The 72,089-nt window shown below is 34.0% G+C and overlaps 1 protein-coding gene and 1 pseudogene across 1 annotated transcript; both read left to right on the plus strand.

The window, feature by feature from the left end:
- The first annotated feature begins 29,401 nt into the window (after positions 1–29,401).
- On the plus strand, positions 29,402–38,360 carry LOC120131296 (D-lactate dehydrogenase [cytochrome], mitochondrial). Its single transcript, XM_039148305.1, has 18 exons — positions 29,402–29,676; positions 29,851–29,953; positions 30,033–30,133; positions 30,961–31,009; positions 31,299–31,391; positions 31,801–31,915; positions 32,075–32,135; positions 33,488–33,524; positions 33,597–33,658; positions 34,882–34,978; positions 35,798–35,872; positions 35,950–36,058; positions 36,470–36,579; positions 37,076–37,138; positions 37,269–37,348; positions 37,471–37,601; positions 37,715–37,758; positions 37,968–38,360. The coding sequence occupies exons 1-18, from the start codon at positions 29,402–29,404 to the stop codon at positions 38,085–38,087; spliced, it is 1,725 nt and encodes a 574-aa protein (XP_039004236.1). The 3' UTR covers positions 38,088–38,360.
- Positions 38,361–47,398: 9,038 nt separating this feature from the next.
- LOC120131263 lies at positions 47,399–51,210 on the plus strand (annotated as a pseudogene).
- The last annotated feature ends 20,879 nt before the right edge of the window (positions 51,211–72,089 follow it).

The following is a 72,089-nucleotide window of genomic DNA, read 5'->3' on the forward strand; positions in this document are numbered from 1 at the left end:
TGACAGAATTCCGAATGCCGAGGCATTACAAAATGTTGAACCTGCTGATAGGCCTCGTGTTATTTGTGATCATTTAAATCTGATATTAGATGATTTGAATCCTCGAATTGTGGCACCTTAAATTCAAGCTACACATTTGAGCTTAAACCAGTTATGTTCAATATGTTGAATTCTATAAGGTAGTTTGGGGGCATGCCAACAGAAGATGTCAGGCAATATATTCGAAATTTTCTGGAAGTTTGTGATTCTTTTTGCTAAGGAGTGCATGAGGATGTTCTGAAATTAAAGTTATTTTCGTATTCATTGCGAGATCGAGCAAGGTATTGGTTGAGTAGTGTTCCATCTGGTTCGATGGAATCATGGGTCAATCTTTGCAAAAGTTTTTTATTGTGGTATAACCCACCGAACATGAATACTCAGCTAAGGAATGATATAACATCCTTTCACCAGGGCGACGATGAATCTATGTATGAGTGTTGGGATCGTTATAAGAGTTTGCTTCGAAAGTGTTCAAATCATGGTTTTCACGATTGGACTCAAGTAGTTATGTTTTATAATTGAGTCAATGCACCCGCGAGGATGATGTTGGATGCCTCGGTAAATGGGACATTGCTAGATAAATCACCTACTGAGGCATTTACTTTTTTGGATAGAATTGCTAATAATGACTATCAATTTTCTTCCTCAAGGCTTGGGAGTGGGAGGAAAGCACCTGGAACATTTGAGTTAGATACCAAGGATTCAGTGTCCGCTCAACTCTCAACTATCACTAATATGCTGAAAAATTTACAACGTTCCACTTATGTGAAGGAAGTGAAACCAACTAGCTTGGCATGTCTGTTATGCCAAGGCAATCATCACGAGAGTGAATGCCTAACCAACCATGAGTCCATCAACTTTGTAGGTAATTTCAATCGAGGCAATAATAATCCTTACTCTAACACTTATAATGCAAGATAATGTCAGCATCCCAATTTCTCATGGGGAAACAATGAGCCCAAAATGCTAATCAGTCCACTTGGCAGCAGAATCACAATGAATCTCAAGGTTACCAAAATGCCATGCCATGGCATAATACCAATAAAAGAGTTTCATCTTCAGCGAGCATTAGTTCATTAGAAGCTACAATTCAAGAATTCATATCTACTACGAAGACAATACTACAAGACCATTCTACTTCAATTAAGAATCAAGGAGCTTTACTTCATAGTCAAGGCGCCTTACTTCATAGTTAAGGCGCCTTACTTCATAGTTAAGGCGCCTTACTTCAAAGCCATGTCTCATCTTTGAGAGCTTTAGAAGGTCAAATTGGGCATATTGCTACGACATTGCAAGAGCATCAGCAAGGATGTTTGCCAAGTGACACTGAAGTCGCTAAAACACATGGAAAAGATCATTGTAATGTGTTAACTCTTAGGAGTTGAACACAAATTAACCAACAAGTCAAGGTTAGTTGGACACATTATGATGACTCTACTCACACTACTGATAAGGGTGAAGCTGAATTACATGATGATATCATTTCTGAGAAGGATAATGAGGAGGGTTCTACTAATGATCCTGCCAAGGCACAAAACTCTGATGCCAAGGCAAAAGCAATTCCTATTCCTGCAGTTAAGGAAGCTAGACTCCCACCACCCTTCCCGCAAAGATTGAAGAAGCATAATGATGAAGTTCAATTCAAGAAGTTTGTCGACATTCTTGTTCAACTCCATATTAACGTACCTCTGTTGGAAGCTATTGAACAGATGACGACGTATGCCAAATTTCTTAAGGAAATTTGTACCAAGAAGAGGAAAGTAGAGACTTATGAGACAGTTGTCACGGCAACAAAATTTAAACTTATTCAAAAAAGTTAGTGGTATAAATCAAATTTTCTCAACGGTTGAAAAAATTATTGTTATTTTTAGATATTACGGGTTTGAGCATCAATGACAACAAGGGTAATTGAATGTTCATTATCAAACGATTAAGAATACTTAGAACAAACAGATACTAATTTATAATCATTTTGATTGAATGTTCATTGTCAAATGATTGAAAATATTTAAAATAAATACTATTTTATAAGCACTTTGTCTTAATAAAAAAAAGTGAATGATTAGTGATGTTAATAGTTTAAAAAATACCTAAACTTTATTATATTATTTTGTTAAAATATATTTTTTATTTGAATAAATTATTTTGAGTTTTTCTTTATACTCTCAAACGTTTAATTTATAAATAAATCTTTAACACATATAATCAACATTCCATGAGTCTGCTAACATACAAATCATAAAAGCATTTAGGTCTAAAAAGATACCAGCAACCAGTTTATCTAATGGGATAAGATACTTGATTTTTTAAACAAGTCTAGAAATTTAAATCTTTGTGATTCCAAATGGAGTAAAACTGTATTAAAAGAGTCACTCTTATATCTACAGTACTCGATCTAAATTAATTAATCAATAAATCATATACTAAAGATTATAAAGAAATTAGGTCTAAAAAGTAAACCTATCTAAAATATTAAAATAATAAAAGATCAATTTTATTTTAATATTTTAACATAGTATGTACTATGAACCATTTCATATTTCAACTTTACTCATTATACCTATCTTTGTAATCAAACAATAGTAACTTTTTAGATAAATGGGATTAGGTGAAAGTTTTGAAATTCTAATATATTTAAAGAAACGACAATAATGGTATATATTTTTTTAAATATTTATGATTGATGTACCAACATTTCTCTTTCTTTGTGGACAAGACAACATGTACCACAACATCATGAAAGAGAATAAGCATTCCAATAGGAATATTTTTGTAGGTTCAAATTGGTTAAAAAAAAAAAGCATGGTAACAGTGAGGGATAGTACTGAAAACTCAGAAAACAAGACGGACTGTATAGCTAAGTCCATCAAAGGGTTGCCAAATTTGACTTGGCATGAAAGTACTGACTCGAGAGCCCGAAAACACGACTCCAATTATTAAAATCTTCCGCATAATAATTAAGGTTTAATATAAAAATAAGTATTTAAATTATATCTTTATTTTAAAATTAATGTTTAAATTATTTTATTCATTCAGGTGTATAATGTTACAAATGTTATTATTTTTGATGTCTCGACCGTAACCATCGTTATTAACATCTTCCACATAATAATTAAGGTTTAATATAAAAATAAGTATTTAAATTATATCTTTATTTTAAAATTAATGTTTAAATTATTTTATTTATTCAGGTATATAATGTTACAAATGTTATTATTTTCGATGTCTCGACCGTAACCATCGTTATAAAAACCCCACTTTCCCCCTCCTGTTCCTATCCTCCCCTCCGCTTCTTGCTTCCATAGCCAAAGGCCAAACGGCCGATTAAACCATAATGGTTAAAAGGTAGATTATTAATCAAATTTAAGGGGTTGATTATTTGAGATTTTAGGGATTAAATATTGAAATATAGGGAATTGTGAATTTTGGGTTTTAAGATGATGGTAAGGGTTGTGATGGGTCATTAAGTGGTCGACGACGTATGGGTGGTTGGTCGCCGGTGACTGGGTGGACGGATATGACCAACAGTTTGAGTAAATGGGACTAGAATAAGAGATTTTAAGATTTTGGGTTTTTTATATTTTAAAAAATAAATTTTCAAAATTATTAGATTATGAAAATGCACCGACACCTTAGATGATTCAAAAAATAGTTTAGACACCTATTTTGAAACAATAATATATAATTTAGACATTTAATTTGGTATTAAGCCAATAATTAATATCGATGTGATAATGGACAAACCAATTGCCTATATTAAAATTTAAAAAATGGATTATATTAAATTTTAATTATTTTTATATTGTGTCTAAAATATGGAAAGACAATTTTAATTTTTTTTGTCCAACAAATAGTGAAGTGAGTAATTTCTAACGATTAAAATCGTGAATGACACGATGAAGAAAATTCATAAACATAATATCTCCTAAAAGAGAAATTCGGTGCATAAAAAAATTCAGTAAAAATTAATCCTATACCTTTTAATATTTTTCATCAAATCGACCACCATTTCAGTGATTTGGAGGGGCTCGGGGAGTTCAGGTGCATGAATCGATAACACTCATCGCCGGCGGCATCCAAACCACCTGGGTCCGGCGTCTTACTGACAACTTCTCTGAAAAACTCAAAAACATTAAAGCCATGCACGTACACACCGGTTCCTACAATATCAAAACCAACAGAGTTAATCTAAAGTCGAGCAAAAGACCTTGGCTAAAAAGAAAATGGGTAAAAGTACACAAATTGTCCCCCGAATATAAGATGATACTTTGTTGAGTCTCACAACTATTAAAATTTATAAAATAGTCTTCTGACAATTAAAAATTAAAAAGATCATTTGACAATTCATATATTTCAAACTCGTCATTTTTCGTTAAATATTAATGTCGTTTGAGCAGGATATTAACATGTTGGCTGGTACATGATAAAATGTGATCTCAAAATCATTTGAGTTGTATTTTGTGGATCGACTCTCCATTTACATTATGCCTTCAAGTCAGTGCTTGAAACATTATGTCGTGAAGTCAATACTTGGAAGCAATGAGAGTTCCGATATACATTATTAAAATATAATTTTTATCATATCCCATTCAATAAATTAATGTTCAACTCAAACAATTGTCATTTTTAATGAAAGATGATGAATTTAGAATATATGAATAATCTGATTATTTTTGAAACTTTTAATTATCGGGAAACTCAACAAAATAGAATCCTAAAATCGAAATATTATTTTATAACTTTTAATAATCAATGATCAACAAAAAATTATTATAATCGAGATTATTTGTGAACTTTACCCAAAAAAAACTCATTCAAACTTGCTATAGAAAACATATTATTCAAATACTTACTTTATATTCATTCTAAGTTTTGAAAAACAAAAAAAAAAAACGATCGATTGGCGCGCAACCTTCCCACTAACGGAAGTCGGAAGGGTGCAAAAATACTAAACATCACTTCACCGGTCACCATTTTCTTCGGTTAAATATGAGTGCAAAATCTCCCACATTTTCTTTCACGTGAGCAATAAAAAAAATTCTAAACAATAAAAAGAAAATGAAAATGAGATAAATAATATTTTTTGTTAAAAATTAAATTTTGGTGTCTAAAGAATTTTTCGTTAAAAATAAGTGTATAAAGTTTTCTCTATTACACTTTTAGGAACCTATTGTTAAACAAATATTAAGTGACACGTGTTAAGTCTAGATTTTTTTTTAAATAATATTTTTTAAAAAATATATAAACGTAACACGTTACTTAACGATTTTTTTAATGATATGTACCTAAAAATATAACAGATAAAACTTTAAACACTTATTTTTAACGAAAAATTATTTAGGCACTAAAATATTTTTTAAAATATTATTTAGTCACTTATTTTTGTATTAAGCCTTTTAAATACAATTAGAATTGAATTTAAATTTTATTAAAAAATATTAGTAAAAGGTTTTGACAGTTGTTTACTCTTTCTCCATCGCATGCATCGTTTCTTATTATAGATTGAGGATTTATTCAATAGTATTAGTTTTGACTTGAATATTTTGTTACTTTTTATATTATTTTAGTGTTATATTATTATATAAGGTCATCTCCACGCATCGTTGGATTGGAGCTTTTCTTCACTTTGGAGATGATCTTATACTCCCGCCCATCACCATTTTGTAGCTGCAGCGTGGCGACAACAGTGCACGCTACAACTGACGTTGCACTGTAGTTGCGCTACATTTTTTTGTTGTAATTTTTTTGATTTTTTGTATTTTTTTTTGTATTTTCACAGTGTATTTTAAACTATAATGTTTTATTTATACTTTTTATCTTGATATTTATTAGAAATGTATACATTTTATTTTATTTTGCAAAATCAATATTATAATAGTTAAATATTGTGAATAAAGTAGAGTTGCTGGTAATGTAGAGATATTGTTTCATAAAGTGTATTTTGATATTATAATATAATTATTGGTTTAGTAATTATATTATAGTATATTTATTAGGATTTTATTTTTTTAGAAATATTTGACAAACATAATATAGTTACATTTTAATTTTTTGTATTACGTTTGGTTATATAAATTGTAAGTGTATAAATGCCCATTTATGAGATTTTAGTGGCCCGAGATTAATATATAAATTAGGCCCCTAATAACAAGTATTAAGAAAATAAATTAAAAAACAATTAAGTGAAACGTGAAAAAATAATTTAAAAATGTGCGTCACTGTTAATTTTATAATGATGAGTAACAAAAACAAAAGTAAAATGTAACGTTAAATATGATTTTGAATAAAAATACTAATCCAATGGCCAAAATGAAAATAAAATAATAAGTGAATGACTAAATAAATAATTTATTCTTTTTAATTATATATAAATTTATAGTTTTAGTGGGGCTCTGGGCGAGTGCCCCTTTTGCCTATGCTCAGGGATTGACCTGAGTGTATATTTATATAAAAACTAATTTTATAGTCTAAAAACATGTAAGTATTCAATAATAAAATTTTGGCACCTATTGTAGTTCCTCCCGATTGGACATCACCATTTGAGCTGATGTGTGATGCAAGCGATTATGTCGTAGGAGCTGTTTTAGGGCAACACCAAGGTAAACTTTTTCATATATATATTACTCTAGCCGCACATTGAATGAAGCACAATTGAATTACACTACCACTGAGAAAGAATTACTTGCCGTGGTATTTGCTTTTGATAAATTTAGACCATACCTAATAGGCACTAAAGTTATTGTTCACACTGGTGTCATTCGACTATAAAATACTTAGTGAACAAAAAGGATGCAAAGCCTAGACTTATTAGGTGGATCTTACTTTTGTAAGAATTCGACTTAGAGGTTGTAGATAGAAAAGGTATTGAAAACCAAGTTGCTGATCATTTATCTAGGCTAGAGAACAATTCTGAATGCCATGACACTGTAGATATTCAAGAAGAATTTCCCGATGAGAAAATTTTATATGCCATGACAATTATGTGGTATGCTGACCTTGTTAATTTTCTTGTTAGTGGAATATTGCCTTTTGATTTGGACAGCCAGGGTAAAAAGAAGTTCAAGCACGATGCAAGGTATTATTTTTTGGATGAACCATATTTGTTTAAGCATTGTGTTGATCAGCTCATTAGACGATGTGTACCTGAGGAAGAAGAACGCGACATTCTATACCATTATCATTCTGCCCCAAGTGAAGGCCATTTTGGAGGAGCAAGGACTGTTGCTAAGGTCCTGCAATCAGACTTTTACTGGCCAACTCTGTTCAGAGATGCTCAAGAATTTTACAATTCTTATGATCGATGCCAACGCACTGAAAACATATCCAAGCGACACGAAATGTCACTGTAAAATATTTTGGAAATATAGTTGTTTGATGTTTGAGGCATCGATTTCATGGGACCATTCCCATCTTCCGGAGGAAATCTATATATCTTGCTTGCTGTGGATTATGTATCCAAATGGGTAGAAGCAATAGCAACATCAAGGAATGACTCTAAAACCATACTCAAGTTTTTGCACAAACATATTTTCACTCAGTTTGGAGTACCTAGAGCTATCATTAGTAATGAAGGAACCCATTTCGATAACAAGTTAATTGCCAAGGCATTAAGTAGATATGTAGTTTGACACGAGATTTCCACGGCATATCATCCGTAGACAAATGGCCAAGCAGAGATATCCAATCAAAAGATCAAGCAGATTTTAGAAAAAGTGGTGAACTCAAGGTGGAAGGATTGGTTGCCAAAGTTAGATGAAGCACTTTGGCCGTATAGAACAGCATTTAAAACTCCTTTGGGAATGTCACCATTCAAGCTGGTGTATGGGAAGGCTTGTCATCTCCTAGTTGAACTTGAACATAAGGCGTATTGGGCCATTAAGCAATTGAATTTTGATGCTCAATTAGCAGGGGAGTAGAGATTACTAGAACTTAATGAAATGGAAGAGTTTAGAGCACAAGTACATGAAAATGTACGAATATACAAGGAAAAAACCAAGAAGTGGCACGACCAAAAACTGATGCCACGGCATTTTCATATTAGCCAGCAAGTATTGCTTTATAATTCCAGGCTCAAACTTTTTCCTGAGAAGCTTAAATCTCGATGGTCAGGGTCATTTGAGGTGCATTATGTTTATCCTCATGGAGCCGTTGACATCAAGAATATAGACAATAAGACAATTTTCAAAGTCAATGGCCAGTTTTTGAAAGCTTATAATGGAGTTCCACCCACTGCACAACAAGGCAGTGTTGTTGTCGAGACGTTTCTCTGCCCTGGCGATGGAGAGTACAAATAGTACACCCCGAACGGTGTAACTATTCTCGAAAAAGTAAGTGTTTATCCTCCATGAATCAGATAAAACACCAAATTATAGAGTCGCCACCAATCTTTTAATTCGGTGAGATTGGTCACCAAAATATCATATTATTTTAATAAAAATTACTAAGAATAATATTAAAATAATACAACACGAGTCTACTTACCAGAAAAATGAGTTCGGGAGTCGATTACGTATGGGGAAGGATTAACACCCCCAAAAAACCCAAAATTGGTATCGTATTCATTAATTAAATGTCTTTGCAGTAAATTATAAACTTGTATTTAAATTTGAATTTACAAATGACTTAAATAAATTATTAATTAATAATATTACTAATCTCATTAAAATACTAAATATTAAAATTTCATAGGTTAAGTTATAAAATATGTAAATTAATAATCCTAATATAAGATATAAATATTAATAATATAATTAATAATAATTAATGGTTAAAATGTAAAATATTAATATTAATTACTATAATTTGAAATAATATTAAGTTAATGTACTAATAATATAATTTACCCTAAATTATTAGAAAGGTCGAAATGTAAGTTATTAAATATATTAAGGACTAAATATGGTATTTATCCTAATATATATGCAGTAATGATCGAAACATAAATAAATAAAATTAAAAGACAAAATTAAAATACATAAAACATGCTTTTAATGACTAAATTGCAAAGTTATCAAGTTACAAGGACCTCGGGCTTAATTTCCCCACACCCAAAGTACACGTAGGTTCTCCCCAAAACGACGCCGTTCGAGGAGGGGTATAAATAGGCCTTATTAGGCCTGAAGAGGTTTCAAACCTCATTTCTCATTCTCTACTTCTCTCTCTTAGAGAGAGAAGCTCTCGCTTCTCACTAGAATTCCCTCACCGGAGGAAATTCATCCCCGGTCGACAACCGATCACCGCCGTCAACTGCCATCATATGTCACCACCCATGGTGGCCGGATATCAACAAAATACACCAAAACAAAGTTGTCTTTCCCCTGAACCTAGATCTGACCTTGTTTTCTACCAAAAAATGATCCTATATTAGTAGATCTACAAAGTTTACCTTCAAAAATGGTTTCTCCGACGACATTATTTACTTGTTGATGGCCGAAACTTCGAGGGTAAGCCTCTTTTCTCTCTTATCTCTCTATTCTATTGGCTTTGTTACTGTGTATTGGGTACTGGTTGTTGCTTGCTCCGTTTTTGTGGTTTCTTTACAGGATCATTCTATTTATAGCCTTCATCGAACCATCATTCGACTGGTTAAAAGGATGAACCCCAGTGAGTCACCGAGCTATGGTGGTAACTCACCCTAGGGGTGATAAGCTGTGTAGTGGAGAGAATGGGTGCATTAAATTCACCCAGATCTTATAGATCCGACGAGGACGTGGCTACTACTGGTTGGAGCGTTCAGCAGTGGAGGCATCATACCACTGTGACGGTGGCCAGAATAGCCCTAGGGTTGTAATGAGCACCCTAGGGTTTTGCTAGTGCCTTGCTGGTCGTTGGATCTGTCTTTGGATCGAGCAGATATGATTCATGCGGCTGGAGATGTGAGGAAACCCTAACAATATTTGGGCCTCTCTCGTAGGCTTGTTGGGCTGTTCGGGTCAAGTCTGGCTCTACACCAAGCCTGGGGCTACTTGGATCAAATTTGGTTGTAATATGGGTTTAGGGTTATGCTTTTAATTGGGCCTCGGGTTATAACCGGGCCTTAGGGCTTAATGCATTTGGGCTTGTAAAATTATAAAAAATAATTATAATAATAATAACGTAATTATAATACAATAATATCTAATTATATTGAAATCGAATTCAGACGAAAATTACTGTCGATAGCTGCCCCTCTTTGCTTATTTTTGTGTAAACAAGAATAAAGCAAAGATAAAAAGACAAGAAGTTTTCGTCTAATCTGATTTCCTTAGAGATCGAATTTTTGATATGTTCCTGCTTCACTACTTTTTTTGTGAAGGCTGGATGTGCATCGCTTCACTACTCTTCTGTGAAGGCTAGATTTGTATCGCTTCACTACTCTTTTGTGAAGGCTTGATTGACTTGATAAGAATCTATTTCACTACTCTTCTGTGAAGATCAGATTCGAAGTTGATTTGATTTCACTACTCTTCCATGGAGATCGGATTGACTTGGAAAGAATCTATTTCACTACTCTTCCATGAACATCATATTCAAGGTTGATTTGCTTCCACTACCCTTCATGGAGATCAAATCTGTAATATGGGAAAGAACTTATTCCACTACTCTTTCGTGGATACTAAGCTCATGTAATCTTTGGATATCCCTCTTTTAGGGATTTTGAGTTGATTACTCATATTTCAAAATTTCAATATCTTGAATCATTGGCTTTCTTTTGAAAAACCTGCAAATGTGATATTGTATTTGCTATCATGCACTTATGAATGTCATGATGCTATTTATGCCTAAAATGTGTGCAATGACAAATTTTCAGGGTATTCTCTTTTTCTTTGAACGAGGACCCCCTTTTTTGTTGTCCATTCTTTACTTAGTCTCATCATGGGTCAAAACATAATATTTTATCTCAACCGACAATCTTGCTCCTTTTTGGTTGAACCTAAACTTGTCTTGGTTCTTTTTGAATTCCAAATGACAAACCATTCAATTAATGACAAACATTTCAGATCATCATCAATATCTGAAACCTCCTATGTACTTCAACGTTTCATTTATTATCATATGTTAAAATCATTGTTAGCCTCATAATGTATGTATTCTTCAAAGACTTTTTATACAATAATACACCATGATTTATGTACTTCAAATTAAACTAAATGTTTTAAAATTTTCAAATCAAGATGCTTTGCAAAAAGAAAAATAATTTTATTTATGAAAAGAATTTTACATGGTAAACTTTTATTTGTAAAAGACAAAGTAGGTATCTTCAAACACCAATAGCATAAATACTCTTGAACTGGCACACTGTAAAGTGATTTGAGTGTAGCTTCTGTCAAAAGGATCTTGAAATCATGATGAAGGTATGGAGTTCCTCAAATCCTTCTTCCCTTCATGCAAAATATCTTTTAACTGCATCTGAATTCACTAGGTAAGGTAATTTAAGTCCATCTATCTTGGTAAGGACTAAAGCTCATCCAGAAAAACCTTTTTACAATGTAATGTCCTTCCTAATTTGGCATCCACTTTCCTCGGTGATCCTTTTGAAAAGGTAAAATCCTTCTGAGCACAGGATCTCCTTCGTAAAATTCTCAGAGGCAAACTTTCTTATCATGTGCTCGTATCATCCTCTTTTGGTACATCTGACCATGACAAATTATTTTCATTCTTTATTCTTCAATCAAATTCAATTGGTCATATCTGGCATGTACCTAGTCTACATCATATAACTTTACTTTTAATAGAACCAATAATGAAGGATTTCTACCTCAATTGGTAAGACTACTTCCATCCCATAGGTTAATAAATATGGAGTTGCCCCAGTCGATGTTCGTAGTGAAGTCCGATAGGCTAACAGAGAAAATGGTAGTTTCTCATGCCAATCCTTATAAGTTTCAATTATCTTCTCTATAAGCCTCTTGATATTCTTATTAGCTGCCTCAACCACTCCATTCATCTTTGGGTGATAGGTAGTGGAATTATGATGCCTTATCTGGAATTGTCCACAAACAGATTTCATCATTTTGTTGTTCAGATTCAAAGCATTGTCGGTAATAATTCTCTCTGGCAGACCATATCGACAAATGATCTCTTATTTCAAGAATTTACAGACTGTGGTATGAGTAATGTTCACATAAGAAGCTGCTTCTACCCATTTGGTAAAATAGTCTATCACCAAAATGAAACGATGACCATTTGAAGCTTTGGGAAAATTTTGTCCAATAACATCTATGCGCCACACAGAGATGACCAAGGAGCTATCATTACATGCAATGGATGAGGAGGAGTATGCTTCTATCTCCATAGATTTAACACTTGTGACACTTTCGGACATAATTAATGCAGTTCGTTTCCATAGTTGACCAATAGTATCCAAATCTCATAATTTATCTAGCCATTGTATGCCCATTAGCATGAGTACCACATACTCCCTCGTGTACTTCTTCAAGAATTAACTTAGCTTCTTTGTATCCATACATCTCAACAGGATTTGATCCAGGCTCTTTTTGTACAAGACTTCCCTATCGAGTACATACCCTGATGCCATTCTTCGGATAGTTCTCTTATCATTTTCGGTCGCTTGTTCAGGATAACTCTGATACCTTATATATTGCAATATTTCATAATACCAAGGTTTCTCTTCTTTTTCTTCTTCAATGTTAAGACAATGAGCTGGTTATTCATAAGCATGTATTTCAATAAGCATCATACTTGCATGTTCATTTACCTTAAATGCGGCTGCCAAAGTTGCCAAGGCATCTACCATTTGATTTTCTTCTCTGGGGATGTAATCAAAAGTCACTTCTTCAAATTCTTTGATGAGTTCCAGAACCAGTTTCTGATATTTTACTGGCTTGAAATCTTTTGTCTCTCATTCTCCTTTGATTTGGTAAATTACTAGAGCTGAATCCGCATAAACCTTGAGCATTTTCACTTTACGTTCAATGGTAGCTCTAAGACCCAAAATACATGCCACATACTTAGCCGTATTGTATGTACAGTCAAAATTAAATCATCTAGTGAACGGATAATGCTCTCCATCTGGAGAAACTAATATTGCCCCAATCCGTGTCCCAAATCATTTGAAGCACCATCGAAAGTCAACTTCCAATATTCATTGATGGATGTAACTGATTCTCTTATTGATATTGCCATCAAATCCTCATCAGGAAAATCAAAATCTATTGGCTCATATCCTTTAGAAGTTCTACTTGTAATAAATTCAGCTATTGCACTCTCTTTTACTATTTTTCGACTGACATATTGGATGTCGAATTCTGACAACAAAATTTTCCACCGAACTAATCTTCCAGATAATGCAGGAACATTCATTAGATATTTCAAAGGGTCAAATTGGACATAAGCCATGTAGTGTGATACAACATATACTGCCTACTCCTTCGAGTGGTCTATACCAAAGCACAACACAATTTCTCAATTAAAGATATCTAGTTTCACATTCAGTGAACCTCTTACTGAGATAATAAATAGCTCTTTCTTTCTTCTCAATTTGATCATGATGTCCTAATACGCATCCCACTGAATTTTCCCAGACCGATAAATAAAGAATTAAAGGTTTATCCAGGATAGGCGGTACCAATATTGGAGTACTCGATAAATATTTCTTAACTGTCTCAAAGGCTTCTTGACACTCTTCATTCCATGTCCCAGAATCACTCTTTCTAAGGAGGCGAAAAATAGGATCACATTTCTCAGTTAGCTACGAAATAAATCGAGCTATATAATTAAGCCTTCCTAAGAATCCTCAAACCTCCTTTGTATATGTGGAGGTGGCAAATCTTGAATAGCTTTGACTTTATCTGGGTCTATTTCAATTCCTTTTTGACTTACAACAAATCCAAAAAGTTTACCAGAGGTCACCCCAAATGTGCACTTATTCCCTTAATCTCTGGAAAAGCTTCCTCAAATTCCCAACATGCTATTCTTCAGATTTGGCTTTGACAATCATATCATCGAATAAACTTTTATTTCTTTATGCATCATGTCGTGAAATAATGTTACCATAGCCCTTTGATATATTGCCCCTGCATTCTTAAGTCCAAATGGCACCACTTTATAACAAAACATTCCCCATAAGGTGATAAACGTCGTCTTCTCCATATCCTCAGGTACATTTTGATTATAGCCAGAGAAACCATCCACAAATGAGAATAAAGAATTCTTAGCAGTATTGTCCACTAATGTGTCTATGTATGGCAAAGAAAATTATCCTTTGGACTGGCTCTATTAAGATCTCGGTAATCAACACACATACGAACTTTACCATATTTTTTGTTACAGGGACAATATTTGCTACCCATTCAGGGTACTTGGCTACCTTAAGCAATCCAGCATCAAATTGTTTTTTTACTTCTTCCTTGATCTTGAGTAGGATTTTAGGTTTCATTCTTCTCAGCTTTTGTTGTACAGGTTTACATTCTGATCTTATTGGCAACTTATATACTACCAATTATGTATCTAACCCTAGCATGTCCTCATATGACCAAGCAAATACATCCTTGTATTCTTGCAATAATTCAATCAAATCCTGTCGCCCTTTATTAATAAAGTGGTACCAATTTTTACCTCATTCTTATCCATATTAGATCCTAAATTTAAGATCTCAATAGGTTCCTTATGAGGTAGAATTTGTTTATCCTCTTTTTCCACCTTTTTTAACATCTCAGAGGGTAAATCATACCCTTCACCATAATCCTCGACTTCCTCAGGACACATGGGCTGCTCAAAATCAATTTTGGGCCAACGTCATTAGCATCTATATCATTGATATTTGAGTTCCTGAAAGAAAAATAAATAAGAGTATATACATATAATCATGAAAATGCATTTAAAGATGATTTCCATTTAAAACTAATGCGTCTTTTATTGAAAAAGAAAGAAAAACACATAGTTTAAACCTTTATACAAAATCAAACTATTGCCCCAGGGTATAGGCAACAATGAAAGTTTTGGTGTATTACTTTAAAAAAAGACTTGAAAACTACAGGTAGTTCTTCCACAGTCCAATTATTTAACTCAAAGTCTGATGATGCGGGGTAAATGCCCATAGCTTCTTTTTCTATAGATTCATCATCTGATATGACATTGATATTCATTTTTTTCAAAGCATTCTTCTCTTTGCTGATCTTTTTGGAAAACATGTCTTCCTGACAAAAAAGTATTATTTAATGTGGAAAGGTCATTGGTTCCCCTGTAATGTCTTCTCCAGCTAACTTTGTTTTTCTCAGTTCTTGATTCCTTCTAATGCCCTCTGCCTCTCTTTTATTATTGTTGATATCCCAACCAAATCAATCCTTCTTGGACATAGGAAAAACTGGATTCACTGATCCTTGCAAATAGATTCCTAATCTTTTTCCAATTTTTCCCCTTTCCCTAGGGTCAACCTGAGTCCCATTTTTGTGCAATTGGAAATTTTGGGTTTAGGCATCTTTTTCCCCTCAGCCAAAAATATTGCATTGACAAATTCCAATGATCTGAAAGAGTATTCAATAGCTTCTTCATCCAATTCAACATATGGAGCAATCGTAGAGATTGAAGCGATGATGTATTCTTCAACATTAAGACATATCAGCCTACCATCAAATTTTATCTTTTGGTGTAACGTAAATGGAACTGCCCCTGGTTGATGAATCTAGGGTCTTCCCAACAAACAATTGTAAGTGGGTATAATATTCATTACAAGGAATTCTATCTCTTATTTAGATAGACCAATAGTTAAGGGATATCGATTTTCCCTAATACCTCATTCTTGGTTCCATCAAAAGCTCGAACAATACTCTGACTACTTCTCATGAGCGTGCTATCAATTGGTAATTTCGTCAGAGTCACTAATGGCATTACATTCAAAGCCGAGCTATTATCTACTAACACTCGAGATAAAATATCCTTTGCACTTAACTGTAATATGCAGAGCTTTAGGGCTACCATTCACTTCAGAAGGAATTTCATCTTCAAAAAAGAAAGGAATTATCTGCCTGTATATTTGCAATCAGTTTATCCAATTTATTAACAGGCAATTCCTTTGGTACAAAAGTTTGATTTAACACTTTTAGCAAAGCATTACGATGTGCTTCAGATCTTAATAAAAGTGCTAAAACCAATACGAGCAGACAATTTGTGCAACTGTTCAACAATATTGTATTCATTGTGCTTGAGAAACTTCAAAAATTCTATAGCTTAATTTTCAGTTACAAGTTCATTGATGACAATTTCATCCTCTTTTAATTGTAGCTCAACTTTTTTTCCTTTATCCACTAGACCTTGTTTCTCAGATTCCTTATAATAACATCTCCCACTTCTAGTAAAATGTCCAACTTCATCTACTTCTTCATTTCCTCCCATTATTTCCTTCATTTGGCATTCATAATTTCATGGAACATTCTTATCATCTTTATAAAGAAACGAGGATGGTGAAGTGATAACCATATTTGGAGCTTTTTATCTGGTATTTGAGTCCTTGGTGTGATAATTAGAGGATGATTAGAGTTATAAACCTCTTTATATGATCCCTCCGATGCGAAAATATCCATTTCTTCTTCAGATATTTCCTTGAAAATTTCATCTCTTTCTCATCCATTATTCTTTGTACCAAAACCAAAAATCTAAGCATCATTGTATAACATGTCCTTCATAACCATTATAATAACATATATTTCTACAGTTTAATTGTTCTGCTGACATATCAGATTTTAATAAACCAACTTTGATCATTGAGTCCATACTCATAACATGGATGATTTTACTTCACTGACTTGCTTATCATCTGCTTTCCTTTTTCCTCTATAACCACATTGATCTCTGTCCCTACATGATTTGGTAATGGGTTTTAAGCCACATTTGGTTGCTCTTTATCACCAAAATTTATTATATTCTTTGTTCTCAGGCTTTGAACAATTCTTTTGAATGCAATGCAATTTTCAATAGAATGTCCACGAGCTCCCGCATGATATTCGCATTGCAAGTTATCATTGTACCACTTAGGATATGTGGGTTGTATGGGTGATACATGATAGGGTGATATTATATGCTTTCATATAATATCTGGTATAACTCTTTGTAGGTCATCGGAATTGGGTCAAACTGAAATTTCTCTCTTTCACCCTTAGTTACCTTGTCCCTTGTTTGGCGAAATTTTGTGTAAAATCCAATATCCTGAGGTCGAGACATTGTGATATTATTGGACTCATATTTCCTTGCATCATTTACCTCACTTTCTTTCTTTTTCATAAATGGCTTCTTACTAGATTCACCAATTTCAAGTTTCTCACTTTTAATTGCCATTTTAATCATCTCACCCGCTGTAACTATGTCAGTAAAGCTTTTGAAAGAATTCCCTATGAGGTGAGTAAAGAAAGGAGCTTTCAAAGTGTTTATAAAGAGCACATTTGTTTCTTCTTCTTCCATAGGTGGATATACCTGTAGAACTATGTCCCTCCATCTCTGGGCATATTGCCTGAAACTTTTATTGAATTTCTTTTCCATGTTCTGCAGTACCATTCGATTAGGCCTTATATCCTTCACATGCTTATATTGTTCCAAAAAGGATTTAGCCAAATCTTTCCAGGATTTAATATGAGCTTTACTTAATTGGTTATACCATTGAATGGCCGAACCAGTTAGGCTTTCTTGGAAACAATGGATCAGTAGTTGATCATTCCCTATATAACCCGTCATTTTCCTGTAAAACATAGTGATATGGGTAGAAGGACATTTCATACCATCAAATTTTTCAAAGTCTGAGATTTTGAACTTGGGTGGTAATACCAAATCAGGTACCAAACTCAATTACTTGGCTTCGATTCCATATACATTAGAGCCTTCCTTTATTACCCTAACTTCTTCCATTAGTTATTCCAATTGTTTGTTTGACTCTTTTTTTTCTTCTTGATTAAAATCTAGAACATTCTCAACTTGTTGTTGGTTTATAGAAGCACTAGGTAAATTTATGTTTACCCTCCCTGTTTGACTAAAAGCTCTGGACTGGGCTTTAACATGAGAGGTCGTATGATCCAGGGGGTACAAAGGATCCTCAATTACTTTAGCTTTTAGATGATCTACTCTTGGTGTAAAGCCTGAAGGATACAAAGGATCTTCAGTGAAAGTACCAATGGTCGGGGCATTTATTTGATCCATACTTCTCCTTTGTAACATATTTGCAAATTTTTCCATCATCTCATTCTGGGATTTCATCAACTATTCATGCATTTCTTCTTGAATTTTCTTGAAATTCTCTTGCATCTCAAGCTGATTCCTTTCAATTTAAGCGATCTTATCATCCATTGCCCTTTTTCTGGTATTATATGGATGCTTATGGGGGTTCAGTATTCTTTGAAAAAGAAGAAAAAACTTTTTTAATGAATATGGATGAAAAATACAATGTCAAAATGTTCATGCTCAATATGTAAATGCAAGGTGTTGATATCAAGATGATTTCTTCAGAACAACTTTTATATTAAAACAAAGTTTTATTACAAAGCTTAAAACATAGTACAGATACATATGAGCAACTTCTCCTAACTGCTGTATATGTTCAAGTAACTCGAAGACCTTATGAGCTTCTTCGGTTCCTAGTTCCAATTATTCACTCAATGTGGTAGCTTCATATGCCAAGTTTACTAAATATTGTGTCGCTCCTTGAACTTGCTCTAGATACTTTGCAATGAGGTCGTCTCTTTGTTTGACTTTTCATTGAGCACGTTCCCAACGGTAGCGCCATTGCAAAATTCCTTTGTATGGGATAATAGGGAGTTGATTCACCTTTCTCTTAAGATCTTGGACTTTGGTTTCCAGCTTATTCACTTGATTCCTAGCTTCCGAGTTACTTTGCAGTGCAGTTTCCAACCTTTCGATCTTGCTTTTTAGTCTCTGGTTTTGAGCTTGATCTTCCAATAGTCTTTGCTCTAATGCCTCCATTTCTTTAGCAAGCATCTTGGTCTGGTGTTTACTTTGTTTGAGCTCCTCTTTACCTTCTTCAGCTTTTCTCTTCAGACCTGCTGACTCTTGTTTGCTTGATCCTTCAGCAATCTGAGTCTTTACCACCCGTTGATAGGTTGAATGGAGATCATTGAAATCTATCCTGAGCTATTTTTGACCCTGCTAACTTGATCTGCTCTCCCTTTATGGATGTCTACCTCAATTTCCTTATGGTATACTTCTTCTTCAATCGTTTGTAGAGTTTTTCTCCATTGCTTTCTTTCGATCTTAAAATCTTGCTTTGCCAGCTCCAATGAGATGATATAATTCTCAAATGTTCTTTGATGGGTTGAACATTCTCGAAATTAACCATTGGAATGTTGTCGTTAACTCGGTTGATTTTTCGTCGTTCGTATTCGGGTGAGAGCTTTTGACTGAAAGTAAATAAATTTACTTGATGAATCTATTTCCAGGTCTCAGTAACCTTTCTGATTTTTTCCTTGTACTAATCACTTCTGAATGCAAATTCTAATTCAGATAAACCAGATGTCGCATGAATACATTGCCTTGATCCGTATTGTATGGAGACCATCAAAGGTGTATATCCTATAAAACCCCATATGCTAGGCAAGGGAACCCAATCGTGCTCTCCACACTAATATGTTATGTTTGAAGAAGTATTCTATAAAGCTCCCCATAATACGTCATAATCTTCAAGATTTCGAAAGATGTTCATCCATTTTTCTTCATTATAACCTCCAGGCCATTTGCGAGAAAGGAAATCTTGTAGAAGTGAGAAGCCTTCTAGAAATACCCGTCCAAGAGCTCTTTCTTCATGTTTAAAATGATTCAGAATCCATACCAATAATAGGGGTGCACAACCTATAAAATGTCCCTCTGCGTCTGTAGGAATTCAAGAAACGAAATGTTTCAGCTAATATAGCAGGAACATGATCTGCATTCTTGTTCAATCTTTCAAACAGGTCTACAGTTGATATACCCACATGCCCCAGAATCTTCAAAAAAAAATGATTAATCCATAAATTCTTAAAGCCAACATATTAATCTGCTTCCTTTTGTCTGGATGGCGGTAGATTACTTCTTTCAAGGCAGTCCAAGTAATGCATTCACTATCACCCTTCTTCTTGATATTTCTTGAAGCCCATTCTTCACTCATCCCGGTCAATAAAAGCATTTTCTTTTTAAAATGAGCAATATTAGGTGACTTGATATATACCATGTCTTCGTAGATTCTTGGACAGCGGATAAGAGCTCGATATTCTTCTATAGTGAGTGTCAAATATACCTTTCCAAAGGTGAAGAAACTGTAGGCAGGGTTCTAAAACTGCGACAGAGCTCTGAACAGATGTCGGTCAATAGGAACGTCCAAAAAATAAGCAATGTCGACATATAACTGATGAAATAGCTGCTTGTTCGCTACTTCCCATTTCTCCTAGATTTCTTTCAACTCAACCAGGTTATTTTGGCGAACATTTATATGTGTATATCTGACCAAATCTGACACGTATCCAGATGATAGACTATTTCCCTTGATGAGTTGAGACTGCTAATACCATCTTAAAACAGCTACATTGTCTTCTACTTCATATTGGACTCTTTGTTCCATATTTCCAGCTCTCTATATAAAATAAGTCATGAATCAACACCATGATATGAAAATGCAAAATACATAAATGAAAATGAAGCATTAAAAAATAATTAAACCCTAATTTCATGCAATCCAGTTTCATGATTTTATTTAAAACAACAAACCTAACCACATGATTTCTAGTTCGCATGCATTTATCCATGAAATAAGATAAAAATAAAAAACTCCACATGCTTTTCCTTTGTGTACTTAATTTTACAAGACTCAATCGGGTTAGGCCTCACCTAGACTCCAATTCTAGGTTTGCTATATGCTGAGTTTTGACTCTAGAGTAAGAATGGTCAATGAATTGTCCTTTGTTGGTGCCCCCTTGGACTGCCAAACCCTTAATCCTAGTCCATTACAAACTTTTGGATTAAGTTCAATTCGAAGGAACACACTTCCTTATGTCCATGAGGAACATAAGGTGTGAGCTCAAAGAATGGTCCCCTATCCAATACGGATATGAAAAACCACACGAGGGAGTAGTTTCTCATTCACTTAAACATGATAAGAGCGGAGTTTTAGCTCATGTTATAAATGCAGTGCATAGTGGGTGAGGAAAAACATAAAAAGAAATAAAGTAATATATACAACATATTATTCTATTCAAATAGCTCAAATTAAATCTGTACACATAAAAAACAAAAGTTTGTAAAATAATAAAAATAATTATAACAAAATTAAAACAAATTTATTATTTACTGCAAAGACAAATAATTAATAAATTGGTGGCTAGACACTCATTTAAAAAAATCCCCAGTGGAGTGGCCAAGCTGTCGAGACGTTTCTCTGCCCTGGCAACGGAGAGAGTAAATAGTACACCCCGAACGGTGTAACTAGTCTCGAAAAAGTATGTGTTTATCCTCCATGAATCATATAAAACACCAAGTTGTAGAGTCGCCACCAATATTTTAATTCGGTGAGATTAGTTACCAAAATGTCAAATTATTTTAATAAAAAATACTAAGAATAATATTAAAATAATACAACACGAGTCTGCTTACCAGAAAAATGAGTTCGGGAGTCGACTACGTATGGGGAAGGATTAGCACCCCCAAAATGCCCAAAATTGATTATGGTATTCATTAATTAAATGTCTTTGCAGTAAATTATAAACTTGTATTTAAATTTAAATTTAAAAAAGACTTAAATAAATTATTAATTAATAATATTACTAATCTCATTAAAATACTAAATATTAAAATTACATAGGTTAAGTTGTAAAATATGTAAATTAATAATCCTAATATAAGATATAAATATTAATAATATAATTAATAATAATTAATGGTTAAAATGTAAAATATTAATATTAATTACTATAATTTGAAATAATATTAAGTTATTGTACTAATAATATAATTTACCCTAAATTATTAAAAAGGTCGAAATATAAGTTATTAAATATATTAAGGACTAAATATGGTATTTATCCTAATATATATATATATATATATGTATGCAGTAATAATCGAAATATAAATAAATAAAATTAAAAGACAAAATTAAAATACATAAAACATGCTTTTAATGACTAAATTGCAAAGTTATCAAGTTACAAGGACCTCGGGCTCAATTTCCCCACACCCGAATTACACGCAGGTCCCTCCCCAAAACGAAGTCATTTGGGGAGAGGTATAAATAGGCCTAAAGAGGTTTCAACCCTCATTTCTCCTTCTAAGAGAGAAGCTATCGCTTCTCACTAAAATTCCCTCACCGGAGGGAATTCATCCCCGACCGGCAGCCGATCGTCACCGTCAACCACCACCGGCCACCGCCCACGTTGGTCGGATATCAACAAAAATACACCAAAACAAATCTCTCTTTCCCCTGAACCTAGATCTGACCTTGTTTTCTACCAAAACGATCCTTTATTAGTAGATCTACAAAGTTTACCTTCGAAAATGGTTTCTCCGGCGACGCTATTTGCTTCTGTTGATGGCCGAAACTTTAAGGGTAAGACTATTTTCTCTCTTCTCTCTCTAATTTAATGGCTTTGCTACTGTGTATTGGGTATTGGTTGTTGCTTGCTCCGTTGTTATGTTTTTTTACAGGATCAGGCTATTTATAGCCTTTATCGAACCATCCTTCGGACTGGTTAAAAGGATGAACCCCGGTGAGTCATCAGAGCTACGGTGGTGACTTACCCTAGAGGTGATGAGATGTGCGGTGGAGAGTCTGTGTGCATTAAATGCACCCAGATCTTTCAGATGCGACGAGGACGTGGCTACTACTGGTTGGAGCGTTCGGTGGCGGAGGCATCATACCACTATAGCGGCAGCCGAAATAACCCTAGGGTTGCAATGAGCACCCTAGGGTTTTGTTGGTGCCTTGCTGGTCGTTGGATCTGTCTCTGGATCGAGTAGTTGTGATTCATGCGGTGCTGGAGATGTGTGGAAACCCTAACAGCATTTGGGCCTCTCACGTGGGCTTGTCGGGCTGTTCGGGTCAAGTTTGGTTCTTCACCAAGCCTGCTGGGGCTACTTGGATCGAATCTGGTTGTAATAAGAGTTTAGGGTTATGCTTGTAATTGGGCCTCGGGTTGTAATCGGGCCTCCGGGCTTAATGCATTTGGGCCTGTAAAATTTTAAAAATTAATTATAATAACAATAACGTAATTATAATATAATAATATATAATTATATTGAAATCGAATTCAGACGAAAATGACTGTCGAGAGTTGTGTCTGCACGATGTTGAATTGTGCCCAACTGAGAACCAAATTTAGAAGTCACGGCATTGAATTTCGTTTACGGTGCATAAATAATAATTTTTTCCTTTATTTTTATTTTTATTTTATTTTGTAGATAATTTTGAATTGTTTTGTAGGGGACCACACTGCTGTAGCCATGCAAGGAACGGTTACCAAGGGAGAAAAGGACAAATCAATCAATTAGGGAAAATATTCTTTTTGATTTATTCCTTTTTCTTTTCTTTTATTTATTATTTTAACTTTTATCTATCCACTGTTTTGTCTCATCACCATTACTTTTACATTTTACTTTTTTCTTTTCCCACCTACCCATTTACACCCACCCACTCATTTCTTTCAACCGTCCTATAACTCAATTAATTTTTTACTTTTTTATCTTTCCTTACTTCATCTTCTTCTTCTTCCTTCATTTTCCCCCATATCCAAAATTTCTCAAGTTTTCCAAGCAAACAAATCTTTTTCCATTTTCATTTTTATTTCTTCACAACACTGAGAAAAAAAATAGTGCGTATGAGACCCACCGTAGCCGAAGCTCCCAATTATCAGCAGTTTGAAAATGATGAAGCCAAAGCAATGCTTCAAAACTTCAAAAATATGAAGCTTTTCTTTGAGTTGGGGTTCATTTTTATAGATGAAGTGGATGGTGGTTTTGGACCACACAAATGGCACACATTTGTAAGGTACCCTCGTTCAGTAAATGCATCATTGGTGAAAGAGTTTTATGCTAACATTTCCAAACCGAACCAGCATGATATCTTTGTGAGAGGTAAGTATATTTGGTTTACACCAACTGGGATTAATCGATACTTTCATTTGCAGGGTGTTGAAGACCAACATGCAAAGTTTGAAAATGATGCCGACAGTTCCACTTATGATGGAGTTTTGGAGGACATATACTTTGCAAATACCTCCTGGAATGGTCGCCAAACCAGCCGCTACTCGATTAATCGTGAACATCTCCAACCGCGTGCCAAACTGTGGAATCATTTCTTGAAGTACAATTTAATGCCCAGATCCCACAATACGACAGTATCTCTTCCCCGTTTAATGCTTTTACATTTGATTATGGAAACCCGTTCTATTGAAGTGGGTAGGATCATTGTTCCACAAGTGCATGAATGTTTAGGAAAAAAGGCAAGTGCTTTAGTGTTTTCAAATTTGATTAATGCTTTATGTCGAAAGAAAAAGGTAAGTGAAAATGCTTTTGATAAAATTTTATCTGGAGTTTTGGGTATTACTAGGGCCAGATTACCATTATTTTTTAGACTTGAAAATCCAAAATCTAAGTCCCCTGTTCATGAGAAGTCTGCAGATGATGCACAATCTAATGTCGAGGCAAGGATGCTTGCTCTCGAAGAAGTTCTTATGTAAACTCATACTCATTTACACGCTTTACACGGTGATATCAGCATTTTTTTGGATATGTCAAACAGAGAGACGCTGTGGTGGAAACGATGTTTCAAGAAATCCTTCCACACATCCAACAGAATTTTCCAGGCTTTTCGGATAAAATTCTATTAGCATTCAATACCGAGGCATCTCTCGATCTAGAGCAAGATGACACAGATCCTCCAGTTGAAGAACCGACTCCAGACCCTCAACGTTCCGAGACCCCTGACTCACCTGTTGTTCCTGCTGAAAAAACACCCAATCCAGTTCCTATGCATGATCCCTCTCTTGTATGATGCAATGACCGACGTACCAAAACATCGGCTGGACGCGTCAATGTATCGCAGTACTACTCTAGTTCTTCAAAGTCCAGCTCTGCACCACTGCGAAAGCACACCAAACGAGGAGCTGTCAACACCTCCAAGGAAACACCACCACACAAACCATGAGGTACCTCTACTTCCATCCATTTGCATTCATTTTGTATTTCATTGCATAGCATATAGTTTTATTTATTTTAGTTCTCTTTAAGCATTGAGGATAATGTTTCTCTTAAGTTTGGGGGAGGTAGTGTTCTCGGTAGAACATATGCATGATAGTATTTATGTAACATTATGCCATGGCATCAGTAAGTGGTAGAACAGTTAGATAAAATGTCTTGATGATACCCGATGATGATGAAATTGTTAGGCTAAGAAATTGAATATAAATGACTCTTGAGAATGATAGAACTGACTCTAGGGCTTGATGCTTTGTGAATTATTTTTACACGATTTGTATGTTCTCTATACTTAGGAAATTTAGAAATTTTTTTATGAATGAACTCTAGTTAGTCTTGGCATTGAAATTTAGTATTATGCTTGAAAGATAAATACAAAATAACTCCCTTATATCTGAGACTATGAATAAATGCTTAGGCATAGCGGTAGAGGGACACTCCGCTTTACCGTGGCATTACCTAGAACTATCTTTAATAAATGACAACCACACACATATGAGTTAATAAAAGTAGTCACAGGATGACTCTACTTAACTAGCTTAGGGTGGAAGGTATACTCCCTTTCACCTATAGTGTAGGAAGGTAGGTGTGATAAGCTGACTCCCTTCGTAGCAGCATTTGTAAAAAAAAATTCAATAAAAAGGGAAGTAAAAATATGCTTAATGAATGAGTAAATGCCTTGGCAAACACTAGGGAACTTGATTAGAAATTGTTTAAATTTGTTAAGTATAGATTAAATACAATCACGCACACACATTACCACAAAGAATCTTGATCTAGGAAAAAATACTTGAATTCTTGATATGTCTAGCATGTTGAAGCCAATTTGTTTTAGGGTTGAAATTCAATTTTTGTCATGATGTCATATTCTTGAAAATTGCCATGACATTCTGATTATGTTAATTGCTATTCATTACTTGAGGACAAGCAATAGCTTAAGTTTGGAGGTGTGATAACTTCCTAAAAATGATACTTTTAAGGCCTTTTTCACTTAAGTTATTATTTGTTTAAAAGTTCATTTTAAGATTATGTAGTTGCATTTGTGGTGGTATTGCTATTTTATCTTTTAAGGATGTAGTATGAGAGAAAGGTACAGTTGCTTAGGGTGTGCAGGAAATAGCAAGCAAAAGATCGCACTAGGAAGGAATGTCGTGTCATCACATGCTGCTGAAGCAGATTGAAATGCCTTGTCCTTTTCTGGTGCAGAAAAGGACAAAAATATATTTTGTAAAAATGACAGCTGGCAAAGCACGTGAATGATAGTTGTAACCGCCTGCTGCGGACTATTACCACTTGAAAGGATAAGACTCACGCCTAAATAGTGACTCTAGGGGTATGATGGGTATTTTGAGAGCAAAAATCCCATAATGACCCTTATATATTTTTATTATATATTACACCTCACATGAGAAAGAGAGAAAGGAGGAATTTTTCATCAACATTTTCTTATCTTCTTCATTGTATCCCCTTCTTCTTTCTTGAGTGGTGTTCCTCCATTGATAAGCTCCATGGAGTGGCGAGCTAGACGTCTGAGAGGAGATAGTGAGTTAAGGCGAGTATTGGTGTTTGAGGAGAGCTTCGGTGGCATGCATCGAAGGCTTCTTCTTCATTCCCTTTGCTGCTATTTTTTTCATTTATTGTTGGGTTGTTTGGAACCCCACCATGAACTAACCTTATTTGGTGGGGTTTTTTATGGATGTTTAACAATATTTTAATGGTAGATTTATGTTTATCTTTTGTATTCACTTGCTTTGCTTATGAATGCTTCATCGTCTAAGTTTGTAGGAGGCATGAGAGTGTCCATTTCTTAGATGAAGGATAGGTGTTCGAGAAAAACTTAGCTAAAATTACTTGTAGTATTCGAGAGAAATACAAGAAAGATCCACATAAGCAATGGGCTATAATATTTTCTTAAGCTTTGAACCGGCCTAGTAATACTATATCCTAATCCCTTAGTACTTGAGAGAGACTAAGATAGGATTTCAATGACTAAAGAGGGTAGTTTTTATCAATAGTGTAGACTGTCATAGCTGAGACTGAGAGGAGATGATGTGGCATTCTATTATGTTAAGTTCCTTTGACTAGAGATAGCGGGAGTATTTTCAGCAAACTCTATCGTGCAAGTGAAGTTTAGATAGATTAAATATGCCTGAGAAATAAGTTATAGCATCCATAAATCAATCCCTACCATTCATTCCCGTGGAAGCTTGTTGTGTGAGGATTATCAACTTATCATTTATTTGTTGTTTTTACTGTTTTTCATTGCCTTGACATTACATCATTTTCACTATTATAATCTGTTCTTGCCACTACATTTCCATTTGTTATCCCATCAGACTTTCAATCCATATCCATCAAAATACACTTTCCATTGCCGTGACATTTTTCATTAGTACATATCAACACTAACTATACTTAGATAGAGTAGTGCTTTGCTTTGGTTAAACTTTTGTAATTTCACCCAATCCCTGTGGAGACGATACTCACTCATCACTTTATTACTTGAGCGATTTTGTATACTTGCACATTATTTGTGTATAATTTTATAGTACTCACAATATGCAACAACCGTAAATAATGCGAGTCATACTCGGGGTGGGTCGTCGCAAGGTCATACATGACTCGAACAAAAAAAAAATACATAAATCAATAAAAAGTTAGCGGTTAGTGGTTAGATGTTAGAAAAGTTAGTTGTTAATAGAGTCTAGATCGTAATAATACGGGTCATACCTCGGATCGGGTCACCGCAATGTCGTATAATAATTTAAACAAATTAATAAAAAGCTAGAGTGAGAAATTAGTAAAGTATGGATCGTAATAATGTGGGTCATACCCCGGATCGGGTCACCGCAAGATCGAATCAAACATTAACAACAAATTAATTAATTAATTAAACAATGGCTAAAATACAATAAAATAAAGAGTCAGTGGTTAATATGCAATAAAATAAAAGTTAGTAATTAATTCAAAATATATAACATAGCAGAAATAGTGATTAAATTAAAAGTTAGTAAAATCAGCAGATATATTCGAAATAAATATAAAAACAAATAAGTGACCAGAGTGCAAAAGGGGCTAAAATACGGAGGACTTAAAGGTGATTTTCCCTGATAGTGACCAAAGCATGAAACAAGCTGAAACTAGGAGGACTCGAGAGTAATTTGACCGAAACAATGGTGACCAAAATGTGAAAACAAGCTAAAGGTCCAAGGACCTTAACGTGATTTACCCAAAAGAAAAGATGAAACTTTGTTTCATTTCCTTTGCCTTACGAACGGAGCTTCTCCAAGCTCCAAACCAGGCTTGGCCACCACACGCCAGCCCTCGCACATCGGCCACCGGCTCGGTAACCAATGCACTCCAACCAGGGACCATGACCAGGACCAAAGGAGGACCGGCCAAAATACTATTTCCCCCTTTTCTCACTCTCTCTTCGTTCTCTCTTTTCTTTCTTCCCCTAAGCTGCCGAGAAGACTAAAAAACAAGCCTCAACGTCGGCCACCAACAACTGACGTTACTTGACCGTAAGTCGGTATCTCTCGTACGCCATCCATAGCTCAACCGTGGCCACCCCTAAGCAAAATGCTGGCCCGAAAAGAAAGAAAGAAAATGGATCCAAAACAAAAAAAAATGTTACCTTGATTTTTTCAATATTTTTGGGGACCCCTGTTACAAAGAAGGTTGGGGTTTTTATAACCCCAACTATTACAATTTTTATCATTACGAATAAACGCCATCTTGATCAATCATGATGTCATCAAATCAAATCCTAAGAAAACATATAATAAAAAGAACGGTCAAACAATCAAGAAATAAAATGAAAAAATGTATCATAAAGACATAGAAAATTGTGTAAAAAATGTAGAATTACTATTATTAAAAAACTAAAAAATAAATAATAGAAAAATAAAACCTACAATCGACAATCAGTCAAAATTAGTGTCGTCATCGATTAAACAAATTTAAAGAAAAAATAATTTAATCAATAGAAAAAGATACAAACTCTTAAAAAAACGCCCGGCTAGGATTAAAGTTATATATTTAACAATTAATCAATATTTTCATTTTAATCTATTTTAAGTATGAACTTTTTTTAAACCATTTTAGTGTAGAACTATGGATAACGCTATAATTTCACTCTTGTCCTGAAGTTCATAAGAATCTTGAGATCTGCTACCTTCTTTAACTCTATCGTCAAGTTCCAAACATGGCCTATTCGTACTGGCTCGCTCGCTTGCGTTATTGTTCGAAGAAATCTTCTTTCTCCAATGCTTTTCGTGATTCTTTTTACCATAACAAATTTCAGTCTAGTACTCGTCATTACAACTTACCATCCACTATACCTGAGAGAACCAAAACCCGGTTTTTTTCGTGGTCTAGCTCTTTTCTTCCTTTGGCTTTCGCTCTTTCAGCTGGGTCCTTTGCCTTTCAATCCCAGAATATCCAGCCTTCCCTCTGCGAACCCCCTGATCTGGATTCCGGGTTTGTTAGTTAGTTTCATATTTTTGGGTATTATTCATTTTGGATCGAATGAAATTTATATTTCAACTGTTGTTACAGTTAAATTTCTTAACTTTTCTTTTATGCCGTTTTGTTTTTCTTAGCAGACTAAGCAATCGTCCAAGTAAATGTCTTTTTTTTTCATTTTCTTTCCAGGAAAGTGACCATTGGTGGGAAGGCAAGCACGGAGTTTGTGGTTAAGGGCATTCATAAACAAATTCCACAAGAGCTTATTGACGAATTAAAGGCTATTTGTCAAGTATTTTACATTTTAATCTTTTTTGGTGTTTAAATTCTTTGTTTAGGAAAGGGTTAGTGAAATAAGCAAAATTTTACAGGATAATATGACTTTGGATTATGATGAAAGATTCTACCATGGAAAGCCACAGAACAGCTTTCATAAAGCAGTAAATATTCCTGATGTGGTTGTTTTCCCTAGGTGAGTCTGATTATTCAATTTTGGGGTTCAGCATTTGAGCAATTTTTTTTTTCTTTTTTCTTTTTGTGAAAAAAAAAATCAGTTTGCTTTTCTTTGTGAAAATGACTATATTCAAACCAATAATTAAATGGAAATTGCAAAGTAAACATAATAATCAAACTGAATTTAATTTTATAGGTTTGGGAGCCCCTCTTAATAGTTCTGGGCTGCAGAAGTGAAAGTAGGCTTGACAATTGCAGTATTAGTTGTTTATTACGGATGATGAACTTGTAAAGCCACACAACTTCTTTGGAAGTCGAGTAAAAATGCAAGGATGCTGCTAAAACAGATAAATGCATCATTGGTTAGAATGTCCAAGAAAACCCTGAAGCAATTTGCATATTTTAAACTTTGCATATCCTTTAATACTATCATTGAACGTGACATGTATGTCATGGTATTGTAGGACCATATTGAACTTGAACATGTAGCAAAATTGGAAATTTTCTTTGCTGTACATTGGTTGTCTTAGAGTAGTATTTTAAGAAAAAACCATTTCAGAGTCTGTCATTATGTTTCTTATAATATGATCTATTTTATGACAAATTATTTCTCTACTTCCAGATTCTGCTGTTTTTTCCCTGATATATTTGTTAAATGTTAAGTGAGAAATTATGCCTTTGAAGACTCTCACATAGACCTTTTAGTTTGAATAGACTCAACATATTGATCATATTGTTTTTTTTTATAAAATCCTGTGTCATCCCAGGATGTTAGAGAACTGTTCACCATATATATACCATATTTATCTATGTTTTTTAACGTCGGTTGACAATTCATATGCACAGGTCTGAGGAGGAAGTTTCCCAGATTGTCAAATCTTGTAATAAGCACAAGGTTTGTTTCTTGTTTGAGTTTAGGTTTATTAGTGATGCACTTCTCTTTCCTTTTACTATTTTAAGTAGAGCTTTTCATGTTTGGATTAAATATTTGGTATTTTCTTTTAATTGAATGATCCTTGATATATGATTTGGTGCCTATGCTTTTATGTATTAGTTAATGACTAGAAAGCTCTTAGTACAGGTTACAGACATTGTATATGAGCTTTGCCAGGGTACAGTAAAAATGTCTCGGTTCTTCTCGAGCAAGTATAAAATTTTATTTGGTTTTTAATGTTTGTAATCAGGTCCCTATAGTACCATATGGTGGAGCTACATCCATTGAGGGACACACTTTGTCTCCTAATGGAGGTGTTTGCATTGACATGACCTTAATGAAGGTATATTTAACCTCATTTCATGGATAACTTCAAAAAAATGAAGATTGAGTTATTCTCTATTTCCTTTTATTTGGTTCATTTATCAATACTGTTAAGCATGCATCTTATTCTATTCTGTTGCAATATACTCTTGCTAATAGTATTTGCATCTAACTGAATCTTGTCTTGTGGGCCTGTGGCATATGCTTTATAAGCATCTATGCATTGCGGTGTTCATTCTAGACCCTCTTTTTCAGTATAATCTGAGCTGAAACTTTATTATAACTCTTTTGATGACTAATTGACTTGGATTTGTTAATAACTTTGTAGCAGAAATCATCAATATTTCTCATCTTAGAAATTGAATTTGTAATTCTTTCCGTTCCATTTTTTAATTTGCAATAATAGGTGTGATTGTTTTCATTTGTAGAGAGTTAAAGCATTGCATATTCGGGACATGGATGTTGTCGTTGAGCCTGGAATTGGATGGATGGAACTTAATGAATATTTGGAGCCTTATGGTTTATTTTTTCCTCTTGATCCAGGTCAATTTGTTGGAGTTATCCTTGCAGCATTTCTTTTCTTAATATACAAATAAAATTTTATGAATTTCTGATACACTCCTTAATAAAAGAACCTTATGCATGTATTATTTATTGGAACTTGGGTCTAATGCCATCATCTTAAACCATGTTGACCTTCAGGGCCTGGTGCAACAATAGGGGGCATGTGTGCAACACGCTGCTCTGGATCTTTAGCCGTGAGGTAGTCACTACTCTGCCACTTTCTTTCTTAGCCTTTCCTAGTTGATCCCTTAGTCTGTTGAAAAGTTACGTCTGAAATCACTTATACTGAGGTTTGAGTAATTTTTCAGTTAGCACTCTTGTGTCAAATCAAGATTATTCAGATTTGAAATGAATGTTATTCCTCCTGGAACATGTACATGTCTGTTGTGCTCTTGTAGGTAAAATTGACAAAAGGGTTTGAAGTGGCTTCATGATTGTTTTTAAACTTAAAAAGGATGAACAGGCTTTGTTTCCTTTCTAAAAACATTTTATGCATTTAGGGCACATGTATCGTCAATCCCTTTCTTAAAAGCCTTTGCATCCCTTCCGGTAAAGAAAAATCAACATTAATGTCTCGTTTGTTTACATAATATTAAGATGAAGTAAAAAACAAGACCAATTCAAAATAAGTAAAATATTTTCCTTCTTGTACAGACTAAGTCATGAGTGGCTAAAAATTATCAAGGTAGTTTATTGCTAACTAAGCTACTAAAACATGAGAAAAAATAACACTCCCACCAAACATAACATAGAAGCATTTAAATATCTGAAAGGCACATACTGAGTCAGCTAGTGTTATTAGTGACATTTTTCAGTAGAATAGTGATCTAACCTTTCATTACTTTAAGGGTAAAGACGGCAATATTGTGAAATTCATTGTAAAATGCATGTTTGTGACAGTTCCTCGGCTTACATTCCATAGGTTTCCTGAAGAAAACTTCATTATTGTCCTGCTCATAGCCTTATGGCATCTAGTTATTCCTTTTTTATCATATCTCCAGAGCTTATTCATAGCAAGGCTGGAAGGTGAATATTTTTAGTAACGTCTCAATTTCACCAGTTCATAAGTTTATTTATTTTAAGAAAACCGTCAATGAAGTCTACCTGTACCTTTTGTTGATTATCATCTTTCAGAACTGATACAAAAATTAGTTAACGTTTTACTTATGAATTGATTCTCTGGTGAAATTTGATTGTAGAATCTTAAGGAGTTTCCTAATTCTAAAGGGATGTAGCAGATACTTGAACCTGAGAACTTTTTACCTTCAAACTATGTCCCTTTTTTGTCTAATCCTGAGATTTCAAGATGCCACAATCAAGAATGCTGCTCTAAAATGGGTTAAATTTCTTTATATATGCATTGGTTGGTAAAAGGCTTGCTACACATTGATGTTCACATGTAATTTTTTTTCTGCTTACACTTGCATCAGGCAGATGGTTTCTTGGTTGCACATGTTAGTTTGTTAAATATGTATTTGCATGTTTATATATATAATGCTTAAAGGGTTTTTATTGTTTATTGAATTTAATGATTTTGGTTTTATCATGTAGGTATGGTACTATGCGCGACAATGTAATCAGTCTTAAGGTTTGTTGATTACTCTTCCAATGGATTAACTTGTTCATCAGTTAAGTATTTCTCACACATTGTATTTACCAGGTAGTCCTTGCCAATGGAGATATTGTCAAGACGGCTTCTCGTGCTCGGAAGAGTGCTGCTGGGTATGTTGTCTTGTCACCTATGTCCTTCAACCATCTCTCCCCCACTCTCTTTCCTGCCGGATGTGTGCTAATATTTCAAGCACTGTCATCTATTTTTCAGTTGTTAAAGGCTCTTGAAACTTTTGAGAGTCTTCTCTGAATACTTGGAGGTATTTTAAGAAATTCCTTCATTTCTTCAGGCCCACGAGGTTCTGAATTCTCTGAATTCTACGAGTTTTATGGCATTAGAGTGAAAAAGAGAAATGTACTGACTTTAAAATTTAATCCTGTTACCTAAATTAAGGTAGCAGTGTTCAATATGTGTTCAAGTGGCTAATTCTTCATTAGTCCAATTTTTTGGATTCATGCATTTGGTTAAAATATTTCCCAAAAATAAGATATGGTTACGCGAGCATGTTATATTAAATATTTGTAAAATATATATAATAATTCATTAATACACCATATAAAAAATATTCTTATTATTATTACTACAAAGAAATAAAATATTTTTCTTTGAAAATGTTTCCTTTATCAAATTTATTTTGACCTACATTTTGTTTTGAATAATTTAATTCCATCAATTAGAGAAGATCCTACAAACAAAATAAAGCTCAAATATTTGTATATTAAGCTACTTTAACGACAGCTTAATTATGCCTTAATTTATCATTATTTTTCCTGTAACAAACCCACAACTTCTTGTTTATGTCTCTTCTACAATCCTTTCATTCCTTCTAGACCATATTTCGTTAGCATCAAAGCCACCACAGCTTCCTCTTTTCCTTCTTACAGCCCAAGAGACTGTCCAAAAATTTATTAAAGTGCTGGTTGCATACTGTGTCAGAACTAGTGACATGTCATATTGACACTTGTATAATGGCCAATGACAGAGTACATGTAACACATGGATTTAAGCTGGGCTTTTGGCTGTATGTATAAGCAACAAATTTAATTTTCTTGTTGAACATGGTTTGAAGTGTTGTTGCTCAAATCACGTATACTCACTCACCTGCAGTTTTTTTATTTTACTTTAATGTTTTCTTGCCTTTTTAAGTCTCATTCTTCATCTGTTCAGTAACGTTTCACTGTTAATCCAAGTTTTTACTGAGTCAGGCTAGCATGGTATAGTAGTTATACATGCAAAAGATTATCGGTTTTTTTCCCATTCAGATTATGCATGTTTTGTTTATTTATCCTCAATGTTTTTGGGATGTTATTCTCATTGGAATTTATGATTTTAGGTATGATTTGACTCGCCTGATGATTGGAAGTGAGGGAACCTTGGGTGTAGTAACAGAAGTCACTCTACGGCTTCAGAAAATTCCTGAGCATTCAGTGGTACATTGACCTAAACCTTTCTCTGCTTGAAGTCATCTCTTTTGCAATTTATACTTCTTTCCTTTGACAATAGGATTTAAAATGTATTTCGATTTGACTCTCTTAAGTTATTCAACTCTAATCATTAAGATCTGTTCTGCAGTGAACCATTTAGGACAAGTTTTGGGTGATCTGTAAATGAATGATTATGGGACAATGTTTTATCTGCTGGTGGTGTGTTCTTTTGTGTGTTTAGATATGGTTTCATTTAACTGAATCTGGCTACAGAAGAATGGTTGGAAACTGAAAACTATGACAGTGGTATCTTATAGCAGAAAGATAAGTTTTTGACAAAATATTCAGAAAGTTAATTCCTCGTAGTTTGTCAGGAAATTTTTGGGATTTATGGTTTGAGTGTTCAAGAGAGCAAGTTGGAGATATACTTCAATAAGAAACCTAGTTTCATGGAATTACTAGTTTACTGTGAAGTAAAAAGTTACTTTACATGTTTAAAAGTTACAAGTGCAAGCAAGAAGAAAGAAACGTTTAAAAGTTACAAGTGCAAGCAAGAAGAAAGAAACAAAATAGTAGTTTGTCGGGGAATTTGTACGATTTAAGGCTGGTTCAAGGAATAAGGAAGAAAATCAAGTCTTGCTACTTTGAACTTCAGAGTTATGATAGATGCATAAGAATTAGAAGTGCAAGCAAGTAGATTGAAGAAACAACCTATTGACTCTTGATTTTGTGTTTGTACTGTTATATATTTTTTTTGTTACTTCTTGTGTTGTATTTTAGATCTTAATTTTTGTGCATTTTTTGACTTATTTTATAATATTACAGGTTGCAATGTGCAACTTCCCCACAGTTAAGGATGCAGCAGATGTTGCTATTGCCACCATGTTGTCTGGTATTCAGGTATTGTTATACTTTACCTGTTCATTATTTTAATTGTTGGCACCATTTTTTTCTTTAGTTCAACCCTTGTTTTATAGGTGTCAAGGGTTGAACTATTGGATGAAGTCCAAGTAAGGGCTGTCAATATTGCTAATGGGAAGAATTTGCCTGAAGTTCCAACACTGATGTTTGAATTTATTGGCACAGGTGACAGGATTGCTCCCTTTTTTCCTTTTGATTATTTTCTCTTCTATTTCTTCTTTAATAACAAGTTAGGGAGATTTTATTGCTAAGTAATTTGGATAGAATAATCTAATCTTACTACTTCAATTGAACATTTTTCATACTGGCAGTTAATTATATTAGGCATGTTGGGTTGTAGTCTTAGTAATTGGAACTGGAAGGTTCCTACTACATCCATGATATTTGTCACGTAGCAAGAGATATGCAAAAAAAAGAAAAGAAAAGGAGTACGTGAACTTCTGATTTTTCCAGAAGAGAGTCGAAGGCTGGCCTCTTTGTGTCAATTCCTGAGTCCACTAGGTTCAATCATGTTGGCATATTTAAGCTTTTCCTTGTTAGTTGTCATGGATCCTAAAATATTTATTACATTTTTAGAGGCATATTCTCGTGAGCAAACGGACATTGTTCAAAGAATTGTTTCTGAGCACAATGGCTCAGATTTTGTTTTTGCAGAAGAGCCCGAAGCTAAAAAAGAACTTTGGAAGGTAAAATAGCTTAAAGTTTTTTGCACTTCATTTGTAATTTTTTTCTGGCTGATAACTTCTTTTGAATGTTTTTCAAGTTCTCTTTTATTTTCTAAGGCTTTTTCCATTCATTTTTGTAATTATTACATAAATAATGAAATTTGTTATATATTGAATTGTGTTCTATAACTTGGCAAACCAGAGTAGAAATGAGACTATTTTAGCCAATATTCCTTGCCATTTGACAAGACTTCTTTCTGCTAGAATTCAGTTGACTGGCACATTTAATTTTGACTGATGCCTATGCATGACATTTTAGTTATATATTGAAGAGGGAGGCTGGGAGTGTTATTGAACTTAGAAATTTGACCTGATTTAGTTAACACTGACTGAGTGCACTATCAGAAACATTTCTCCACAAGTTATGTTCATTTTACTTGGGTGCAGATTAGGAACTACGATGGTTCCTGATTTGATACTTACTCTTCTCTTCTTTGATATATTTGGTTCCATGCAGATTAGGAAGGAAGCTCTATGGGCATGCTTTGCAATGGAACCCAATTTTGAAGCAATGATTTCTGTAAGTTAAAATACAAGAATTACTTTATATGGATGGGAAGTAACCGAGCTAAAATTATCGAATTGTCATTACCAGATCTTCGAAGTTGGTAGGAGCTCTTTACCTAATTTCTGTTTTCTGTTGAACGTAGGATGTTTGCGTTCCCCTATCACACCTAGCAGAACTAATATCAAGGTCCAAGAGAGAGCTGGATGCATCACCACTGGTTTGGTACGTACATTAAACTATATTACCTCATTGGTTTTCCATTTCGGGAGCTGCAGTGGTAGTGTTTGGTGTTCTCTTGACCCGATTCTGATAACGCTTGATGCTTTTGTGGTTCATAATTACAGTACAGTTATTGCCCATGCTGGTGATGGGAACTTTCACACAGTAATTCTGTTTGATCCTAACCAAGATGAGCATAGGATAGAAGCTAAAAGGCTAAATCAATTTATGGTTTATACAGCTTTGTCAATGGAAGGTGAATCCTGTCTTCTTGGTACTCTTATCAGTTTATTTCGGATGAATGAACAATTTCTAATTCTGCTCTAACATGCTGTTATCGATAATTTCAACAATCTTATAAATGGACAGGAACATGCACTGGTGAACATGGCGTGGGCACTGGGAAAATAAAGGTATATCTGTCTTATTGGATTTCATGCGGTTCGGTTTAGGCTGCAAAGATGCCACTTTTTGGTGGTTTCTACCACAAAGTCACCATCACAGGCCAAGCCTTATTATTTATTAGCACCAATAATAATGAATTCTCTAAGATGTTTCATATAGTCTTTCCTGTCTATGTTGGTGAAGATGTAGTTTTTAATGTTTTGCTTTATGTTTTCAGTATCTCGAAAAGGAACTTGGAATAGAGGCATTGCAGACAATGAAACGGATCAAAATAGCTTTAGATCCTAACAACATCATGAATCCAGGAAAGCTAATTCCTCCCCATGTTTGTTTCTAAAACCATTAGTCCATCTGCTGTTGCTGGTATATGCATGACTACTATTTCAGTCGCTGCTTCCGAAATCATGATGACGATGTTTTTCATCGTTGTACCGACCGGGGAGTCGGTTTTGACTCGCTGAATATGAGTTAGCGACAATGTTGTTGTTATCCTTCATTTCTTTTCATGATCTTATCCCTGGTTATATATTGCAATGTCTCCTTGGAGTAAGAAAACTAAGAATAAATTAGCGCATTAAAAAAAAGGATTTTCATTGCTAGTTGGCTTTTATTTTTTTGGGTACAAAACCATTGTTTCTTTAGCTTTTTCCAAGTCTGTATTTTGGTCGGATGGAACTTCCTCCTTTCCTTGCACCCGGGGATGAACTGAGGGGACAGTCGGGCAATCTCTTTTCAAAAAATTTCAAATTCTCATATATTTCAAATATTTTTCTTTATATTTTTAACTGATAATCTATGTTTGCCCATTTTAAAATTTTATAAATTTGTTTATCTTAAAATTTTGTAAATTTACTCTTCTAATATAAAATCATGTATACGTTCCTGATTTCAATTCCTCTGTAACGGAACAAAAACTAGAAACTCCACAAATTAGATCCCAAGATTTTTACCCCAAGATAGTTTTCTAGCCCCAACAACCAGTTGATTCCTATGTTGAATGTTTTTGATATATTGAGCTCAGATTAATTTTATGGGTAAAGTATATAAATAGTACTAGACTTTTAGGGCGTTTGCATTTTAGTCACCCAACTTTTGAAACATGCAATACATTCATTGAATTTTTAGTTTGTTTTCAGTGGTCTCTGTCGCTATCTTCCGTTAGTTTTTGCTAGCGTGGCACTTAACGTCGTTAACCCTCCTTATTCTTCTTCTTTAAGAGCTTAAGCCCATAGCTTCTTTTTCTTCTTCTTCGAGAGCTAAAACCCATAGCTTCTTCTTCAAGAGCTTAAACTCATAGCTTCTTCTTCTTCTTCACAAGTTTAAACCCATAGCAATTAAAAAATAAAACAATGTTAACCCTTTTCCCATCTAGACCAAAGGTCCAAAATCATATCCTAAAACCAAAAAAAAATGCCACCATTTTCCAGCAATCAAACAGGAACTGTATATTGTTTTAAAGAAAAATTACAAGAACTATAAGACAAAGTCAAATTTTGAAGCAAATGAATCCTGAAAAGGAACAATTAAACTAATAATCGACACAAAACATCTTAATCGAACAAAGTACAAAAACAAAAGTAAGATTTCAGCATTCATCCATTTTCACAAAAGCAAAACAGACCCAAGGAAAAAAAATGAGGATTAGGAAAAGAAAAGACAAAGTTCAGGGATTTTTGCTAGATTACCATAACAAAATTATTAGCTCAACAAGGTCTCTTTGGAGAAAAGTCCTCTTGATGAACTATGTCTCCAGCTAAACCCAAACCAAAGAAAAATGCTCTATTCATTTCCATATTAGGAAATAATTAGCTTAAAGAAAAGGGTTCTAGGGTTTTTTTTCTTCTTATTCTTTTCAATCTTTCTTCAAAGTAAAAAACACGAAAGATCAAAGAATGTGAAGACAGATGTGAAGCGAAAAGAAGAAGAATGAGAAGAAGAAGAAGAAGAAGAAGAAGAAGAAGAAGGAAGTGCCACATCAGCAAAAACTAACCGGAGGTAACGACAAAGACCTGAAAACGGATTAAAAGTTCAATGATTGTATTGCAAGTTTCAAAAGTTGTGTGACTAAAATACAAGCGTCCTAAAAGTTCGGGGACTATTTGTACACTTTACCCTAATTTTATTCGAGAATTTAAGTTAGATTGACTTTTTATGTATTGTTTAAATTTTAGACTTACGAATAGATTTTAGTTAAATTATTATATGCTTTTTAGCATAAATCATTGCATAAATCATTATATTATTTATTTATAATTAGAATTGGTTACAACCCTAAAATAATATTTTGAGAAAAAAGAAAAGAATTTTTTGTATAACAAAGTTCACACGTGGTTACTCGAAAGATGTGTAGTAGCATAAAATTGTATGTCTATTATTGATTTTAGAAAAGGCTTGACATTTAAGAATGTCTTACACACTACATATCTCTCATGGGAACCCATTCGATGCATTATTCATTAATTATGCTTATTATTTCAATATTCAATTATGATGACAAATTTGATCCATCGTATAATTTATTGTAGAAATCTAAAATGAGAAATTATAATAATGTTAAGTCAAACATTAGTTTGGTCGAACTAGCTGACATAACAGAGAAATGATAATCATGTTAAGTCATGCGAATTTGGTTAAAGTAAACAGTATAATCTTCTGATCATTCTCGAGTTAATATTATGATTAAAATAAAATAGTAGATGTGTAACTCCTAGATTCAGTCTAAACATTACGATTAAATCTTGAAGATCATAAATATAAATTAATGAAGCATAGCTTTCAAGGCTCATAAACAATCGTCATATTAATTTATTGAGAAAATATCCAAAATAGCTTCATAATCATAACAGGTTGCGACATAAAATATGTATAATTTAATATTAAAATCAAGTGTCTACAGTATAATGCATGCTAAAAACATAATCCAAAGCTCCATAAAAACATCTCAAATACATAAAAGTATACAAATTTGATAGGAAAGTTAATAAATAAAACAAAGTTTGATAATAGTATATAATGAAATATACTACTAGTCGATCCTCCAAGTAACCATTAGAACCCTAAATGCTAGATAAATCTAAAACGAGAGATTATAAGAGTGAGCTATATAGCTAAATGTTCCGTTTAAGTAAAAATAAGCATTAACGTAAAAACATAGATAATTCATACATGGCATAACATACAACATTGTAATCAGGCAAGCAAGTAAATCTGACCGCCCGTCATTGGAACGCCATAACAAAAGGTTATCATAACCTCATTTTTCATTACAACTATAGAGGATGGGACCTGACCCTTTGATGGGGAGCTGAGGACCTCTAAAAATGGACCCAAAATAGGAAACATGATGGGGGCTTTGTCCTCCGAAGAGTAACCCGAGTTAACCTCTAAAAAGGTACTCAAAATAGGAAACATGATGGGGACCCTATCATATAAAGAGGAACCCAAGTTAAGAGGAACTCAAAACAGAACACAAGACGAGAACCTTATCATTTGAAGAGGAACCCAGAACTTTTGTACAAAGTCTTAATATAGAAATTTTCTACTAAATTTTCTGAAACTCTGATAACATGAACAAGACTTGAGTCATATATGATCATATCATTTTTTAGAAATTAAGTATGCTTGGATAGCATATAAAAGAAAAATAGAACATACTTGCGGGCATAAACTATACAATATAACAATATGTACACAAGTTGTTAGCACTCGAGGCAATCTAATAACAAGTAAATCATATTAAATTTAGCATAAAAAGCATAAAATGTAGCCGTGGTCAATGAGCACACATATAGCAACTAAACAATACTAATTATGCTTTACGCTTTTCATGATCAATAGTACTAGATCTCACGGAGTAAGAATGCTTAACTCGAGGTGAACGTGCGGAGTTGAGTTGGACTGAATGGACGTTGTCCTGATCTACTAGGGATCGACACAGAGACACGTCAGTACCAAGGTTGGTTCATGATGATATACGTTTGCTCCTTAAACCCCCTCTAGTGGTTTTAAAACTTTTTTTTGCAGGTAAGCAGTAATTGCGAGAAATAAAGGATTTCAAGACTATATTTTACCCCTAACGGTCATAAACAACTAGAAACTCATTATTCATTATAAAAACAACCCAATGACACTCTAAAAAGATTACTACACCTATTCAAGCTTAAAGATCAAGAGAAAAGAAATTTCATTCTTAATTCTTTCATTTTCTTTTGTACAGTGTATAAAACTTCATTGAATATTTTTTGTATTTATTTTTTGTGAGCTTTATCTTTGTAAACACACATCTAGAAAGGTAACTTTTGTCTACACAAATCAAACATTATAAAAGGGAATGGTTCTAGTTTAGTCTTAGAAAAATTAGATTGGTCTTATCTTAGTCATTGTAAAAGATAGAGTTGTAAAGGTTAAACCTTTTCCTTGAAAGGTTCAATTCAAGTTACTAAAATGGAAAATCCTTGGTGGTGAAAAGATAAAGTAGTGATGTAGACTTTGGCTGAGAAAGTTAAACCAATATAAATCGATTGTGCCAAAAGTTTTTATTTGTTTAAGCTTCCACCAAATTTTCTAAAAGCAAATTCATCACATTGACAGTTTTCGGTTGATCGATTGAGCTAACGAGTTATAAATTTGTTTTTTTATATAATATGATTTTAAGTAGTCTAGAGCAATTATAAGGTAGTATTTGTTCATACTTTTTGTCCTATTAACAACATGCATACACCCTACGTATGTAACTAATCAAACTCGAGTCCCATAAGGAGAACAACGTTTTCTTTTACTATTAAGGCCACTAAACATAAAACCCTATACTCAAATACTATGAATGAATATCAAAGATCACAATAAAATAAATTTATAAAACATAGCTTTTAAAGCTCATTAACAATCATCGTATCAATTTTACTGAGCAAATATCCAAAATAACTTCATAATCGTAAAGAGCAGTGACAACAAATTCATATAATTTAATAATAAAACCAAGTGGCGATAGTATATAATTTACTGAGAAAATATCCAAAATAACTTCATATAATTCATATAATTTTCCATAAATATATAATATCTTGAAAGTCTCCAATGCATAAAAATGCCCCATGTAAATGTCCCGAAAACATAGGTGCACACTCAACATCCAAGCACGATTATCCTGCCAAGATCAAAAAGGGCATTGTGCTCTCTTTTCCTTGATAGTGAGAGTTGTGCAAATGTCATTAGAAGCTAACATGTCGATGCACTTTTTTATCTTGCCAACGACATCCTAAGCCATATCATCCCCAATAGATTAATGAATGTTTTGAAGTTGAGGTAATCAAAGAGTTAGAATGACGAGACTTGTTGAACAAATGATACATCCGATAGAGTATAATTCTTTCTTCTTCTTTTTTGCTTGGCAGAGGTCAATTTATTTAATTAAAAATCTAGCCGAACAAAAACCAGAACACTCAAAGGAACACCACCACCTACAAATGCAACTCTAGAGCAGAAGGCACCACCATCCAAATGAAGCAAAACACTACAACCAGCTAAGCAATTAAAACTAACGACAACAAAGCAATTCCAAACGAAGGAGCTTCCTCGACACCAGCAACGCATACAGTGACAACAAAAGCAATTCCAAAAGCTCCAGAGCAGGTAACCAGAAGAATTACTCGATGATGATTCCACTACCACAATAATTATTTGGTGAATCCAGCACTAAGCTCTTCCTAATGCCACCAAGCTTGGAGGCAGGAAGCTCTCAACAAACCAACAATCACCAGCCAAGCAACCATTCCACTAGAGTTATTCAACTAGCAAATCAATTTCAACACACACAGACCACATCTTCCATGGACGATTAAACGGATTCACAATCCCATTTAAAATCACCCTAGAAGCAATTTACACTATCAGCATCGCCTTCCCCACCCAACTTGCCTCCACAAATAGGTCCAAAGCTGATTTTAAAGCAAGCAACGTCGCATGAAATAAATCAGATCTGCGAAATGGTGCTGCAAATAAGGCTCTAATCGTTCCCGTTGCAGTGAAGAAAGACCAGACTGCATCCTTTAAATCCTCCATTGAAAATGGCTCTTCCATTCTTTTTGCTTCTGTTGTCTAGATTTTTTGAAATCTATGTTAAACGCGTTCATCCTTCGTCTGCTTTTGCATTGAAAATGCTCAATGAAATGCCTATATAGCCTCCACTTAAGTTGCTTTCGGATCAATAACTCATTTGACACCAAATTCCAGCCCTTGAATCGAGCATCGCTTTGCATGGAATTTCACTGCTCTGTGATAAAATGCAGTGTTCGAGTCCCCTAAGGCAGTCCAATTTGATCGAACTTTTTGCCTCCACAAATCCTCCTGCAATTCTTAAATTCTCCCACAATTCAATCTTGCAATTCTTGAGTTCCATTTGTTTCTGCGGATCTAGGCCATCCACATTTCCATCTTCCCCAAGATCAATGATCCTTGATTCCAGCACGTTAACCTTAGAATTGAGGCAATCCACCAGATCGCTTCGGACGCCAAGATTTCCAACTCATCGACATACCAGAGTCTCCCAACTACCTTCTCATCGATTGAAGCCTTCTGTGATTCTTGGACACACACCATCTCAGGCTTATGAATTCTAATCAATTTTCTCACTGCATACATCTTCGACGCTGACCCCAACCCCTGATAATTCACGAAATTATTTTCATCACCTAGCTATTTGACGAAATTCAGACTTAGAGCTCCTTCTCTCCCTGTTCCAGTTCTTCTAACCTTGCAATCTCATAGACTACCTCACGCTCATCTCCCTTAATTTCAACTCCAATTTCCACCCCTCCCCCAGTTGTAGCGCCTTCTGCGTTTCTTTTGACAAGTTTACCCATCTCGTTTGCAAGTCCGAATCGGAAAGTGATCCCCCTTCGAGTTCCGAGGATTCGACTACTTTTCCCATCTTTGTTCTTCTTTGAGCTTTGTCTCTCTTTTTCTTCTCTGAATTGGACAGAAATTTATCTTGGATTTTTTGGAGCGATCCATACTTTCTTACCCTCGACGTAAATCCAGTCTTTGAAAACTCGACGTAAATCCACTTTCACCATTTTTCACCGTGTCAGTATCTGCTAAGTCAAGAATTTTTTACACCGTTGTGGATAACACTTTCTCATCATCTTTATTATTCAAAATACCCACTTTCTCGGCCCAGTTTAGATTTAAATCCTCCAGTCTCGTTGACACCGGGTCATTGATTATTTCAACTTGATCTTCCTCTATCAGTTGGATTTCATTTGTTTTAAAACCCATTAGGCTCATGTCTACAACAGCCTTTTCCTGATATCTTCAATACCCTTCCCCTCAGTCCTTCTAGGCCCATATTCTGTTTGCTGACTATCAATATTTACCTCACCACCATGATCACCCCAATCTAGACTTAGCCCGCCGACATTCTCTGGCAACTCTACGCGTTTCTGGTTGTAAAGCTCTTCACCTAAAGGAGTCTTTTCTGAACTGGTGCCCACCAAATCTGATTCCCCTAACGACCTGCCACCAACTCTGACCTGGCTGTCCAGATAATCATTGTCTGGTTTCCCTATACCTATTGCATTAATGGCATCATCTACTTCCAGACAATTTTCTACCCGACTATTCAGCTTCTCCGACGAGCTTGAGTTTGAAATTTTTTCCGGTGAACCTCCACCACCTCTGTTCCAGGATTCCGATCAACTTTCTTATGAACTGCTTCCCCTTCATGGAATGTATGCCTCTTCAACCGGGTTGAATCCTCTAGACTTTCCGAGGACGCCGAGCATTCCTTGCACTGCTTCTTTTGAACTGTCGAAGTATCCGAGAAACCTTGCTCTGTTGCAATTACATTAACTATTATACCACCCATCTCAATTTTCACCACTTCGTTAATCCTACCAAGCTTGTTTGTATTAATCAGTAGCGTAATCTTCTCCCCATTAATGGTTTGATTTGCACTTTCACCAAGACCTTCCAAAGAGCCCCAAAGTTCTGCTAACCTTTTAAAGGTAACCGAATTCCATCATTGCAAAGGAACTCCAGTGATCTCTACCCAAGTTGCCGTGTCCACCGTATTCAAATTGTCTGACCACATTCTAACATTCACGAAGATTTCTTTAAGATACGACCAATTTAGATCTTCAAGCATAATAAACAGCTCTTCATCTTCAATTGAAATTCGGAAGGTTTTACCCCCTAGGATGTTTATCTTTTCGAGCCCCCATTCTTGCAATCTCCATTGAATACTACTAACCAGGTATCAAACAGTATTCGCGGTCACGTTTTCAGTCGCTTTGCGTTTATTGCGGTTGCGGACATAACGGATGTCATCGCGTTTACTGCGGGTGTCGCGGTCGTGAATTATCTTAAAACATAATAAAAATAATTATAATTATAAGAGATCATTTTTAATGATTTTTAAAATGTTTTCTAAGCGAAATTGACATATATATAATATAGTTTAACTGAATAGAATACTTTAAAAACTATAAGGCCATCCTTTTCGATATCAAAAAATAAATAATCATTCTATTTTAATGAAATTATGAATTTAATTAAAGAACCTTAAGCTAATGCCCTAATTAACAATTAGGAACTAATTTTAAAAGAACTAATATCTAAAGTTTTAATTAAAACGTCTAGGGTTTGATTTTAGTGACTAAATTAAGAAATTAAAAACCTAAAGGCTTTAGTCTATAATTAAATGCATGACTAAATTAAAAGATTTTAAAACTAAAATTCAGAATTAATAAAAAAGACATTTAATAAAAGAAACAATTGAAATGATATTAAGAACTAAATTGCATTGAATTCTAAATTCATGGAATGATTTACAAACATCTAGTGACCAAAATAAAATAAATGAAAAGACATATAACAAAACAAAAAACAAAACCGTGAAGTAGGGGTTTTAATGAGCCAATTTTCCCAAAAATTCATCTAGTATAAAAGTTAAAATTTAAGACATGAATCATTTTATTCTAAAAAATTTATCTCCTCCTCTCACAACTCTCTACTCGACCGACCACTTTCTCCCAAATTTAACCAAATGTTCATCTCATGTTCTTCCCAAATTCATCTTAAAGACCAAGTTAGATCTTCCATAAACACCAAAATAACATTCAAACTTGTTTTTCAAGATCAAAACTCATAACTTTCTCAAGAACACCAACATCTTCCCCTAATCCCAGCTTTGATTCATAACAACACAAAATCCTCAACCATCTTTTATTTTTTCGAATCAAAACTTATGTTTCTTCACATCCTCCTTTTTCTCTAAACCAAGAACCCAAGAACATCTCCCTAAAACAAGAACCCCTATAGTGTTCTTCATTCTTAAACTAAAAAAAACCTTGGTCCATAAGAACCAAACCCAATTTCACCCCTTAGGCTATTCGAACCCTGAAGTCGAATAAAACAGCCGACCAAACTATCAACTCCGACAACCGAGTCTCCGCTGCCTACGACCTCTCAACTTGAAAATCGGTTTTTGTTTTTGCAGATGGTTGATTACAGATGGTTGATTTTTGTTTTTGTCTCACGATTGTAATAACGGTTGTTGCGTCCCGTTATCGGTACAATAGACCGTTTCCTGTTAAATTGGGGGCACGACATTCTGAGATTAGTGTGAATCTGTGACCCATCACAAAATTCATGAAAACGGGTTTCGGACGGCGACGCTCCTTTAATAACACAACCGCTATCACATTTTCGGACCGCAATTTGATACCTGCTACTAACACGACAGATCGTCGCGGTAACCCCCGCCAGGCATTTCTTTAGTTTCAGCAATTCATCTGCCTCAACATGTCCCGTTATTCTTTTTCTTCTTTTCTCTTCATTGAATCCAAGCTTTCTATTTTCAGGATTATCTCTCTCTACTTGATACCTTCCGCTGTTTGTTTACTCCTCCTCGTGTACTCTCCTATTTTCTTGAGAAGCTTTCGTCCCCAATGTGTCTCTATGTGGACTATCTTGGATCTTTTTTTTTTCTTTTCAGAATTGGACCCTAGTTTGATACATCGCTGGAGAGACCCTCAAACGATTCCCTTGAAGAAAGCTACCATTCAGATTTTCAATGGCCAACTGACCTTCCCTTCTGTTACAGAACCTCACAAATCCAAACTTCAAACCGCCTCTACTCCTCTTTGTTGGAATGAAGCTGTCAATAACTTTCCCGTATTTTCAAAACAGTAACCATAGTCCCTTCCAATGAAATTTCTCCGGGATATCGAGTACAAAGACCGTTGACGCAATATTAGAGTTTAATTCCTTATGCTGTTTTAGTCCTATTGGTACCCATAAAATATGTTTTGTACTGTATGCGTGTTGATTCTAGACCTATTGATTGTATAGCCATCAAACATAGGCACCCAATCTCATGCCTAAATGATATGCTTAATGAGCTCTATGAAGCTTTTTCACAAAAATGGATCTAAAAAACCAAACAACATCAAATTCAAATGAATGAAGGGAATGAACGAAAAACAACCTTTAAAACGAAATTTGGGCTATATGAGTGATTAGTCATGCCTCTCAGCTTGACAAATGCTCCTAGCATGCACTTTCATGCGCCTAATGAACTATACTTGAAGATAATTTTTGGGTAAGTCTGTGTTAATTTATTTAGATGACATTATGATTTATTCTACTTATTTTGAATTACATCTTACTCATGTTAAAACAATTTTTGATGTTTTTCGTCATGGACACTTGTTTGCTAACCCCAACAAGAGTATTTTTTATAGTGATATACTCATATTCTTAGTTGTCATAGAAGTGCACATAAAATTCAAGTTGATGATGAAAAAGTGAAAGTTATTCGTGAATGACCTACATGCACATCGATAACCTAGTTGAGATCTTTTCATGCTTCAATAAGCTTTTATCAATGCTTTGTGAGATATTTCTCGCACCAATTACTCAAATTATGATTTAAAATTCTTCAAAAGTTAACATATTTTGTTTTGATATGTTTAAATTATATCTGAATAAGATAAAAATAATTATTAAATAATAAAAATTAAACGTGTATATACACCAATTGTTAAACTTTTAGGAGTTACCACATAAAAGATAAATGGTGGAACTTTTTGGAAGGTTATGAATAATAAATACTATTTAAAAATGTTATGGATGAAAATGTTATTTGAGCAATAAGTGATGGATCATGGATGAATTTGATCACATTTTTTTCCTTTCCATTTCGTTAGTCCTATGCCTATGATAATCAATTTGATCAAATTTGTTTATCAGTTCCAAAATAAAAAAGTTAAAATAAAATATCCTAATTAATAGACAAAGTTAGCCTAACAGCTTACCAAAATAGCTGCACAAAATCTGGAATTACAGTGAAGAACATGGCAAGAGACTAACATTCCTTAATTCTAAGATCTAAACCCACTTTTTATCTCATTAGAAATTCATTCAAATTCTCACCCTTTATATCTTTCATCGTTTAACATGAAACTGCATGTCCTCTATAGCTTCAGAACATCAACATGGCATTGAACAGTTGATCGTAGATCTCCGGCCCTGCTGTCACTATTGTCAACCACAATGGAGGAGAAAAAATGAGATATAATCCCTTTGATCAACCCATCACCTTGTCATCAACACGAGGAACTGCTTCCAAACTTCAAACCATAGAGAACATCACAGTTTCAATAGTTGGAACCGGCGTTTTGAGCCTTCCATAATCTTTTCAAGTCACTGGTCGGCTCGCCGGATCACTCAGCGCCATCATCGTTGACTTGGCTACTTTCTACTGCATGCTTCTCCTTGTTGGTATCAATATTTCGTTTTTTTCCACTTAAGAGATACATGTATTTATATTATCTTTTTCTTATTGAAGACTTGCCTTTAACATTGATCCATAGATTGAGTGCACGCATAAATTAGCATCAGAAGAAGATTTAAAGGGAACAACTACGTATGGTGATTTGGTGTTCAGGTGCATACGAAAAATGGGGTGTTACCTGACAGAATGTCTTGTATGCATCTCCCAATGTGGAGGGTTTGTAGCATACTTGGTATTCATTGGCCAAAACCTTGCATCATGGCCTCACCTTTGCATCATACATATTATTGTTAGTCCCTATTGAAATAGCATTGTCATGGATCGGATCCCTTTTGGCTTTCGCACCCTTCAGCTTTTTTGTCGATGTTTGAAACTTGTTGGCTATGGGGTTCGTTGTTAAAGAAGATGTCCAACAGGCCGTTGTGGGGAAATTTTCATTTAGAGATAGGGAAGCCTTCAACTTGGGAGGGTTTCCATTTGCAGCGGGGATGGCGGTGTACTGTTTCGAAGGGTTCGAAATGACACTGGCTCTTAAGCAATCTATGAGGGAGAGGAAAATATTTCCTAAGGTATTATCCATTTCGTTTGCATGGATCACAGTTGTAAATATTTTGTTTGGGACTTTTGGGTACATTGTTTATGATGATGACACAAAGGATATCATAACACTAAATCTTCCCAATGATTGGACATCCATTGTAGCGCAGGTAAAATTGCAGATATCTTTAAGCATAAATTTAGTTTTCAAGCATGAGCTTAGGCCTCCATTCAAGTTGATACATTTAGTTGTTTTTTGTTATTCGCTGTGCTTTGTTATTTTGTGTTTATGGCTTGAATTTGTTTGCTGGTTCCATCAGCCGATGTGTGATGCCTATGAGGTTTTGTAGCTGAATTTATTTGTATTCCAGAACTGCGTCCTGTTGGGGATTTGTTTGGTTTTCACCTAATTGTATGTACTCTTTTTGTCTTTTCGTCTATCTAGGTTTAGAGAGGTTTTCAACGAGGCATACAACTCAGGTTCTTCTTGCTTGATTTATCGATAATAAACTTAATCTTGCCAAGCAAAAAAAAATGTTGATACATTTAGTTTGTATCGGAACTTGTACTGCGGTTGTCGTTTTGCTCGTCTATAGGATAAAGTTTTATATAAAGATCTAATGGATAATCTCAGTAGGCATGGCATGATTAAGCAGAAAGCAGAGAATTGAAAAAAGAATAAAGGGAAAACATATGCAGTTATAGATGTTTAGTACCTTAAGGACTTATCACCATTGCATATTTACTGCTAAACAAAGATCTTAAGCATAGCATATCACATAGATTATAATCTTATTTAGACTTTGGCATATCATGGATTAGTTCTTAACCTTCCATAGTTCTGTGTTATTGTTCGAGCTAAGACCATGAAGTTGCACCAACAATATCCAGATCAGTTCAGACCTCTTCTAGGAATATGCAGCTTCTTGTGCTTTAAACTAAACTTTGTTTAATTTCCATAAACTTGCAGAACCTCTTTAATCCTACATGCGGTGCTGAAATTGTGACATACCGAATTTGTGGTCTTATGGCAACAGGTTGGCATGTACCTGGGTTAGTGTTTACATTCCCCATAATGGTTCACCCTGTTTGTGAAATCCTGGAAGGAACGTTGAAGAAAAAAATTTGATTTCAGAAGTTTCACAACAATGATTCCGAAAGTTCAATTACGAGATTAGGGGAGTTCTGGTAATCGGTTTGGTGGTGTTGGCATCGTTTGTCCCCGGTTTTGGTGTTTTAGTCTCGCCTGTTGGGGGTACAGTATGTGCATTGATCTCTTTTGTTTTGCCAGCCTCATTTCACCTAACATTGTTAGGTTCATCTCTGAGTTTATGGCAGAAAGGCTTGGATGTTTTCGTTGTGTTGTGTGGGTTGCATTTTGCAGTTTATGGCACCTATACCACCATAGTTGGAGTCTGATATAGAAAAACAAAGAAAGAAACGAATTTTGGTTTAGGAATATTTCGTATCAAAAATTCGGTTCTTCAACAGGATGAATGGACAACAACATACTTGTGAACTCAAAGCAACATAGTTGGGAACCTTGAAGATTTTAGTAAAGGACATGCAGCTTCATGTTAAACGATGAAAGATCTAAAGGGTGGGAATTTGAATGAATTTCTAATGAGAAAAACAGTGGTGTATATACACAGTTAATTTTTATCATTTAATAATTAATTTCTTCTTATTACTCAAATAACATTTTCATCTATAACCTTTCAAAAAGTTTCACCATGTATCCTTTATGAAGCAACTCTAGAAAGGTTAACAAGTGGTGTATATACACAGTTAATTTTTATCATTTAAGAATTAATTTCTTCTTATTTGAAGATAATTTAAATATAAAACTGGAAGAATTTAATTCATAATTTGATTAACTTTAATTTTAAATCGTAATTTGAATAATTGTTGTAGATCAAATGTCATGCCCTGTTGTGTATCATCATTTAAGATCTACGATCAACTATCACTTGAATAAACAGATCTATATATATATTGCTTGGCAGTTTATGGCACCTATACCACCATAGTATTCTTTTGTCGAGCTCTAAAAATAGTATTTGCAAATCTACATTTGATGGTTGCAGCATGAAGTTCTTTCTTTGATGCTTCTTCCATATCACCAATAGTATGAAGATCTCTCTTTGAAGCTTCTTCCATATCACCAACAACATCAAAATCTCTCTTTGATGCTTCTCCAACAGCTTTTCTCTCAAGAATACCTTTGCCTTTCTCCATACGATATCAAGATGCCACAATCAAGAATGCTGCTCTAAGATGGGTTAAATTTCTTTATATATGCATGTGTTGGTAAAAGGCTTGCGGCGCATTGATGTTTACCTGTAATCTTTTTTTCTGCTTACACTTGCATTAGGTGGAGGGTTTCTTGGTTCTATGTGTTGCTTTGTTAAATACGTATATGCATGTATATATATAATGTTTAAAGGTTTTCTATTGTTTATTGGATTTAATGATTTTGGTTAAAATATTTCCCAAAATAAGATATGATTATGCGGATATGTTATATTAAATATTTTTAAAATATATATAATAATGCATTAATACACCGTATTAAATATTTGTAAAATAACTATTTTTTAAGTGCTGGTTACTGTGTCAGAACTAGTGACATGTCATGTTGACACTTGTATAATGGCCAATGACAGAGTCCATGTAATACTGGATTGAAGCTGGGCTTGGCTGTATGAGCAACAAATTTATTAATTAAAAAATTCATTATGAGATCAATTATATTAGATATTTTTACATTTTTAGTTATATTCGTCTTCTTTAGGAATTTAGATTGCAGTCATTCTCATCGGTTGCTTTATTCGTTAATGATAGATTCAATCCAATTTGCTTAAGAGATCTAACGCATCCTCCCGTTTGACCAACTGGTTGTTGGTTTCACATGTTATTTTTCTGATAAATTAATACAATGCATGTCTTTTAAGATGATCAGACCTAGGACCTTTAGGAAAAGAGCGCAACACCTAACCACTATGCTAAGAAATAAATATTTGTTGTTGACAAAAAAATAATATGTAGGTTAAACTGTTGTTGGAATAAATTTTATTCATTTTAATATATATATATATTATTAATTATTATTATAATAATTTAATTAATTTTTCTACGATTTCTCGTATGAAATACTTTCATGGAAGATAAATATAAAAAAATAATAAGATTGATTTTAAAATATAAACATATAAATATTAAGATTTAAAACTAACATAATACCAAGTCTCCTTAAACTATAATTAAAAAATAAAAATATTTGACAATGTATTAACCTTGTGGTGAAAGTCCTAAATTAAAAAATAAATTACTAATATTTAACTGGTGTTTGCAAAATTCACATATATCTCAATAAAGATCATAAATTACATATAAATATCAATCAATTTTTTTTAAGAAAAAATTAATCATAATTGAAGATTAAATGGCACTGTCAAAGCTTATACTATCGTCGGTCATTTATTTAGTTAATAAAATAAAATTCATAATAATATAAAACAATATATTTAAAAGCTTAAGGTAATTTTATCAGTCATTTATTATTAGTCATATAGTCGTTGCAAAATTTGGATTGTTATTAAAATTTTAAATTTTAAAATATACGACTAAAATTGATCAAATTAGAGCATAATAACTAAAACCACAATTTACACATGGTATAGAGACTAATAACAAAATTTTACCTTCTGACAAACTACTTTATCTTAACAATAAATTTAATTACTATCAATATCAATATTTATCGCAATAAAAAGTGAAATGTTAAGTGACAAACAAATTTATTATCACAACAAATATTAAATAATAGTGATCATTTTGTATGTCGTCATTATCATATCATTTCTTGCTAAAATTAATTGATGCCAATTTGCGTATTCTAATAGTCTAAAATTTTGTGACAGTGAATTTTGTGTCACAATTATATACTTATAGTGAGAATTTAATTGTGAGAAAAAGTAAATCATCATAGTTATTACTATAATAGTGACCAAATAAAAATATATCATATTTATTATTTTAATAGTGTCGTACAATTTTTTTATCACCTAAAGTTTAATATTTGTGACAAAATTACTAATAGTCACTATCAATTTTTCAGTAAAAACATTTATTTTTGTAGTGATACTTGTGATGTAATTTAAGACTGTCACAAGTATATCATATAAATGGTAAACTTACTAGTTGAAAAAATGTTATTATCACTTTTATGAATAATAATAGTGCCCTCTTAATATGTTATAAGTATTACATCGTTTCTTGTTGAAAAAATTGATGTCAATTCAAGCATTTTATTAGTGACCAAATAGAAATAGGACACAACTATTCACTTAAATAGTGGTAAAAATAATTGTCGCCATAAATCACCAACTAAGATTAGTGTCAAAAAATTTGTCTTCACAAACCACTAATAAGACTAGTGACATAATGTTTTTGTCACTATTATGAATAATAATAGTGACTACTTAATATTAGAGATGTAAAATCAGGTAATCGTTCAAGTTTCAGTCGAATCCTGTCAGGTCGGGTAAAATCAGATACATGTCAAGTCAGGTAAATTTGATGTTTTGACTTAGATAAGGTTGGGTCTAGGTCGAGTCATTTTCAGGTTGATTTGACACCAGGTTCATTTTGGGTTCAGATCGGGTTACTTTCAGTTCAGATCGATGTCAATTCAGGTCAAAACAATTGAGGTCCGAAGCAGTTAAAGACCAGGTTAATTCAGGTTTGGATGGACTTCAGGCGGATCTTGTTCAGATCGGGTCACATCATTGGCAAATAAAATTCAGGTCAGATCTTTATCAGATACAGATTGAGTACAAATCGAGTCAATTTTATTTTTGGATTAATTATTTTCTTCTTTCGCGAACGTTGAATTGCAATTTGTAATTGTATATGATTTAAAGTAAATTACTAGGAATGTAAATAATAATGGATCAATTTTATGAAAAATATAAAATTAAGGACTAAATATAACAAGTATGAAATTACAAGTAAAATTTTTAATAAATTAAACAACACGCATTGATGAGGGACCAAATCGAAATAATTTTGAAATGTGAGCTTGAAATTAATATAAAAAAGTACTACATTATACCAATTTAAAAAGTTATTGGTCAATTAAAAAATATAAATAAGTAATAAGTATGGGCCAATTTCAGATGCAAATATAATTTTAAGGATTAAATTGAACAAATATAAAATTACAAATAAAAATTTAAATAAATTAAACAACACAAATGGATCAAATCGAAATAATTGTAAAATGTGAAGAAAATCTGTAAAATGAACTAAATTGCATTCATTTCAAAAGTTAAGAAAACAATTGAAACAATTATAATATATATATATATATATATATATATATATATATATATATATATATAAACTATATAGTTTATATTTATATTATATATGAACTATATAGTTTATATTTATATTATTATATACTATATATATACTATATATATATATATATATATTATGTATAAACCATATAGTTTATATTTATATTAGTATATACTATATATATACTATATACATATTATATATAAACTATATATAGCATGTATAAACTATATAGTTTATTAATATAAATTATATAGTTTATATATAAATTATATATAAACTATACAACTTATATTTATATATTACGTATAATTATAAATTATACATACTATGTATAAACTATATAGTTTATATATATAGTATATATGGTTTAGGGTTAACTTATGTAATTATATATAGTTTTTATATAAATTATATAGTTTATAGATAGTAGTATATAAACTATATATAAACCATATATACTATACGTAAATTATATATATAGTTTACATATGAACTATATGTATAAACTATATAGTTTACATATAAACTACATGTATAAACTATATAAACTATATAGTTTACATATGAATTATATATATAGTTTATTAATGAACTATATAAACTATTTATATAGTATATACCATATATATAAATTATATATACTATATAGTTTACGATTTTAACCAACTTTTTTTGGATTTGCCAAAATGACCAACAAAATCGCAATGCGAAATAAAAATCGCAACGCGATCTCCAGAATCGCAAATCAGTTCCCAGAATCGCAACGCGATTATGTAGAATCGCAATGCGATAGTACAAATTTGCATTGCGATTTTCCAGAATCGCAACGCGAATATGAAAATTGCAACGCGAACATATAAATCGCAACGCGATTCTAACTATCGCAACGAGTGTCAGTAAAATTGCAACGCGTATCCGTAAATCGCAATGACAATACGTAAAATCGCAACGCGTATCCGTAAATCGCAACGAGAATACGTAAATCGCAACGAGAATACGTAAATCGCAATGCGTATCCGTAAATCGCAACGACAATACGTAAAATCGCAACGCGTATCCGTAAATCGCAACGCGATTTTTAAAGCGTCATTAGAATCGCTACGCGTATTTTATTTTCAAATTCCAAACACGAATATTAATTATCGGAACACTGAACCATCCACAGTTTATCCCGTAATCGCAACTCATAACCTAAAACCTAAAATCACAACTCAGTCCCATCTCCATCTCTCACTCTCTACGGCGAAATCCGTCCCCATCTCCGAAGATTTCCGTCCCCATCTCCGGCGAAATCCCTCACAACCATTCACGGTCAGAAATCCCTCACAATCATTCAGAAATAGAAAATCAACCTCCGAGGGTTAGTTTTTTAATTATTTTTATTTTGAAAATTTTGCATTATTTTAGGTTTTTCATATTGAAATTGATGATAAGTTTACTAGTCATTTCAATAATAGATTAACCATTTCACTTAGATTTCTTATTAAATTCATTCGATTGCTGCCAATACTGCTAAACTGTTTAGTCTTTAACCCTGTGAAGTTAGTATTTGTCTTTGTTTTGTCTTTTGGTTGAAGTAATGCAATCTATTAAAGTTTCAATTTGCAGAAGAAGAATAGTTCTAAACTTAAAATCGCAACATGAAAATGAAAATCACAACACGAAAATGACTATCGCAACGAGAGAAATGAAAATCGCAACGCGAAACCAAAATCGCATTGCGATTTTCATTTCGCGTTGCGATTCTCTCGTTGCGATTTTAATTTCGCGTTGCGATTCTCTCGTTGCGATAGTCATTTCCGCGTTGCGATAGTCATTCTCTCGTTGCGATTTTCATTTCAACCAAAAGACAAAATAGTGTTGCAAATTTTAGTTTCAAGAATAAGCTACTACTCTTTATGTTTATGTTTTTGGTATATCTTCACAGTGTAGTTTTTGGTATATTTTTGGTATATCTAACTTGGTATGTTTATTGTTTTTGTAGAAATTTTTTTCGGCTTCATTGACATTAAGGAATAAAGTTACCCTAGCCACTACAATTGCTTCGAAGCTTTCACCTGCACAAAGAAAATTGTTTGAGGAAACCTGCTTCGGGCCATGGCTGAGAGTACAGTATCCTGGTGGAGATGCTAATTTGACACATTTGTGGCTTCAGACCATGACTAGCAATCTACCCGACAATATACAACGTGGTGAGGAAGAGATATGGTTTCATTTTCCACCGGCGTATACTTGTTTTGGGCGGAAGGAGTTCTGCTTAATCACTAGTCTACGATTCAGACACGATGATGTAGGCCAGTACAGTCGTCATATCACCCGCCCATCATGGTTATCCCAGGTTTTTCCTAATGAGTCAATAGAGAAGCCGAACTTACACGTTGACGACCTGAAGAAATTGTTTAATAAGAAAGATGGTTTTACTCGGATGAATGACGTCGATGTTGTCCGAGTATGCCTTCTAGTACTTTTGTATGCCGGCTTTTTAGGCAGAGAGGCCAGACAACCTATTCCTCAGTAGCTAATATTATTGGTAGAGGACCTAAATGCATGGAATATGTTTCCGTGGGGTTCGTATATATGGAAAGCTACCTGGACTAAGTTGTCGTCTGCCTTTGATGACCGCAAAAGTTTGCGTGGCGATGGGTCGAAATACACTTTGTCAGGCTTTGTTTGGGCCTTTAAGGTAAGAATTTCTATATAATGTTTTCAAAATTATAATTAATTATTTAACAATTACTATTGTTTGTAGATTTGGATATTCGAGGCTTTCCCCAGCATGCGGACATATACATTAAAAACTTCAAATGATATTCCTAGGGCTATTTCCTAGAAGAGGAAACGTCTGTTGGATTGGGAAGACTTAATACCATATGCGACAATAAATAATGTAAGTTAACACAAATACTATCATATATAAACAAGTTATTAATAGTAGACGTTTAACTTTGTTTGAGTTTTTATATTTTTAGGAGGCCAACACTCCATTACAGAGACTGACACCCACGGAGGCTGAGCTTGCCACTGATTGGTGGCAAGCTAGTCAGCGTTTTTTTGATGGCTTGAATGATGAGCAGCCTCCACTTCCTCCACTTCGAGAGCCATCACCTCACCCAGAGCCATCACCTGATCGACCCGACTATACACCTCTACAACGAGAGCCATCACCTATCTCATCACATCATCGAGCCTCTTCTCCACCATCACTTCATGATAGGCGATCGACAAAGATGCCACGACTTCTATCTCCATGTTCTCCACCTCCACGGGATGAGTCAAGGGAGTTACGTGATGAGGTCAATACCTTGCGTGAGGAGATCGGTACTCTACGCGATAACGATAGTGCATGGCGTGTGGAGGTGTCTACTTTACGTGGTGAGGTTGCCGCTCTACGTGAGATGGTAGTATCGTTGTAGAATGAGGTTCATACTCTACGCAACGAGGTAAGTTTAAGATTTTCCATATTTAACTTGATGATAAATTTACTCGTAATTTCACTTAGATTAACCATTTCACTTAGATTGCTTAGTAAATTTATTCGATTGCTGCCAATACTGCTAAACTGTTTATTCTTTAACACTGTGAAGTTAGTATTTGTCTTTTGTTTTGTCTTTTGGTTGAAGTAAATTTATTCGGTTGCTGCCAATTCTGTTAAACTGTGTATTCTTTAACACTGTGAAGTTAGTATTTATCTTTGTTTTGTCTTTTGGTTGAAAGTAAATTTGTTCGGTTGCTGCCAATTCTGCTAAACTGTGTATTCTTTAACACTGTGAAGTTAGTATTTGTCTTTGTTTTGTCTTTTGGTTGAAAGTAAATTTGTTCGGTTGCTGCCAATTCTGCTAAACTGTGTATTCTTTAATACTCTGAAGTTAGTATTTGTCTTTGTTTTGTCTTTTTGTTGAAGTAATGCAATCCGTTCAAGTTTCAATTTGCAGAAGAAGAAATAGTTTACTTTCGCAACACGAAACTTAAAATCGCAACGTGAAAAATGACTATCGCAATGAGAGAATCGCAACGAGAAATGAAAATTGCAACGCGAAATGAAAATCGCAACGACAAAATCGCAACGCCAAACCAAAATCGCAACGCAAAACTATAATCGCGTTGCGATTTTCATTTTGCATTGCGATTCTCTCGTTGCGATAGTCAAATTCGCATTGCGATAGTCATTTTCGCATTGCGATAGTCATTTTCGCATTGCGATAGTCATTTTCGCGTTGCGATTTTAAGTTTCAGATTCTATTCTTCTTCTGCAAATTGAAACTTGAATGAATTGCATTACTTCAACCAAAAGACAAATACTAACTTCACAGTGAAAATTTAAGTTTCAAGAATAAAATACTACTCTTTACGTTGTCATTGAACCTGCACTAAACCTATATGTTGTCCTTTTAAATGTTTATATAAGTGCTTACTTCTGGAATGTTATCTGATGCATTTTGTGAACAATGATATAATAATGACTTGGGTGAATACCGTGCAAGTTTAAAATATATTTGTCTTTGTTCTCACTGTTTAATATCATGTCTATTTATTTACTGATTTATGTATTAATTTATTTTTAGCGGCCCGCTAAGATGGATGCTCTACGTCGGGTTTTTCTTGCAAGACGGAGTTCACGCATCAGACGGCGTGCACGTGCCATTACGTCTCCGTTCACTCCAATAGTGCGAAGAATCCGTAAGAAAAAGCCCGACTCACCTGTCATCGTTCAAGAGGCCTCCCCTATCATTCAAGAGGCCCCTATCATCCCTCAAGAGTCCCCTCCCACCGTTCAAGAGGCCACTGTCATCGTTGAAGAGGTCACTCCCAACATTCTAGAGCCCGATTCACACGGCGTAATATATCGAATTATTGAGAAGCCCCCTCACGTGCCGGACATGATGGATGACTGTTGGCTTTCGTATAAGTTACTGGCCAGTACCATTCCGGCAGATGAAGTGGAGAGGAAACAACTACCGGAAACAATTCTGGATAATACCCTTTGGGCTAAGACCGCAGTTGATTTTTATCTACATGAGCGGAGCCAAGGGTGTTACGCTGACATATACAAACTCAACGATGATATGCATTTGTTGATTGAACGGTCTTGGTGGGGTGTATTATTAGGGGTTGAAGACAACGGCTATTTCGATGGGGGGTAAGTCTTATATTTCTTATATTTCAGTTTGATTAATTTTTTTTTAAATTTATGTAATTCACTAATATATGTCTTTTTTTGTAAAACAGCATATTGATGCATGGGTGACACATCTTCTAGTTGTAAGGAAATTGAAGAAAAATATTAAAAAAACACGATATACAATTATGCCGACGTCTTTTCACGTAGTTCACTTGAATAATTAATGACAGGAATCGTATGTGTTGGCTAATGGACAAGCTAAACTTTATCCTGCATGGTGGGAGGTCGATAAGGTTAGTATATTTGTTTAAATATTTTAAAGGTGTTCATAAATAAGTGCGTAATTAGAATTATTACATTTCGATGTAGGTGTTTATCCCTGTTTTGGACCGTACTCATTGGCTTCTCGTCGAGCTTCAGCTCCCATCCCTAAAGATAATAATATATGACAACATGATAAATTACATATCATTGTCTGATTTGAGAGATATGATTAAGGGATGGAGCTCTCATTTGGCTAAATTCTGGATGCAATTGATTATTGGACTAAGTCTGGAAACAAGAAGCCAAATAAGTTCAATGTTACAGTTATCAGAGACGAGACCGCGCCACAACAAACGAAGGAAGCCAGAGAGGATTGTAGTCCTCTCGTATGCATGTGCTTGGAGCGTTTGACGACAGGAATTACACATTTTCTACCTCCCACCGATAGAGATAGAGGTGCAGTAGGCTTGTGGTTTTGGCATTTTATGGCTAGAGCGATATATGCGAGACGCTGCCTACCTACATCCGCGTTATGAAAGTGTCCATAAACAATTTTTAAGTCAAATGCAAGTGTTGTTAAACATATTTACTCTTTTTGGTTTGAAAATGTTTGGTTAAGTAGCTAGAATTCAATAATTTGCTGTTTGTAGGTTTTAGATGTGTAGAAAATGTTGTTGATTCAATGTTTGGTTTCTGCAGGTTAATCCTGAAGTGAGCTGCGTGAAATGGATGTATGGGTGCAAAAGTTGATTTCATTATTATTTTTTGATTGTTTAATTGATTTGTAAAAGATGATTTGTAAATGTTGATTTGTTTAATTGATGTGTACATAATATTTGTGCTTGTTTAATTGATTGAAATGTAATAGTTGATTTGTTGATTCCAATCTGCATTATGTTGAATGCAAAACAGGCTATCGCAACGCGGAAATGACTATCGCAACGAGAGAATCGCAATGCGAAATGAAAATCGCAACGAGTGAATTCTGCATTGCAATTTTCATTTCACATTGCAATTTTCATTTCGCATTGCTATTTTCATTTTCACATTGCAATTCACTCGTTGCGATTTTCATTTCGCATTGCAATTTTCATTTCGCATTGTAATTTTCATTTCGCATTGCGATTCTCTCGTTGCGATAGTCATTTCCGCGTTGCGATAGTCAATTCCGCATTGCGATAGTCATTTTCGTGTTGCGATAGTCATATTCGCATTGCGATTTCCGCGTTGTGATAGTCAAATGAATGTCTAATAAGTGATAACAACTGAACTTATCATAGCAATGTTCAAACTCAAGTTACTAATACATGCCTAACTGAAAATGTTAAAAGTTCACACATAATACAACGTTTGCATTTAAAAATCACCTAAGTTAACAGTCCCAAACGGTGAAGCCGGTTGTGATTGGGATTTTGATGAGGATCCATATTTTGGTAGAGGAAAAGATGATTGTGATGGCACTGGTGATCCACATGTCAACCTTGTATGACCACTTTCCTTGCACCGACTACATGTCGATCTCTTCTTCTCTTCACCCTTAGACGGTATACGATCGTGACTTTTTGGTCGGCCAGGTAGCCTTCTGTCCATGGCTAGTGGCAAAACTGTTTGTAAGTCATCTGGTATGTCCCACTCAGAAGGATGTAGAATAGGGTAGACAATCTCGCCATAAGTCTGTCGATATACTTCTGTAGTGTAGCAATCCATAGCGTATGCGCTTGAATCATCTTGGTTTAGATGAAGAGAAACTTTTATAACATGGCCACACGGATAACCAGATGTTTGCCATTTCATACAACTACACGTCTTTGCATTTAGATCGACAAGACCATTTAAGTTATTATCCAGTACTTCAAACAAATTGTTTGAACATGGTTCAACTCTCCATGACGTTGACTTCACAACACGTTTCGTTATCTTTTTTTCTGTCCATGGTGTAACACGATGTTCCAATGTTCCTTTAAATTTTAATAAATAATACTTAGTAAAATATATGATAAGTTACGAATTTAAAGAAATAATACCTGCATGGTTTCTTTTCTTGTAGTACCACTGTTGAATAGAGGCTCGAAAAAACTCCATTAACATAGTAATGGGTAATTTTCAGGAATGACGACTTAGAGCGTTGATTGATTCTACACTATTAGACGTCATGAAACCATATCTTGCTCCAAGTTGATGTACTCTTGACCATCTTTCAAACCCGACATCTTCTAGTGTTTGAGCACACTGAGGCAAAACACGTCTTAAACAGTTTATATGCTTATTAAAATCCACTTCCCGATAAGCTTTTACAGCCTTCCAGTATGTCCATTTGTGATTTTTTATACCAGCAGACCTTGATTTTAGATTTCTATACAAATGAACACCACAAAGTCCATGAAAAGAATCTGGGAAACACCTTCTAACAGCGTTGTCAATTGAGTTTGCCCTATCGGATATGATTGTCAGATTGCTAATAGGACCTATGCAATCCCTAAGATGCCCTATAAACCATGTCCATGAATCAGAGGTTTCAGATTTGCCAACCCCGTAAGCTATTGGCAGTATCTCATTGTTAGCATCCATGGCTACTGCTAATAAGTTTACTCTAAGGTATCGACCTTTTAAATGTGCTCCGTCAACTATAATAACTGGGCGCATGCAATTAATAAACGAACGAATCTACAAAATCATATACACAAGAAATATATCATTTAAATGTGAAATGCATGTAACTAACAAAATGAGTCAACAAAATTATATTGATTTACTAACCGCAGCACCAATGGCGATAAACAACAACTCAAAGCATCCATCTCTATCTATTTTAATATGAGTTACCGACCCAGGAATTTTTCAGCTTTAAGTTGTGACAATAAGCCGGCAGTTGGGCAAACGATGCTTCTGGAAACCCCCTCAACAATTCCAAGGCATAACATTTGGCTCTCCAAGCTTGAGAATATGAGATACTAATCTTGAACCGAGCATTCATGTTAGTCATAATTTCATGTCCCCGATATAGCCTACCATTCAAAAACATTAACTCAGCCAAAAAACCACCCAACACCTTTTTGTTTGCCTGTCTATGGTGAGGAAAAACTTGGGTTCTTGAACATGTATGTTTATCAATAAAAGTCCTAACTTGAAACATTTCGCAATCTTTTATCCTCTTTGCAATCATACGCCACATACAGTTTTTGTCAATCATACACCTTGTTTCGAAATGATCTTTGCTTGATTTGTTAACTTTTAGTTGATAGTCATCTTCCACACATTTCGTATACAAAGCTATCTTCAAGTCTTCCTTTGTATCAAAACAATCATCTTTCTTGATACGAATAATTTTTGTGTAACAATCAACTGCTATCTTTACCAACTCTTCTTCCGGTATCTGAAGTAATTCTGGCATATTCCAGTTATACTCCCGTGGCATTTTCTTCGGGGACTTTTCTTTGGGGATTTCTTCTTCTTCTTTTTCTTCTTCAGTATTATATGAATTACAGAATAGATGTTCAACATGTTCATTTACAGTCGTAACTTCCTCCTCATTATCATCAACAACATCTTCCTCGGCAACGACTGTTTCATCATCAAAATTCGGGTATTGACCAATATCAAAATCATTACACGCATGGTCTGTTTCTTCTTCTGAAAAATCATCAAAATCCAAGTATTGACCAAGATCAAAGTCCGGGTATTGACCAAGATCAAATTTCGAATACTGACTAGTACTCACAATTTTTTCTGTTGGCTCATCATCGTCTAACTGGTCAATACGAAAACCGGAATTTGGTGCTGAAAGTTGATTGGGATTTGGATTAGGGAAAGGTTGTGGGTTTTGAGATTGTGTTTGGTATTGGAAATGTGGTGAAACAATATTTTCTTGGTGATGAAATTGTGGTGGAACCATTAAATTTTGAGCACCATAAACTAGGGTTGAAAAACTTAGTTGATTACTACTCGCTACTGACCCAACTTCACTACTTCTAGGTTCAACAACATACAATGTAACATCATCACTTGAAACACTAATGTAAGCAATGAATCGTTCAACATCTTCATTGTCGGTTAACAAATAAACTTTACCATTTCTCTGATAAGATAGCCTAAATCCACTTAGGGGCTCTAAATTCAATTTATTTGCAACACGTAACATTAGAGTTTCATAAGTTAACTTTTTTAATGACAGTTTTAGTTGAAGATTCATGGGTAAAGGCATATATTGTAAAACACCATGAACATTCTCCCATGACCCTCCAAAACATAAATCTATCCAAACATGATCAACATTAGATGATTTCATTATTGTAAATTAATTTACTAAACAAACGAGCTGCGAAACTAAAACCTGTTGCCGGATGGGGAAGGATGTCGTTGGATATAGAAACGGATGTCGCCGAAGAGAGTGATAGATGGAGATGAAATGAGTTACGATTTAGGGATTTAGGTTATGAGTTGCTGCTGCTGCGTAGTTATATACCCAAAACATTTGTGTTGCGAAATTAAAACCTGTTGCGAATTCAGAAATCGAGTTGCGAATTTGAAATTCAGTATTGCGATAGTCAGAATCTCGTTGCGATTTACGTATTCGCATTACGATTTACGTAATCGCATTGCGAATTAGGAAAATCGCAACGCGAATTTGGGAAATCGCAATGCGATAGTCATAATCGCGTTGCGAATCTGGAAACTGATTTGCGATACCGGAGATCGCGTTGCGAATTATCGATCGCATTGCGATTTACGGATACGCGTTGCGATTTTACGTATTGTCGTTGCGATTTACGGATACGCATTGCGATTTACGTATTCTCGTTGCGACTTACAAATACGCGTTGCGATTTACGTATTCTCGTTGCGATTTATGGATACGCGTTGCGATTTTACGTATTGTCGTTTCGATTTACGGATACGCGTTGCGATTTTACGGATACTCGTTGTGATAGTCAGAATCGCGTTGCGATTTATATGTTCGCGTTGCGATTTTCATATTCGCGTTGCGATTCTGGAAAATCTCAATGCGAATTTGTTCTATCGCATTGCGATTCTGTGAACTGATTTGCGATTCTGGAGATCGCGTTGCGATTTTTATTTCGCATTGCGATTTTGTTGGTCATTTTGGCAAATCCAAAAAAAGTTGGTTAAAATCGTATATTATAAAGCATTTTTTGTCACTGAGGCGATTTTCTCATATATATATATAAAACTATATAAACTATAATTTATATATAAACTATATACTATAGTTGATATTTATATACTATATAATATATATAGTTTACATTATTACTTATGAACTATATATATAGTGTATTAATGAACTATATAAATTAATTATATAGTATATACTATATATATAAACTATATATTTATAAACTATAGTTATATTTATATACTATATACTATAGTTGATATTTATATACTATATATTATATATATAAACTATGTACTATATTAGATATTTATATACTATATAATATAATTTATATTTATATAATTTATAGTATATAAATTCAAAGTATATATTATATGTATGAATACTATATAGTTGAATACATTAATTAATAAATTGTTTATATAGTATATACTACATACATAGTTTATATATACTATATAGTTTACATGTGAACTATATATAAACTATATATATAAACTATATGGTATATATAAACTATATATTTTATAGTTCATTAGTATATATAAACTATATATTTTATACTTCATTAGTATATATAAACTATATATTAATTTATTAATATAAACATATATATTAATTGAAAGAATTGGAAAATATATAAGGATCAAATTGAACAAATTTTAAATATGAAGCTTAAATTAATACATTGCAACATTAAATTTGGACTAAATTGAACAAATTTTAAATATGGAGTTTAAATTAATACATTGCATCATTAAATTTGGACTAAATTGGACAAATTAAAAACTAGGGGACAAGGCTATAATGCTAAATGAAGTTAAAAAATACGCAGGTCAAAACCCAAACGAATCCATATAAAAGCCATTTTTTCCCAATTTCAGCCATTTTCTTTTCTTTTCTCATTTTTGATTTTGCTCTCTCTCTCTAACTCTCTGATTCACTCAAAATTCTCTGACTTCTCTCTAGAAATTCATCCGTGTTCATCATTTGCATCCCAAAAACCCTTCTTTGATCTTCACAAACACCAAAACCCAAACCATTTCCTTTTTTTATCAAACACCAAAAATTTCAACCCTTGTTCATCCGTGTTCATCCCAGTTCTTCCCTAAACAATTTTTTGATCTTCACAAACACCAAAACCTAAACCTATTCCTGTTTTTTATCAAACACCCAAAAATTAAACTGTGTTAATCCGTGTTCTTCCCCAAACCCTTACAAACACCCAAAACTTAAAACCAATTTTTTTTCCGATCAAGCACCAGTTCATCCCAAAACTCTTCTTTGATTCTTAAAAACACCAAAAACTGAAACCAAACTGTTTGTTTAGATCAAACCCACAAGTGTTCATCTTCTTCAACCCAAACCTGAACCCAAACACAAACCCAAACCCGAATCCAAACCCAAACCCAAACTCAAACCCAAATCTAAACTAAAACTCAAACCTAAACCCTAATCGAGCATATTCTCTTTCTGTCTCTGTTCATCTTCTCTAATCCCAAAACCCTAACCTAGCCTCGTCATCTTCTGTTTGTTCATATTCTCTAACCCCAAACCCAAACCAAGCCTTTTCATCTACATCTCTGTTCATCTTCTTTAACCTTAACCCTTACTGTTACAAACTATTCAAAACCTTTATTTTTATATGGTTTCATGGATAGTTTGTCTTACGAGTTGAATTATCTAGGTATTTTTCATTCGTTTTTTATTTTAATATTCAAATTAATATATTCTTTATTTGTTTTATAAGAGAAAACCCAATAGATCAGAATGAAGAACATTCTGAAAGAGGTAAACTGCCCATTCCTTTTTTTGTATATGCTTTATTTAATATATATATATATATATATATATATATATATATATATATAATTTTTAATTTTGTATACTAACCTTTTTTTTTTTTTTTGCAAGGTGATGTAAAGTATCTACTGTCAGAAGTAGTTTATATCAATAAATCATCTAAGAGGAAGGCTAAATGTTCACCCGAGTTTGGGGGAAGAACTTCTCCTGTTTGGGAGTGTTACAATGTTGAAAACATTTTTGTTATTTCGATATAACAAATTAAGTTAAATGAATTTTAAGATTTTACAAATGATTTTACAAATTTATATTCGATTCAATTAACCGAATATCAAATTATTACTCCAAGTTTTTCAAGATCAATTTTAATCCTTACTAAATGTGTAAAATTGTGATTTGTACTTAAACTATTTTTGAAACAATTTTCACAAAGTATTTTGAACCAAAAACAAGCCTTAAATCAATTATTCAAAGGCATGCACCGATGCATCAGTCCATGCATCGATGCATCGATGAATTAATTGAACATCGAATGCATTCCATGCACCGATGCACTCTCCATGCATCGATGCACTCTGAATATTTTCAAAACATCGAATGCATTTGATGCATCGATATACAAGTCATGCATCGATGCACCAGGCTATTTTTCAAACATCGAATGCATTTCATGCATCGATGCACACTTGGTGCACCGATGCATCAAGTGTTCCAACGGTCAAAATATTTGAATTTTACACTGATGCACCGATGCATCATCCATCATGCATCGATGCATGAGACGCTCCACCTAGAAAAATTAATTGCTTTCACACTTAAACGGCTATATGATCTTTACTAATCATCCCCAACGTTCAGAAGTGATTCAAGGTGTATTTAAACAAGTTCTGAAGCCCTTGATCAATAAGAAATCATAGAGAAACAAGAGAGAAAGCATCAAACACCAAGTTTGTGCAAATCAAGCCAATTTTCCTTTCAATATTCATTTTGCTTTCAAGAACACCATTTGTGCTCATTTGTAATTATCTTTGAGTGTTCTTTTCTTGTTCTAGAATTGTGCAAACATCTTACCTTGTGAGGTTTTCTTGTAAGTTTGCAAATTTGTAATATTCTCTTTGGGAAAAAGAGTGTTCTCAAGAATTGGGGTATATTCTTGAGGTTGTTGTAAGGTTATCTCTTTGGCCTCAAAAGAAAGAACAAATTAGTGAATTTGTTGGAAAATCCTTAGTGTGGATAGCTAAGGTAGTGGATGTAGACTTTGTTTGAGAAAGTCGAACCACTGTAAACCGCTGTGCAATTTCTTTCAATTTTCTGCAAAAGCTTCCACGAAATTTTTAATTGCCAATTCACCCCCCTCTTGGCCGATTCCGTCGATCGATTAACTCAACAATTGGTATTAGAGCCTCACTCATTTGAAGGTTTAATCGCCTCTTGAGTCGATTCGGGAAGAGTTACATCGATTACCAAGTCATCAATTGCCTCCACTTCAAATTACGACTCCGGTCTTGATTCGATGCCCGTCAACAAGCCTCCTTTCTTCAATGGAGCTAATTACGCCTATTGGAAGAACAGAATGATGTACTTCATTCAAGCAAGTGACAAGGGAGCATTGAATGCCGTAGAAGAAGGATACATCAAGCCTATCACTCATCCAAGGTTGTGGAGTGAAGGAGAGACAAGAATGTTCCAGCTCAACTCCAAAGCATCCATATTTTTTTTGTGCTCTTGGACCAGATGATACGGAAGAGTTTCATCGTGTACAACCGCCAAAGAAATATGGGACAAGCTTCAAGTCACACATGAAGGTACATATGAGGTAAAGAAATCAAAAATTAGTATTCTAACGCATAGCTATGAAAATTTCAGGATGAAACCAAATGAAGACATCAAAGCTATGACGGATAGATTTTCAACGATTGTCAATGGTCTCAAATCATATGGAGAGATCATCTCAAATGAAAAGCTTGTGAGGAAGTTAGTCTACTCCCTCCCAAAATCATGGCAATCAAAGAATACGACAATCATCGAGTCTAAGGACCTATCGTCCTTAACTCTTGAAGAACTTATCGGTTCACTCCTCACTCATGAGATGATGCTCGAAGATGAGGTGGACCTTGATAAAGTTGAAGAGACACCAAAGGAAAAGGAGAAGAAGAAAAATATTGGAGTTGCTCTCAAATCCACAAAAGATGAGAGTGATTCAAAATAATGATGACGATGACGAGGAAATGGCATTGTTTGCCAAACGGTTCAGAAAAATGATGAGACCTTACCAAGGAAGAAAATTCAAACGAAACGAAGGCCTCAAAAATGAACCAAAAGAGAATGACCCAATCATTTGCTATGAATGCAAAAGCCGGGGCATGTCAAATGATTGCCCACAATTGAAGAAAAAGGCTCAATCAAAGAATAAGCACAAGGCTCATGTGGCTACATGGAGCGATGAAGAAAGTTCCGATGAAGAGGAACAAGAAGTAGCAAACTTGTGCTTGATGGCATTCGGGGAAGATTCTAAGGTAACCTCTAACTCATCCGATTTTGATGATTTATCTTATGATGAGTTATTTGAGGAGTACAATGGGTTGGCTTCGGATTATGAGAAATTGTTTTTAAAATATAAAATGATGTTTCAAAATTGAAAAATGAAAACAAACTCATATCCAAAACCAACAACGATCTTGAAAGTAAAATCAAAGATTTGCAAATCAAACTAGAAGAGTTTGAAAAGAAAAATTTAGATTTGCAAAATTTACTTTCAAAGATCAATGATGATCATCAAAAGAAAATTGATGATCTTAAAACTTTTTTGATAAAGTTGGAACAAAACATTTTGAAAGAGGTGGAAATTCAAAATCCAACTTTGTTAGAAAAAGTTTTAGAAACTACAATCATAGAGGTCCCCAAAGAACCTCTAATGGAAAAATCATTAGAAGTATGTGGGTTCCTAAAGAACTCATTACTACTAAAGATAAAAATATCCTACACAAATGGATACCTAAGGGGACTAGGATTTTGGAAACTAATGAATATGGACCCAAAAGAATTTGGGTACCAAAAATCAAAAATTAATCTATGTTTGTAGGGAAAGGAGCATTGCTACAAGGCACGGGAAACAAATTCAAACTCATGGTACCTTGATAGTAGATGCTCAAGACATATGACCAGAGACAAAAGCCGGTTCATTGAGCTTAACGCCAAAAATGGAGGAGAAGTGACTTTTGGAGACAATTCAAAAGGTCACATTGAAGGTATTGGTACAATAGGTAATACCTCTTCCATACAAATTAAGAATGTTTTATATGTGAATGGATTAAAGCATAATCTTTTGAGTATTAGTCAATTATACGATAAAGGATTCAATGTCTTATTTGAAATTAATGGTTGTAAAGTTATTGACATTGCATCTAATCGGATTATGCTTATTGGTCATAGAATAGGAAACATTTACATGGTGCATTTAGATTCTATTGATATGACTAATTTATGCCTAGTTGCTAAGGATGAGCATGATAGTTGGTTATGACATAGGAGACTAGGTCATGCTAGTATGAGTGTTTTGCAACGGTTAATTCAAGGAGACTTAGTAAGAGGGTTGCCTAAGCTTAAATTTGATAATGATAAAATCTGTGATGCTTGTGCTAAAGGAAAACAAAAACGAGTTTCTTTTAAATCTATTAATGATGTATCAACTAGTAGAGTATTACAATTGATCCATTTAGATCTTTTTGGGCCAACTAGAACTACTAGCTTGGGAGGAAAACAATATGCTTTTGTCTTGGTAGATGACTATTCTAGATACACTTGGGTTCTATTCTTAAGTACTAAAGATGAAGCATTAGAAAATTTCATCACATTTTCAAAAATAATCCAAAAAGAAAAAGGTTACTCTATCACTAGTGTTAGAAGTGATCATGGAACTGAATTTGAAAATCTTGGATTCATTGAGTTTTTTAATTCTAATGGTATTAGCCATAATTTTTCAGCACCTAGAACCCCTCAACAAAATGGAGTTGTTGAGAGGAAAAATCAAACTTTAGAAGAAATGGCTAGAATCATGCTTTGTGAAAAATAATTTGCCAAAATATTTTTGGGCGAAAGCCACAAATACCGCTTGTTATGTTGTAAATCGAGTAATGATTAGGCCAATTTTAAAGAAAACTCCATATGAAATTCTCAAAAATAAAAAGCCTAACATTAGCTATTTTCATCCTTTTGGATGTAAATGTTTTGTTTTAAACAACGGTAAAGAAAATCTTGGCAAATTTGATGCTAAAAGTGATGAAGGAATTTTTCTGGGTTATTCCTTAAATTCTAA

The sequence above is a fragment of the Hibiscus syriacus genome, unplaced genomic scaffold, assembly GCF_006381635.1.
Source record: "Hibiscus syriacus cultivar Baekdansim isolate YM2019G1 unplaced genomic scaffold, ASM638163v2 tig00110551_pilon, whole genome shotgun sequence".
Classification (NCBI taxonomy): Eukaryota; Viridiplantae; Streptophyta; class Magnoliopsida; order Malvales; family Malvaceae; genus Hibiscus; species Hibiscus syriacus.

Excerpts from the sequence above, each read along its gene's own strand:
- LOC120131296 (XM_039148305.1), top strand. The coding sequence starts at position 29,402 with ATGGCCTATTCGTACTGGCTCGCTCGCTTGCGTTATTGTTCGAAGAAA. Across the intron at positions 33,525-33,596 it reads ACAATGTAATCAGTCTTAAG|GTAGTCCTTGCCAATGGAGA; the intron begins GTTTGTTGATTA and ends TGTATTTACCAG. Across the intron at positions 37,349-37,470 it reads GATGCATCACCACTGGTTTG|TACAGTTATTGCCCATGCTG; the intron begins GTACGTACATTA and ends TCATAATTACAG.